At 37.2% G+C, this 67,496-nt stretch overlaps 4 protein-coding genes across 5 annotated transcripts; 3 read left to right on the top strand and 1 right to left on the bottom strand.

The window, feature by feature from the left end:
• The first annotated feature begins 17,700 nt into the window (after window positions 1–17,700).
• On the top strand, window positions 17,701–27,779 carry LOC122027268 (glycolipid transfer protein 1-like). 2 transcript variants are annotated; one of them, XM_042586200.1, is made up of 7 exons: window positions 17,701–17,869; window positions 18,395–18,534; window positions 19,023–19,078; window positions 22,741–22,871; window positions 27,170–27,305; window positions 27,381–27,512; window positions 27,581–27,779. In XM_042586200.1, exons 2-7 carry the CDS (start codon window positions 18,417–18,419, stop codon window positions 27,614–27,616), a joined length of 609 nt encoding a protein of 202 aa, XP_042442134.1. In that variant the 5' UTR covers window positions 17,701–17,869; window positions 18,395–18,416; the 3' UTR covers window positions 27,617–27,779. The 2 variants fall into 2 exon arrangements, with proteins under 2 accessions (XP_042442134.1, XP_042442129.1); XM_042586195.1 differs by having other exon boundaries at window positions 27,381–27,779.
• Window positions 27,780–28,458: 679 nt separating this feature from the next.
• LOC122027257 (fatty-acid-binding protein 1-like) lies at window positions 28,459–32,648 on the top strand. The gene is made up of 4 exons (XM_042586185.1): window positions 28,459–28,895; window positions 29,402–29,648; window positions 30,461–30,552; window positions 32,332–32,648. The coding sequence occupies exons 1-4, from the start codon at window positions 28,532–28,534 to the stop codon at window positions 32,469–32,471; spliced, it is 843 nt and encodes a 280-aa protein (XP_042442119.1). The 5' UTR covers window positions 28,459–28,531; the 3' UTR covers window positions 32,472–32,648.
• Window positions 32,649–36,006: 3,358 nt separating this feature from the next.
• LOC122027247 (AP-1 complex subunit sigma-2-like) lies at window positions 36,007–40,516 on the bottom strand. Its single transcript, XM_042586176.1, has 7 exons — window positions 40,364–40,516; window positions 38,324–38,410; window positions 37,888–37,979; window positions 37,682–37,790; window positions 37,567–37,602; window positions 37,345–37,431; window positions 36,007–36,227 (listed from the first exon to the last, which is right to left on the bottom strand). The coding sequence occupies exons 1-7, from the start codon at window positions 40,364–40,366 to the stop codon at window positions 36,159–36,161; spliced, it is 483 nt and encodes a 160-aa protein (XP_042442110.1). The 5' UTR covers window positions 40,367–40,516; the 3' UTR covers window positions 36,007–36,158.
• Window positions 40,517–60,416: 19,900 nt separating this feature from the next.
• LOC122000581 (uncharacterized protein At4g06744-like) lies at window positions 60,417–62,305 on the top strand. Its single transcript, XM_042554954.1, has 2 exons — window positions 60,417–61,060; window positions 61,140–62,305. Exons 1-2 carry the CDS (start codon window positions 60,417–60,419, stop codon window positions 62,164–62,166), a joined length of 1,671 nt encoding a protein of 556 aa, XP_042410888.1. The 3' UTR covers window positions 62,167–62,305.
• The last annotated feature ends 5,191 nt before the right edge of the window (window positions 62,306–67,496 follow it).

Genomic DNA, 67,496 nt, shown 5'->3' with positions numbered 1-67,496 from the left:
CCAGGTGGATAGGTCTAGAGGACTTGATCCCTGGGTAGACGAATACTGAGTCCTAGTTGTAGGCTAGGTAAGGGAAATCTCGGTATGTCGTGGAAGCCAGGTGGATAGGTCTGGAGGACTTGATCCCTGGGTAGCCGAATACTGAGTCTTGGTGAGTGAAGCCAAGTGGAGAAAATCCTAGTGGTGGTAACCTTAGGTCTTGGTGAGTGAAGCCAGGTTGAGAAAACCCTATGGGGGTGGTAACCTTAGATAACGAGAAGTCTTGAAGGAGTGAACTCCAAGCAAGGTTGATCGGATGGTTTCCGGTCGACCGCGCACGGTTGACCGGACCAGCGGATCTCGGTAAATCTAGGTTTAGGTTTACCATTATTTTCTGTATTACTATTATTGTTGTTGGCTAATATGGTATTGCAGGAAAAGTCTTAGTGGATCAGGCGATCAGACACTGAGCAGACAAAAGACCAAACATGTCTAGAGGATAATGTTTGGCAGGTAAGTTAAGGTATGTAACGACCCGACCCTCTTGGCCCATTTGGCGGCCCATTTGGCGACTTTCGGGTCGTCGACCATCGACCCTTTTGTCGTCGTTCCATTTGGCGACCTCTCTTGTCGTCGACCGACGACCCTTGGTCGTGCCGTTACTCACTAGGACTTCCCACCCCTAGCAGTGGATTTTCGCCTCCCCCAGGATTCGAACTCTAAACCTCCAGGCTTAAGTATTAGAGTTTATGAATCATGGTAACCAAGTGAGATCTCACTTGGTTACCAGGATTCATAAACTCTAATACTTAAGCTTGGAGGTTTAGAGTTCGAATCCTGGGGGAGGCGAAAATCCACTGCCAGGGGTGGAAAGTCCTAGTGAGTAACGGCACGGCCAAGGGTCGTCGGTCGACGACAAGAGAGGTCGCCAAATGGGCCGACAACATAAGGGCCGACGGTCGACGACCCGAGAGTCGCCAAATGGGCCGCTAAATGGGCCAAGAGGGTCGAGTTGTTACAATAAAAAGGCGCCTTTTTATCGTAACGACCCGACCCTCTTGGCCCATTTGGCGACCTCTCATGTCGTCGACCGTCGGCCCTTATGTCGTCGGCCCATTTGACGACCTCTAATGTCGTCAACCGACGACCCTTGGCCGTGCCATTACTCACTAGGACTTTCCACCCCTGGTCAGTGGAATTTTGCCTCCCCCAGGATTCGAACTTTAAACCTCCAGGATTAAGTATTAGAGTTTATGAATCATGGTAACCAAGTGAGATGATCTCACTTGGTTACCAGGATTCATAAACTCTAATACTTAAGCGCCTTTTTATCGTAACGACCCGACCCTCTTGGCCCATTTGGCGACCCATTTGGCGACCTCTCATGTCGTCGACTGTCGGCCCTTATGTCGTCGGCCCTGCCGTTACTCACTAGAACTTTCCACCCCTGGCAGTGGATTTTTGCCTCCCCCAGGATTCGAACTCTAAACCTCCAGGCTTAAGTATTAGAGTTTATGAATCCTGGTAACCAAGTGAGATCATCTCACTTGGTTACTAGGATTCATAAACTCTAATACTTAAGCCTGGAGGTTTAGAGTTCGAACCCAGTGAGTAACGGCACGGCCAAGGGTCGTCGGTCGACGACATGAGAGGTCGCCAAATGGGCCGACGACATAAGCGCCGACGGTCGACGACCCGAGGGTCGCCAAATGGGCCGCCAAATGGGCCAAGAGGGCCGGATCGTTACAATAAAAAGACGCCTTTTTATTGTAACGACCCGACCCTCTTGGCCCATTTGGCGGCCCATCCGACGACATAAGGGTCGACGGTCGACAACCCGAGGTCCGCCAAATGGGCCAAGAGGGCCGGGTCGTTATAATAAAAAATTCATCTCACTTGGTTACCAGGATTTATAAACTCTAATACTTAAGCCTGGAGGTTTAGAGTTCGAATCCTGGGAGAGGCAAAAATCCACTGCCAGGGGTGGAAAGTCCTAGTGAGTAACGGCACGGCTAAGGGTCGTCGGTCGACGACATGAGAGGTCGCCAAATGGGCCGACGACATAAGGGCCGACGGCCGACGACCCGAGGGTCGCCAAATGGGCCGCCAAATGGGCCAAGAGGGTCGTGTCGTTACAATAAAAGGCGTCTTTTTATTGTAACGACCTGACCCTCTTGGCCCATTTGGCGGCCCATTTGGCGACCTCTAATGTCGTCGACCGACGACCCTTGGCCATGCCGTTACTCATTAGGACTTTCCACCCCTAGCAGAAGTCCACCCTTGGTCAGTGGATTTTTGCCTCCCCCAGGATTCGAACTCTAAACCTCCAGGCTTAAGTATTAGAGTTTATGAATCCTGGTAACCAAGTGAGATAAGCCTGGAGGTTTAGAGTTCGAATCCTGGGGGAGGCAAAAATCCATTGACCAGGGGTGGAAAGTCCTAGTGAGTAACGACATGGCCAAGGGTCGTCGGTCGACGACATGAGAGGTCGCCAAATGGGCTGACGACATAAGGGCCGACGGTCGACGACATTAGAGGTCGCCAAATGGGCCAAGAGGGTCGGGTCATTACAATACCAACTGTAACGACCACCCTTCTTACTACTACTACTACCTAAGAGTGACCGTTACTTAACTACTAACTCTACTTAATCGGTATGATTAAAATCACAAGGAAACCCTACCGAAAAATTTCGGCAAAGTCTCCCCTGTACCGATGACCTTAAACTGACATACATACATAATATACACAGCCACATGTGGCTGGAACATCTAACAGACTCTCACGCAGTTTAATAAATCCAAAACAAAAGAGAACAACACCAGAAATCATCACACAAGATTACAATTCTTCTACTATGTCCTAATCACATCAAAATAACAAATGCTATCTCAAATACTTCTAACATAGCAAAAGACAATGGAAACTAAAATAAAACTTCTTTCCTAGTCCCAAGGCTTCCATAGTCCTGACATCACACATCCTTCGAACACCTCCTTGTCGCATTCCTTTCTATATCTTTTCATTTCCTGTATCTGCAGTAAGAGGAAATGCAATCTATAAGCAAAATTTGCTTAGTAAGCGCTATCTAACTCACAAAATCATGATATGCATGTACATTTATCTATAACATGATCTAACTGATTATTTACTGAAGACTACTCATGCTCATCTACTAATAAAAAAACAAGATATGCTGAAATGCTAAACATGTAAAGCTACTCATGCTCAGAAAATAGCAAAGAACAGTAAGCTAATCTAAATAACATGCTAGCATAAAAGAAAACTCAACTTGCTGATTTTAAAACGAAGTGAAACTTAATTCATCTATTCTAAACTTATTCTTTAATTCACTTGTTTAAAACTTATTCTTTAATACTTTATACTTATGTAAAACTTGCTTTACTTGTTCAAAATCTTATACTTATAATACTTCAAAATAGTAATCAACTTCTCTTGGGCCCGGCAACTGTACTTGCTTTTACTTTTGTAACGACCCGACCCATTTGGCGGCCCATTTGGTGACCCTCGGGTCGTCGACCGTCGACCGTCGGCCGTGCCGTTACTACTATGTTATCTAAACCTAGGGACGACTATGGGAGCCCAACCCAAGGACAACTGAGAGTCCAATACAGTGTCACTAATAAAAGTAAAATACTTGTTATCTTTTAATACTTCTAATATATAATGTCTCGACATTTTATTTAGCACCTTGTGTGTCAAAATCCCTAAAGTCTTGACTTTAGGATCTACTTAAGGCCTTGGCCTTCTTCTTTCTTCTCTTTATCTTTCTTATACTTGTTCAAGTAAAATACTTGTTCTTATCAATATTTCCAATAAAGGAATGCTTCTACAAAACTAAAATGTTTAAACAAATTCTAAATCTGAAATGCTTAAACAAAATCTGCATACAAGTTTAAACAGAAATCTGCATATTAAGCTTAACTAAAATCTGCATATTAAAATTATCTAAAATCTGCATACTAAGCTTATCTAAAATCTGCATGCTAAGCTTAACAAAATCTGCATACTAAGCTTATCTAAGATCTGCATACTAAACTTATCAAGATCATCTGGTAACATCTTTTATATATAGATCTTAGATATCATACAAGGTAGTAAAGCATTAACAATTTAATCTCCCTTTATTCTCTCTTTTTCATGATTTCCATGTCGGTGCTCTCTAGTATCATGTCTGTTATGACTTCCAATCTGCACTCTTTCCTTACAAGTCCTTTTATCCAAGTCCCCATTATCCCTATACTGGAGCCTCTTCTATTTCTTTCCCTCTCCCTATGATACTTAACAATTTATTCTAATCAACAAGAATTTATTCTCTTTTATCCCTAGCATGCATGATCATTATAAATATAATTCATACGTACATGATCATTAAAACATGGCATGCATACTTAAACAAAAATCACAACTTATAACCCATCTTTTTATCTCATACGTTCTTGCATGCAACATTTTCATATTCGATAATATACACATTTCCATATTAGATAATTTGCATGACCATCAAAACATAATCAATACATACCCTATTATTAAAACATCGGTAAGTAACCATGGTATCAAAAATATGCATTTTTGTTATAACAAGCTAAGACACAACAAAGAATAAGTTACTAACTAGTAAATCTGTCCAAAACCTCATCCAACACAAAGGAGACAAGTACAACTCCAGACTTGAATCGGAATTACCTAATTTCTGTCCCAACAGATCACTATCAAAAGAACCCAAGCTAAACTTCAATTATAATGATACTTAATATCAATGATATCTTTGTCCTGATTTCTATGCCTATCTTTGTCCCGATTTCTATGCCTGTCAACTTGTATCCTGGTGATGCTACTCTCTCTTTCATTCTGTAGTTCTCTAATGCTTGCTCGATTAATAGCAACATCATTATCAAACATATTATATCTTTCAGAATCATCCCTTGAACCTCTTTCTGAATCAACCTACCCATTTTGTACAGCAGAACCCCAATGCTACCATTGAAAGAACTCGCTTAAAACTTGTATCAAAACTCAAAACATGAAACTAAGTAGCATAGAATCCGATCAAAAACACAGAGCACCTACAATCTGTCCCAAGCTTTCGGGAAAAAGGAAAGAAACAAGGAACAAAACCTCGGAGCTATCCTACTGCAGGTGAGAAGCGACTTACCCTTGCATTTGGGACTTCACCCGTGCGTGACCACCTCATCTCACTTGGTTACCAGGATTCATAAACTCTAATACTTAAGCCTGGAGGTTTAGAGTTCGAATCCTGGGGGAGGCAAAAATCCACTGACCATGGGTGGAAAGTCCTAGTGAGTAACGGCACGGCCAAGGGTCATCGGTCGACGACATGAAAGGTCGCCAAATGGGCCGACGACATAAGGGCCGATGGTCGACGACCCGAGAGTCGCCAAATGGGCCGCCAAATGGGCCAAGAGGGCCGGGTCGTTACAATAAAAAGGCGCATTTTTATTGTAATGACCCGACCCTCTTGGCCTATTTGGCGACCCTCGGGTCGTCGACCGTCGGCCCTTATGTCGTCAGCCCATTTGGCGATCTCTCATGTCGTCGACCGACGACCCTTGGCCGTGCCGTTACTCACTAGGACTTTCTGTTGGTGCAATATCCCTCAGGTCAAGGTTGACCTGGGTAACCAAGCTGAGTCTTGGTTTAGGTTTAGATGTTTGACAATAAGATATTGATTGAAGAAGAGTCAAGTAGGTCAAGGTTGACTGGATACTTGACTGGGAAGTCCTAACTGGGATGTTAGGCAAAATGAAAGTCCTGGTGAGTGAAGCCAGGCAGAAGAAAAGTCCTGGTGAGTGAAGCCAGGCAGAAGGAAGTCCTAGTGAGTGAAGCTAGGCAGATGGAAAACCCTAGTGAGTGAAGCTAGGTGAAAGTCCTGGTGAGTGAAGCCAGGCAGAAGGAAGTCCTAGTGAGTGAAGCTAGGCAGATGGAAAACCCTAGTGAGTGAAGCTAGGTGAAAGTCCTGGTGAGTGAAGCCAGGCAGAAGGAAGTCCTAGTGAGTGAAGCTAGGCAGATGGAAAACCCTAGTGAGTGAAGCTAGGTGAAAGCCCTGGTGAGTGAAGCCAGGCAAGGGAAAATCCAGATGGATCAAGGATGATCGGACATCTGGTGCTGGGAAGTCCAAGTAGGTCAAAGGATTGACTGGATACTTGGCAAGGAAGAAAGTCCAGATGGATCAAGGATGATCGGACATCTGGTGTTGGGAAGTCCAAGTAGGTCAAAGGATTGACTGGATACTTGGCAAGGAAGAAAGTCCAGATGGGTCAAGGTTGACCAGACATCTGGTGGAAGTCCAAGTAGGTCAATGGAGTGACCGGATACTTGGCACGATGAGTAAAAGTCCAAGTAGGTCAATGGAGTGACCGGATACTTGGCACGACGAGTAAAAGTCCAAGTGGGTCAAAGGGATTGACCGGACACTTGGTGGGGAGTCCTGGCAGGTCAAGGGAGTGACCAGATGCGAGGCATGATGTACCAACAGGTCAAGGTTAACCGGATGTTGGTTAGGGAGGTTTGGAACTTGGTTTTGGGCAAAAACCAAGTGCTGGATCGATCCGTGGATCGATCCAGGCTGTGGATCGATCAGTGGATCGATCTAGATTCTTCCCAGCGAACAGAAAGCTTCTGGATCGATCCGTGGATCGATCCAGAGGTCCCGATCGATCAGCCGATCGATCGGGACGATGCTGCTTCGCGCGATAAGCGCTGGATCGATCCGTGGATCGATCCAGGCGCGTTTCCTGAGCACAGAGGCGCTCTGAATCGATCCGTGGATCGATCCAAAGCCTCCCCGATCGATTCGGAACATTCGAATCGATCGGGATCCGACCGTTGCGTCGGGTTTAAAGCCGCAGGCGAGCGTGGTCTTCGGCATCTCTTCACGAGCTCTTCTCAGATTCATTCCAGCTCCTCCACAGCTCTCTACAAGCACGTGATCGCCAGTTCTTGAAGGTTCTTGGAGGCTTTCCAAGTCAAGAGGCGGATCTATTGCAAGAGGAAGAAGTTAGGGTTAGGGTTTTTACGGCATATCTTGTAAGCTTTTGCTTAACTTGTATTTCCCTTTCTTCTTCTTGTATTGAGAGTATTGTAGGGCTTCTCCGCCTTTGGTAGTTACCATAAAGGAGTGTTATTCATAGTGGAGGGTGTGTGCGTTGGTGTGGATCCTTGGATTAGTCACCTCTTGTGAGGTGGATACCAAGTAAAATCCTAGTGTTAGCGTGTTTGTGTTTGTTTCTGTATTTTCCGCTGCACATCTTGAAGAAACAAGCAACACCGAGCAACGAGCACGCGACGAGCTATTCACCCCCCCTCTAGCTACTTTTGGTCCTAACAAGTGGTATCAGAGCAAGGCCGCTCTTCACCGGAATCATCGCCGGAAGGGTCAAGCATATCAAGAAAAGCTAGAGGGTGAAGAAGTTGGAGCAAATTCTTCAAGTTCAAGACTTTATCAAGCTCAACTTCAAGATGCAATTCCAAGATGGGCTTGGATTTGACACAAGGGTGGCTCCACCATACACTTCTACGAGTTTCGATTCTTGGAAATCAAGAATCGAAAATTTTCTTATGATGGAGATAGAGCAATGGTTTGCTCTAATGGAAGGCTTCAAAGCTCCAACAAACTCCAAAGGCAAGCTTCTAAAGAAAAGCAGATGGAGCTCAGAGCAAATTCAAAGGGGCGAGGCAAATGACAAAGTGACCAAGCTTCTGGTCAATTTATTGCCTAGCCACATCTTGGCTCGAGTTGGAGAATTCGAAGATGCCAAGGAGCTTTGGAGCAAATTGGCCAAGCTTCATGAAGAGATCCCCTCCACTGTACAAGATCATGAAGAATCCAAAGAGGGTGACTCTTTGGAGCAAGACCAAGAGGAGGACCCCGAGGTTGAGAGATACTCAATCTCCGAAGAAGAGGAAATCCAAGAAGCTTCATCCTCAAGGGAATGCAACGAAGGGAACAAGGAGGGAGCATACTCCTTGTTTCATATTCAAGATGATGAAGCCTTCACCTCTAGGATTGAGGGGGAGCAATCCTTGGTGACACCGGATCAAGAAGAAGAAGAAGCTTCTACATCCGGGTCAAGTGAAGAAGAAGAAGATGGTGCCACCTCCGAAATTCAAGAAATAGCAAATGGAGGAGCAAGTGCCATCCCTACACAAGAAGGTATAAATGTTTCAATTAAAAATAAAAATCATATAATATGTTTTGAGTGTAGGGAAAGTGGGCACTACAAGAGCAAGTGTCCCAATTTGGCCAAGAAGAAGGGCCAAGTGGCACAAAAGGGCAAGGAGAAGCCCAAGGAGACCACCCCCGGGACAAAGAAAAGCAAGGAGCATATCATATGCTTCTCTTGCAATCAAAAGGGGCATTACCGGAGTCAATGCCCCAAGGGGAAGAAGGTGGTCAAGGCTCAAGGAGGCACTAGGCAAGGGGGAGCCTCCAAGGTAAAGAAGAAGGTAACATTTATTGAGCCTACCCCTTTACATTATGGTAAAAAGCATGATGGTTCTAACATTTATCATTTTAATGCTATTTACCATGAAAATAGAAAGCATGATAGTGTTAAAGAAAAACATATAGCTTTTCATGCTAAAACTACTACACCTAAGGCTAGGATTGTAGGTAAAAATCTAGGCGTAAACTCTAAGGATTTTAGATACAAGCCTAGAAACAAAAATGCTCATGGGTCAAATACTAAGGACTTAGTGAGAGAAAATCAAGCCTTGAGGTCAAGACTTAATAAAATGGAAAAGACCCTAAAAAGGATGGAAAATATCCTATTAGGGCAAAATGAGCATAACCTAGGTCTAGGAGCACAAAGGTCATCTAATGGCCATAGAGGTTTGGGATACAAACCAAAGGCTAAGAAGGATGTGCCCTCTTACCATAGAGTTCCATATAGCTATGGAACAAACCCTAGGTCTAGTGGTCAAGCCAAAAATACTAGGGAAGTCATCCCTAAGAGTATTTTTGCAATAAATGTGACTAAGACTTCTAAGAAGTCTAAGAAAGTCACAAACAAGGTCACAAGGGAGGTTATCCCTAGAGTTGACCTAGAAAATGTGACCAAGGCTTCTAAGAAGCCCAACAAGGTCACTAGGAAGGTATCTAGGGAAGTTATCCCTAGTGAGTACCTAGAGCATCCAAGGAGCACCAATAGGTGTTGGGTTCCTAGGAGCATCTTCTCTACCCCATAGATGGGTTAGAGAGTGTCAACTCCGATTAGAAGGGTAGTTAACCCAACTTTGAGGAAATTGACACTCAAGGAGCATTTTCAGGGTTTTTGTTAACCTTTGAAAATGAAATGGAATTATTGATTACTCCTTGAAAGAGTAAAATATGCCTAATGGTGGAAGAATTGATTTTAATCTTAAATGGCACATATTGGAAAATTAATAAGAACTATCAAGTTGGGTTTTTGGTATGTTCTTAGGCAATTTAAGGCAATCCGGGCCTTAAATTTAAAAGTGCTACTCTTGAGGAAAAATGGAATATGCCAACATTTGAGGACATGTTTATTTTAATTGGCATAAATTAATCAAGGGAATAAGAAATGCAAACTTAGGCTTTGGCATTTTCTTGAAGCACTTTAGGGCAATCTAGGTTTAAGGTGTAAGTTTAGCTAAGACTTTAAGGATACTTAGATAGTTAATCTAGGTATATTTTATTTATGCTAAATCTTGCCATGATTGTTTTGCCCATCATATGCCATGACATCATGTCTATTTTTGCATTCATGTTTTATTATGAAAAATCCAAAAATACCATGTCATGACATTCATACATCATGTAGCAATAGAAATCTTTCTTTTGAAAGCTATTTTATTTTGATGTATGTCATAACATAATCATGCATTAAGTTTAATTCCTTGTAATTGAGGACGAATGGCATTTAACGACACTTATTGACAAGTGACATCCTGGGTGGATGTCTACCTCTCAAAATGCCTAGATAGATATGCATGATCCCTAGAATAGGGCAAAACCAAATTTTACATCTCACAAAGAACTATAAGGTGACTTGTATGTGTTTTAGTGCATATTATATACAAGTGAGATGTTAGGATGATGAACAAAACTCAAGATGTTGATTTAGTGCATTCTTTTGAGTTTTAGGTTCATCAAAACACATAGTTATGTGTTTTCCCATCATTGGGAAAGCTAATGTACAAGTCATGTGCATTATGCCCAAGGAACATGATGGGATATTGGCTTTGAAAATGTTTTTAAAATGTCTTTGGAAAACCTTGGTGAAGGCTATCTTTTGATAGTAATCATCATTGAATAGTTAGACACAAACTTGAAGAAAAACACTAAAGTTTTTGCAAGTTTTCAAGTTTGTGTCAATCTTTGAAAATATGATGTATTTTCATAGAAAGCTATTTTTCCATGATTAAGTATGCCCTAAATAATGTCTACACGAAATTTCATAATTTTTGGATTTTTGTAGAATTTTCTAGGGGTTTCTGAAGTTGACTGAAATGGAATTTCAGCAACTATCAGAGCTCCGATCGATCCATGGATCGATTGGAGTTCCATGAATCGATCCATGGATCGATTCAAACGGCAATTCCCGCGAGCAGAAGCTCGCTGGATCGATCAGCCGATCGATCCAGGGAGTCTGAATCGATCCGTGGATCGATTCAGAAAGGTTCAATCGATTGGAACCCAACTCCAATCGATCCAAGTTGCTGATTTTGGCTGGGAAGGCCTGATTTCAGCATCTTTGAACCTCTTTGAGTCTAGGTAACCATTCCAAACCCCTTAAATACATTTGTATACATACAAAGGGTGTTTTCATGTTGAAAACAAGGATGGATTGGTTAACGAAGACTAAGTAGAAGTTTAGGTTGAGGTTGTTTCAAATTTTGAATATTTGAACCTCAAAACTTCCACATTTGGGTTTCCTAATGGTTTAGGGATTCCAAATCATTGTTGGTGCAATGACAGAAGTTACCACCATGTCTTTAGGGGGAGGGACTCTTTAAAGACATGAAAATTATTTTTCATGAACTTTGGAAGGTGGTTAACCTTATGTTGTAAACTTGCTCAATGTTGAACATTTAAACTTGAAATGGGAAAAATGGGGAGTGGATATCCTCATTATTTCAAGTGGACACTCAAGTGGTTGAAAATGCTCAAGGTTGGGTATTTGTCAACATTGAGGGAGAGGTTAAGGATAAATGAAGGGTATGGGACCTTCATTATCGTGTTGATCACAACGAGTGATGTTGTGAACAACGATGAGCAACTCTTCAGGGGGAGAGTCTTCAACAAATGGATTTGTTGAAGTGTGCCCAGAATTGGAGCATAGGTTGATGTGTGTCCAACGATGGGTTGATGTGTGCCAATAGGGGGAGAATGTATGGTTAAGCTTAGTCCTTCATTACCTATGGGAAGCTCATAGGGGGAGAATGAAAGGACTCATGAAAGGGAGTAAGTTAGGCTTTCATTACCTAGAGGGAGTTTGCCCTCTTAGGGGGAGAATGAAGAGCTTAATTTATGCTTTCATTACCTAGTGGCATGAAGAAGGAGGCTATGGGATTAGCCTAACTTACATATGGGATTGTAAGTGTTATTGTGGTATTGTCAAACATCAAAAAGGGGGAGATTGTTGGTGCAATATCCCTCAGGTCAAGGTTGACCTGGGTAACCAAGCTGAGTCTTGGTTTAGGTTTAGATGTTTGACAATAAGATATTGATTGAAGAAGAGTCAAGTAGGTCAAGGTTGACTGGATACTTGACTGGGAAGTCCTAACTGGGATGTTAGGCAAAATGAAAGTCCTGGTGAGTGAAGCCAGGCAGAAGAAAAGTCCTGGTGAGTGAAGCCAGGCAGAAGGAAGTCCTAGTGAGTGAAGCTAGGCAGATGGAAAACCCTAGTGAGTGAAGCTAGGTGAAAGTCCTGGTGAGTGAAGCCAGGCAGAAGGAAGTCCTAGTGAGTGAAGCTAGGCAGATGGAAAACCCTAGTGAGTGAAGCTAGGTGAAAGTCCTGGTGAGTGAAGCCAGGCAGAAGGAAGTCCTAGTGAGTGAAGCTAGGCAGATGGAAAACCCTAGTGAGTGAAGCTAGGTGAAAGCCCTGGTGAGTGAAGCCAGGCAAGGGAAAATCCAGATGGATCAAGGATGATCGGACATCTGGTGCTGGGAAGTCCAAGTAGGTCAAAGGATTGACTGGATACTTGGCAAGGAAGAAAGTCCAGATGGATCAAGGATGATCGGACATCTGGTGCTGGGAAGTCCAAGTAGGTCAAAGGATTGACTGGATACTTGGCAAGGAAGAAAGTCCAGATGGGTCAAGGTTGACCAGACATCTGGTGGAAGTCCAAGTAGGTCAATGGAGTGACCGGATACTTGGCACGACGAGTAAAAGTCCAAGTAGGTCAATGGAGTGACCGGATACTTGGCACGACGAGTAAAAGTCCAAGTGGGTCAAAGGGATTGACCGGACACTTGGTGGGGAGTCCTGGCAGGTCAAGGGAGTGACCAGATGCGAGGCATGATGTACCAACAGGTCAAGGTTGACCGGATGTTGGTTAGGGAGGTTTGGGACTTGGTTTTGGGCAAAAACCAAGTGCTGGATCGATCCGTGGATCGATCCAGATTCTTCCCAGCGAACAGAAAGCTTCTGGATCGATCCGTGGATCGATCCAGAGGTCCCGATCGATCAGCCGATCGATCGGGACGATGCTGCTTCGCGCGATAAGCGCTGGATCGATCCGTGGATCGATCCAGGCGCGTTTCCAGAGCACAGAGGCGCTCTGGATCGATCCGTGGATCGATCCAAAGCCTCCCCGATCGATTGGGAACATTCGAATCGATCGGGATCCGACCGTTGCGTCGGGTTTAAAGCCGCAGGCGAGCGTGGTCTTCGGCATCTCTTCACGAGCTCTTCTCAGATTCATTCCAGCTCCTCCACAGCTCTCTACAAGCACGTGATCGCCAGTTCTTGAAGGTTCTTGGAGGCATTCCAAGTCAAGAGGCGGATCTATTGCAAGAGGAAGAAGTTAGGGTTAGGGTTTTTACGGCATATCTTGTAAGCTTTTGCTTAACTTGTATTTCCCTTTCTTCTTCTTGTATTGAGAGTATTGTAGGGCTTCTCCGCCTTTGGTAGTTACCATAAAGGAGTGTTATTCATAGTGGAGGGTGTGTGCGTTGGTGTGGATCCTTGGATTAGTCACCTCTTGTGAGGTGGATACCAAGTAAAATCCTAGTGTTAGCGTGTTTGTGTTTGTTTCTGTATTTTCCGCTGCACATCTTGAAGAAACAAGCAACACCGAGCAACGAGCACGCGACGAGCTATTCACCCCCCCTCTAGCTACTTTTGGTCCTAACACTTTCCACCCCTGGTCAGTGGATTTTTGCCTCCCCCAGGATTCGAACTCTAAACCTCCAGGCTTAAATATTAGAGTTTATGAATCCTGGTAACCAAGTGTGATCTCACTTGGTTACCAGGATTCATAAACTCTAATACTTAATCCTGGAGGTTTAGAGTTCGAATCCTGGGGGAGGTAAAAATCCACTGATCATGGGTGGAAAGTCCTAGTGAGTAACGACACGGCCAAGGGTCGTCGGTCGACGACATGAGAGGTCGCCAAATGGGCCAACGACATAAGGGCCGACGGTCGACGACCCGAGAGTCGCCAAATGGGCCAAGAGGGCCGGGTTGTTACAAGGTATGCAACTGGAAGAGCGACAGTGAGGTCGGGTTCCTAAAGGGAATAACCTAAGGTCGCTGATCCAACTAAAGAAACCAGGAAGGTTTCCAAGTTGAGATCAAGACAGTCCTAACTGTCATACTCATGCATTATATATTACTGTGCTAACCTTTGTGTTGCAGGGATACTTTGCTTAATACAGTGTTGCAGGTTTGGCCGGATCGGTCTACCGAACCAGAGGATCGGTCGACCGAACCAAGATGACTCAGCACAGATCAGTTTTTTCAGCAACGATCAGATGCAGAAGGAAAATACACTGATCGATCGACCGAACTCGAGGATCGGTCGACCGAACCATCAATATTAAAGGCGCAGGAAATGCAGATCACGACAAATCTCGATGAACAGGGAAGGAGCCTGTTCGGTCGACCGAACAGAGGGATCGGTCGACCGAACCATTGAAGTCCAGTTAATGCAGAATATCGAGCCAGCTGCAGTCTTCATCGAGGAAGGAATGGAGCTGGTTCAGTCGACCGAAAAGAGGGATCGGTCGACCGAACCTCCAGTACTCCTATAAAATCAGGCTCGAAGACAGAGGCCAGAGTAAAAACTTTCTGATAAAACATTCCTGCTCTGCAAGCAACTATTCTTCATCCGTGCAGCAAGCTACACCATCCGGAAGTGCCGACCCAAGCTATATCTTCATTTTAAGTTGTCGGTAAAATTTATTTTAAGCTTGCATTTGTAATTCATTTAAGCAAGATAGTAGGGTGTTACTATCTTGCTCCATTGTACGATCTGTTTCTTTCCGAAGAATTTTGGAAAGAAGAGTTATAGTGGTTTGCTCACCGGTGCGGTCAAGGACCGCGAGTCTTCGAGTAGGAGTCGAGCTAGGCTCCGAACGAAGTAAACAAACTGTCTCTATTTACTTTTCGCTGTGCATGACTTTGATTTGAAAGAAAAGAATAGTTTTAAAAGAGCGATATTCACCCCCCTTATCGCTTCAAACGATATATCAATTATCAATTTAGTACTTTTATCTTTTAATATATTTATTTGATAGTAAGAAATTTTTTTTAGTCTCTTCTTTGAGCACCCCTCTAAATATTTGTCTAGATCCGCCACTGGGTATGAACAACATTGTGGATGCTCTAATTGTGGGTAGAGATTTAAAAAAATTATGGATTTTTTACTTTTGATATGGCATTGATGTGACATAGTAGATCCTATAATAAAGTTAGGTTTATAGATTCAGAATTATGGTTACGTTTAGGGTGTGTTTGGTTCAAGCTATCATATATAACCAAGGTTATGGGGAATAAAACATAACCAATTATTGTTTGATTCAACTTAGGTAATGTAACAAAAACTTATTTATTTGACTGTTTTAATGAATAACCTAATTTAATATTTTACTATATTACTCTTAGTTACAAAACCAACCATATATATTTTTTAAACTCTACGTTTTTTTTAATTTTTTCTTTTTCACGTTTTTCTTTATTTTTATGTGTGTTTTTTAATTTTTAATTTTTTTTCTTTTTAAAAAATTTTTAAAAGTGTTTTTTTTTCATTTTTTATTTTTTTATAGATTTTTTACATTTTTTTTATTTTTTATTTTTTATGTTTTTAAATTTTTTCTATTTATATATATATATTTTAAACTTTTTTTACGTTTTTTTAATGTTTTTTCTATTTTCTATTTTTTTACGTTTTTTCTTTTCCTTATTTTATTATTCTTTAATTTTTTTTACATTTTTTCTATTTTTTTATTTTTAATGTTTTTTTACCTTTTTTATTTTATTTTTTATATTTTATATTTTATATTTTCTTCTTTACATTTTTCTTTTTTATCACATTTTTCTCTTATTCAAGAGTATTTTGGGTAAAAAAATTTCCTTAACCCCGAAATAAAAAAAAACTTTAGGGGCCGTTTGGTTCTTTCCTAGGAATAGGAATCGGAATGGGAATCATTGTATTGTGGAATGTGAATGAGTATGAGTATGAATATCACTTTTAAAAGCAATGTTTGGTTAGTTGCATATTTTCTATCGGAATAAATCAAAAATTTCTTGTTTACCCTTAAAGGAAAATAAGAGAAAAAATTAGATGTGAGAGAAAGATAAATGTGAGAGAAAAATATGATGAACGAGAATGATGAGAGAGAAAGTATGATGAAAGAGAAAGTGTGATGAGAAAGAATGAAGAGAGAGAAAGTGTAATGAGAGAAAATGAAAAAAGAGAGTATGATAGGAGAGAACATGATGAGAGAAGATGAGAGAGAAAGTATGATGGAGAGGATGAAGAGAGAGAAAATGTAATGAGAAAAAATAAGGAGAGAGTGTGATGAGAGAGAAAGTATGATGATCGAGAAAGTGTGATGAGAAAAAAAAAAGAACAGTGAGTGTGATGGGAGAGATTGAGGAGAGAAAAATATGATGAGGGAGAAAGTATGATGAGAGAGAAAGTATGTTGAGGAAAAAAAGGAGAGAGTGTAACAAGAGAGATTGAGGAGAGAGAAAGTGTGATGAGAAAAAAAGAGAAAAGAGAGTGTGATGAGAGATATTAAGGAGAGAGAAAGTATGATGAGAGAGAAAGTATGATGAGAAAAAAAAAAAGAGAGTGCGATGGAAGAGATTGAGGAGAGTGAAAGTATGATGAGAGAGAAAGTTTAATGAGAAAAAAAGAGGAAAGAGAGTGTGATAGGAGAGATTAAGGAGAGAGAAAGTGTGTGATAAAATGATGAGAGAGAAAATATGATGAGAGAGAATAAGGGGAGAGAAGTGATATGAAAGAAAAAATAAATAAATATATTTTGATATTTGATATTAAGGGAGAAAATTTTAGTTTTAGGTCAAGGATATTTTTGGAATAAGAGAATATTTTGATTGATGAAAATAGGGTAATGACTCATTGAAGAGGAGGTACATGGGAATGAGTTATTACCCAATTTCAAGGATTCATTCCCTTATTTATATTCCTATTCCTATAATCCAAACATTAACAATGACAATCAATGATTCTCATTCCCATTAGTTTTATGAGGTTTTCCGATTCCGGGTTGCATGCCCCTTTTGTTGTCGTGTTGGGTATGGAACATTACTCGAGAATTATCGATTACCTAAACCAAACAGGATTTTCGTTGATAATCTTGGATGAATAATCAAGGTTATCCACATTCTTACGCTTGACATATGTTAGAACCTCCTCTTCCTTTAAATTACTCATCCTCTAACTCTTGATATATGTCAAAACACTCATCTCCATTTAAATTATCCCCTTCCAACTCTTGACACATGTCAGAATCTCTTCTCCCTTTGAATTGATTAAATTTTCTATTTTTATATATTTTCATATATATTTTTAATGTATTATTATATGTACTTTTCATTAAAAAAAAATCATTTGTAAGTTATAAACATGTTTACTATTAATAGTTAGTATTTTTATTAATTTCATATATATACTTTTTATTTTAATCTATATTTTTATATTTTTAAAATTCTTACAAATAATAACTCTTAAAATTTATAACTAAAAAAAGTAAATAAGAGATTACAAATATATAATAAAAAATAAATTATTCAAAAAGAAAAAAATTGATTAATAAAAAAAATAAAACCAATAAAAAAAACAAAACTAAAAAAACCGTGGATGAGGTAATGGTATAAGGGTAAAAAACAATAGAATGGGGGAGGATAGGATTGACAGTAGGGATCCTCTCTGGTCTATAAATTATGGATTAGGGGATGATCCCTTGTATGAAAATTTTTTATTTGGATAGACATTATTTTTAAATAAGCGAAATTCATCTAAATCAAAAATCTAGAAAAATAGATGGTCCCTTTAGTCCGTAATTTACGGACAAAAGGACGTCCTCAGGGTTGGTTGGTTGGGAAAAACAGCTCTCATTTAGCATTGCAGTTACTCTAATAACTAAGATTTTTTAATAAGTGCCTTTCTACATTTTAGAAAAAAAAACAATTCTAAGAAATTATTATTATTCTACGTCTCAAATTCTTAAAAATTAAAAAAATAAAAGCGAAGCATTTGAATTTAGGGATCTGGGCGACGGCGAGCTCGGTGGAGGGCGCGACGAGTAAGCGGCAAAGGCATCGGCTCTCGGCGGCGCTTGCACTGGATATGATGGATACTGGCAGCAGGCGGCAATTGCGGAGATTGAGAGGGAGGGCACATCGCGCGGGTACACGTATTTTTCTGCATAATTATATTTATTTATTTATTTATGACTTCCACGATTTTCTTCGATTAAAAATTGGCACAAAGGTTGGATCTTTGATTACATTCTGACAGTTCTGGAGCCAAAAGAGAAACTGTGCGGGATCACACTTAATACTTAGTTGGGCATTGCTTTCTTATCGCCTGATTTTCGTTTAATACTGGTTTGAGTCAAGAGCTGATCTTTGCATTTTTTTTTTCATTCTTGTTTTGATTAGAGTTCTAGGTTATATCGAATAAGATTCGTTATTATTTGCCATCTGGAAGGTGTGAAATGCTAGTTCCTATGGGGAATGGCTGGATCCCAATGTGTTACTTTTGTTAGAGTGATGATATGATATAATATGATATGATATGATAGGGCGTCTGTGGTATTTGGAACAAATCACTTAATTTATTACTATCTACTGTCGTTTTTTTTGGTTTGTTGGCTTTTTAACAAACTGAGCAACTAGATGTGAAGACTTTGTATTTGGTATGATTTCAATAGATTGGAGTATCAAAGCAAACAAATGGCGGGCACAGTGTTCACTCCCTTACTGGAAGGAATGAAGAATGTCAAGTCAGAGAACGGCATTATGCTAACAAAGCCTTTCCTTGACGTGTGCAAATCCGTCCTGCCCATTCTAGGTACATTGTTCTCATTGCACTTGTTTCTCCCTCGACCTACCATTGCAGTGAAACTTTTGAATTTGACCTTGTTTTGGTATAAAAATGATCTTATTTTCTTGTTAATAATCAGATTAAACTGAATAATAATTTCATTAATTTTTAATGTCACCATGTGTTGCCACAAATGAGTTTGTACATAGCAATATTCTCGCCAATGTTATAGGAAGTTGTTAATTTTTACTTTTAACTGCAAACTTTCAATCACATGAACATAGTAGATAAAATATCACACAACAATGTATCCGCCATAGCTCACCTGTAGTGATTGTTGTCCTTGGATATTGCAAACTTGTCCCTGTTACACAATTTTAAATATAGACAACTTCTTTCTTTCTCTTAATTCTGTTACTTGACAACATTGTCAAGAAATAATCTATAGACCATAAATATTCATTCTTGCAGTATCTTGTTCTAATTTTCCTCTAATCTTGTTCTTTTCTTGCTAGACAATTTTGGAGCTGCTCTGGCTATTGTTAAGTCTGATATTGGGGGCAATATAACAGTAAGACTTTCTTATTAATTAGTTTCATTGAGTAGTAAGGATAGCAGTGATGATACTTTCCTAGTTGCTCATAAATAGTTTTTTTTTTTAAATCCAGTTATTATCACTTCTTCCCCATTAGGGTGTGTAGCTAAATGGGGACTTATAAATTTCCAAAATAATAGATAGAAATACCACTTTACCATGTTCATATGGATATACCATTAGTCGTGGTCATGTAGATGGCTCCTTGATATGGGCTTTCTCCCTTTGAATTTGGGGCGTATTGGGAGTGAAAGATTTGGGTTAATAACCCTAGGTAGTCCTCTCTACCTATATACATAACATGCATCAGTTTAATATTGCATTTAGGCTTTAGTAATGCATGATATTTACAAATAGTTCCCTAACACTCCCATTCAAGTTGGATTAAAGATATCTACATGTGTTCAGCCGTTTACCCTAGCACTCACGGTTCAAATCCTAGCTATGACGCACTACAGAGTATTTCCCTCCGGTGGGATGAAAAATCTAGGATGTTGGTTGCTGGGCGAGGAGCCACTTGTGCTTCCAGATTTACTTGGTGGGCGAGCCAAGGGAAAAGCCACCCTCCTGCAGGATAGTTGAGCCGAAGGCCAAAGAATTATCAAAAAAAAAAAAAAAAAAAAGGGAAGAAGAAAGGATATCTATAGGGGTACTTGATCCTTGGACCTTTGAATAACTTAGAAAGTTTTGTTGATTTATCATAAGCGCTGACAAATGATGTGATTAATTTTTTGTGTTTAGTTCCTAATCTCTGTCTTTGCTCTCAATCTAGCTACAATGTTTTACTTCTTACTTTTATAAAAAATTATATTACCTCTCTAAAGGATATGTAGCTAAAGAAGAAATGAAGGCACAATAGGTAGCAAGGTGATATTGCAATGTAAGATAGGAACAAAAATGTGATGAGAGATAGAACAATTACAAGTACCTTTTCGAAGAGCAATAGCAAGTTCTAAATCAAATGGCAAGCCTAAACAAGAGATAGTATTGGGCAAGTATCAGAGTCTCGTGGTTGTCTGCTATGGTCCACAATAGCTTTTGTTACCAATGGTTCAACAAGAGAAAATAAAAGTGGAGGCAATGAAATGGACAACGATATAGGAACTGGAAGCACCTTAATCATAGACTAAAGTAGATGGTGAGTTTGAGAAAAATGGAATGGATTCATACAAAGTGGCATCGAAATAAATGCACGTAACTTTTGAGAGTAGCAACAATATTCCTTTTATAATTGGGAGTAGTTAAGGGAAACACACTCGACTATCTTAGGTGATACTTTATCTCTACCAGAAGATCAATTATAAACAAAACAATTATGGTCAAATACCTTGGTCAGATGATAATAAATATGGTTACAAGGAAAAAGAATATTAATGGGAGTTGGAGTACAAAGAATAAAAAAAGGAAAACAATAAAACAGGCAAAACATTTTATAAGATAACATGTAAGGTTTCTCAGAGTGAGTACATTTGGGTTTGCCCTAGTGTAGCCTCCGCAATTTCGCCAATGACCTCTCCATGAAATTGAGTTGCTTGTATGGATTTGTCTACTAAATAATCAGATGGTCTTATGAATCTAGTGGAAGCTTTCAACATCCTCATGGACCTCATATAAGCATCTAATAGAGGTACCTCCTAAGATATGAGACTTTAAGCTCTTAGGTCAAATTGTGTAAAGTAACATAATGACTAGAAGCTAATCAAAATTCTTTTGCATGATCCATACTCTTGATGTAATTAGAAAGATGTCTCAAATAGGGATGACAATTTCCTCCGAACCTGATGGAGGATCCGATATCCGACCTGAATGGAGGAGAGTATGGAGGGACTGCCAATATCTGATATCGACCTGAATATCCGATAATGAGTATGTATATGAGGATGGATATCTGATTTCTGATGGGTATGAGGACAGATGATATGAAACCACACCCATTACCATCGTCTTGAAGATCAACAACAATGGCTTGGACTCGGCCAATATATGGTAATCTCTACATTGAATTGCCACAACTATAAAAGACTATCAATTACAATATATGCTTGATAAATATACCTGTGTACAAATTTCTATCAGGTGTCCAAGTTTCATAACACAAGAAGCATCAAGAAATGCTCATAAGACTAGGATTGGGAGGAATCAGCAATTGTGCATCAATCTGCTCCTACAATGCTCGTATAAACTTGAGAATGTTGACGGTGTCGATGTAAGGTGTTTTAATTGACCCATAAATAAAATACAAACTGTTGCATCCAACAAAGTAGAATTCTTCTCATCAATGAGTCAAGGAAGCATTAGATTGAACATGTTGTATGGTTGTGGCACTTGTCATTTTTTTATTTTTCTTTTCTTTTTCCTTTTTTTTTTTTTAAACAAAGTTACTAAAGTAGTAACCTAAGACACCGCACATTGCACATGAATATGCACATTGACTGTGATACAAATAGAGGAATATGAAATACCTGCACTTTAAATTTTTTTCACAAGTGCAACGTGTGGCAACCCCTCGTTTAGTATGACAACTTGAGTTCAGCAGTGATGAACTCCACGATTGGAACGGAGAAAGAAATATTTCAAGCTGAGAACAGAGCCATGATAAGTCACTCATTCCAGAATGAGGGTGGTACCGTCTGTTGCTTATTCTGGGAAGAGGCTGATAGTGTTCATCACTTGTTGCAAGAAGACCACAAGCCAACAAAGGAAATGCCAACGAGAACAAAGGTGTTGGTGAAATGATAGAGATGCCAATTAGAGAAGGTATTTAGCGATCAATCAATGAGGGTTGCTGTTGCTACTCATCTCCACCGAAAAGGTTAGCAAATGAAGGTGTGTTGCTCATGATGTGGCACAAGAGATTGATTTCAAGTTGTGGGTGTGTTGGGTCCAATATCGTGTAGAAGGGAAAATTTGGATTAATTTACCTAGGTAGTCCCTTCTACCTATGTATTGCAACATTCATTTAAGCTCTTGTAATATATGGTATTTGCAAATAGCTTCCTAACAAAATCAGTATCTTTGTTTTTTTTTTTAAAAGTTCAACCAAAAGTTTAGATTGCATCATTCAAACTTGATTATCCTCAGTGCCTGACTTAACTAATTCATCATTGATCAACTGATTAAATCTATCCGTGAAAACACGGCCTCAAACTACAGAGTATTTTTTCTTTTTTGAATATTGGATTGCTCTCTGGGTCCTAATTTTTTTATCCATGCACATTGGCTCGTACAACTAATGTATTAACCTCAAACCCTATCTACTCAACCTTAGAAATTGAATGTCAACAAATGACTTTATTTAAGTTTATTTCAGTCTTAATGATTTTTTTTTTTAAAAGAAAAAGCTGTTCCTTTTGATTTTATAAATAATGGATTCTTACTTTTTTTCTATATTTTTGTTTTATCTAGGTTTATTAGAATTTTTGTATACGTTAATGTATGTGTAAGTTCTGTTTTAATTTTACCCTAGTCAAATGATTTTCTAGGTATGCCTCTGAATTCCTATTATATTATTTATTAATGGGGCATTTTTTGTTTTGGAAAGTCCCATTAATTAGTAAGAGTATTGCGTAAAATATATATGGTCTTTGTTTCCTTTTCTTTTGCATGACTTGCGCATATTCACCTAGTTATTTTTGCAGAGGCTTGAAAACAAATATAACTCTGATCCACCAAAGTTTGAACATCTATACAGTATGGTGCAAATGGAAGTAGATTCTAAAACAGCTAAAGGTTCTTCAAGCTGTACCAATGGTCTTCTGTGGCTAACAAGGTTTGCGCTTTCATTCATTGTGAATTGTGATACGCTCTAAATTAAAGGTTTCAAATAGTATATTCATATGGGTAGATCCTAGAAAGCTGGCAGTGGTTTACTATGTTGAAGGATAGGATATTTGTTTCAATATAGATGAGGATGCTGATTCAAGGGAAATGTGTTGTAAATTTGACAAGATTGGGCAAACACTGCCTATTTGGCCAAATTGCATGTCATGTAACCTTCTCTTTGGTAAAGTCGTTCAAACCTTTATATGCACCACTAGTTTTTTTATTACAACTTAAAACAATTTGAATTAATGTGGCACTTTGGTCTCTCCTGATTTGATCAGGATGCAACATATTAAATAGTAATTTGCCAAATTTATAATAGGCTTAAACTATAAATTGGGCTTGTAGCGGGATGAGTACAAGATGAGTTTTGTTAAGGCTTCATTGGGGCCTTATGTAAATCACCTAAGGTATTTGAAATTTGTTGGGGCCTTTTGAGGAAGAGGACCAAAGAAACTTGGTTAACAATAATAAAATAAGATAAAATTTATTTAAATATAGATAATGATATAGTAGGGGAAGAGCCTAATGACGTAAGAGGATCCATATAGGTGGGATAACCGCTTAGTTGTTGTCATTATTTGTTAGGGCCTATTGTGAGGCAGCTATGTTTGGCCAAGGCGGGATGCACTTTGGGCCAGAATAGTGGTGGCTTCTTAGCAACAAGTTTAGCTCTCCCAAGGTGGACTTGGTTCCTTCAAGGTGAAAGTTGGTGTTGAGCTAAACATGACTTGGTTCCTTCAGGGTGGAAGTTGGTGTTGAACTAAAGGTGAGCTCTCCAAGGTGGGCACCATAATTGATGTGCTTGACTTGCCGAGATGCAGAAGCTCAAGGGCCCTGAGGCATTTTTCTGTCTTTGTCGCTCTTCTAGAAGCTAGTGTACTGTTCAACTTTGCAAAGTTGGCAGGGACTTTGTTGCAATAAGCACTATGGTTTTCTGGAAAAACTGTCAAAGATGTTCCCATTATTGTAGCACTACCTATTTATAGGCCATGGTAATGAGCATTGTCTGATCCCATTGTTATCAGGTGTCTTTCTGATTGGACTCCTCATGTTCACTGTGGATTGCTATGTATTCACATGGTGGATCTGCATCTCCCCAGTCAAACGATGGATTTTACCCATATTACCACCATAATTTTATGCATGTTGACAATTATGATGTATGTGAGGGGTGAGATCATAGTGGAAGATTGCTCCATTGTTATCAAAGTTGGAATCATGGAAACAATCTATTGGTTATTATTCAAGGGCAAAGTTGTTAACATGCTCCTGAGATTCCATGTTGGCCAATATTTTCTGTGGAAAATGCACTTCATTATACTGATCATATTTACTGGCTGTGTATCATATTTACTGATTCCTGAAATTAGAATTTCTTCAAGAGAATCAAATAATTTGTGAGCTAGGTAGTTTTAGAAACTCAGAATTATGCATGGAATCATGAGCAGAAACATGCTCAAGTTTGATCTTTGTTAATCCTTTTTTTCTTTTTCTGAAAAAGGGTTAAGATCTCTAAACATTTAGTTCATGTCTGAATATTAGTTTTTCATTGTGGTTTGGAAACTTTAGATGGATGGATTTATCTTGATGGAAGTCTTTAATTTAGACAACATCATAAGCATTAGCATGTGCCTAACTAGAAAAGGATTTGCATGCTCATAGGTGGATTGTGGTTCAGTTTTGAGTAGGGGATGCAAACGAATCGAATCGAGCCGAATAATATGAAAATATTGATATTTGAGTTCGAGCTCAAAAAAATATATATATGATATTCGAAACTTGATTTGAAATAAAATTAAAGCTCGAGTTCGATTCAAATTGTTCGAATCTTAATTCGAGCATATTCAAACTTCAATTTGAAAGGACTTAAATTCGAATTTGATTAGAATTATTCAAACCTTAATTTAAATATATTTAAGTTAAAATTGTGTAAAAATAATGATAATGAGAATTCGATTCAAGTTTGGCTCACGAGCGACTCGTGAATAATCGAATAAAATATTATGGGTTTGAATTCGGCTCGAAAAAATTATCGAACATGTTCGAGTTCGGCTCAAATTCGATAATTTTGAATATGAATCAAATATTTTTCGAGTCGGCCGAAAAGCTCATGAGCTGGCTCGATTCATTTGCAGCCCTAGTTTTGAGAGTCCAAATTTGGGCAATCTGAACCTTCAGATTTGTGATTGATCACTCGAAGGAAATCTAATGGTTCTACGCACAAAAACACACTCAATTTCGCACAACATTATATGATTGGGCAATGGTAAAATTGTTGTCATATGACCCGTGACCTGGAGGTCACGGGTTCGAGTCACGGAAACAACATCTTGCAATGTAGGGTAAGATTGCGTATAATAGACCCGGACTCCGCATTGGAGGGAGCTTTGTGCACTGGACTACCTTCTATTCGAATAAATACCCAGATGTTTGTGAGCCCTCGGGTACTGTCGTATTCAATGTTTGTTCAGTTACTCTTTTACCCGCAAATGCAATGGTGGCATTAGGTTTAGCAATAATGCTATCTCCTAACATAGCAAAACTGGCTGTTACTGCACCGATTGTAGGATCTGTAAGAATTGCTACATAAAATAACTTTTTATCTAATTGATAATTATTATATAAAGCAGAAGAAATTTTAGCCATTTGCATCAAACTTCCTTCTTGCATGCGTGCTCCTCTAGAAGCACACACAATAATGACAGGTAGAGATCGATTAATAGCATATTCGATCAAACGAGTAATTTTCTCGCCTACTACGGATCCCGTACTACCCCCAATAAACTAAAAATCCATAACGCCAATAGCTACGGGAATGCCATTTGGTTGACCTATGCCTGTTTGAGCAGCTTCAATTAAACTTGTCTTTCTTTGATAAGAATCGATACGATCTATATAAGAAATATGACCAAGAGTAGTTCGAATGTATATAGAACGGATTTCTTTTGTTATACTTCCTACTATTAGATTGTGCTCATAAATCTCATGATAAGTACCTAAAGATTCATATTGAACTTTAATGGGAACTTCTCTTGAACCAATGATATGTTGATCTCGTCTCCATCGGAGCCACAAAGGACTATTTAAATTGATTCTTTTATGTTGATTAGCCCCAAGTGGATCATAGGAATTAGAAAAATATGGTTCTTCTTCCCTCGTATACCTATAGTTATTATTATGATTAGCAACTATTTATTTTTTTGTAGTTTCCACTATTATATGGATTATACCTATTTGCACAAATACCTCGACGATTTCTGATTGTTAATAAATAGAGTCCAATAAACATGTCTTGAGTTGGTATAGAAATGGGATCCCCGGTAGATGGAGACAAGAGATTCATATGAGAAAACATAAGTAAACATGCCCCCCGCTTGAGCTTCCAAAGATAAAGGTACATGAATAGCCATTTGATCCTCATTAAAGCCTGCATTGAAACCCTTACAAACTAACGAGTGTAAACAAATAGCGCTCCCTTTCACTAAAATAGGTTGGAATGCTTGTATGCCTAATTTGTGCAGGGTTGGTGCTCTATTCAATAATACAGGATGCCCCTGCATAACTTCTTGAAGTATTTCCTATACAGTGGGTTCTTTTTCCCGAATTTTACTTTTAGCAATTGACCATCACCCATTAATACAACGCCAACATTATTTGATTCCAAATTCAAAGCAATGCCTCTTGTACCCTCTTCAAACTGTATTAATTCACCTGCCATTACTTCATCAAGACCATGAATACGAGCAATTCCGTTGCCTACTTGAAGTATGGTACCGGTATTCACAATCTTTACTTCTCTAATATATTGTTCAATGTGTTCATGGATAATATTACCCTAATTTCGTTGGCTCGAAGGGTTACCATTAGCATTTCTTTATTCTTTTTAGGAAGGAAAAAAAATATTACCTAAATTAGAATCTAAGGCTAATCCGATATTTTTTGCATGGTTCTAAGAATGCGAATATTAGCACGGACCATATGGAAATGTAACTCAGTATTCAAATTTCCTAGAGCTCCTTGTAAGGCTTGTTGGAAAATTCATTGTCGGACCTGATTAATCACTTTTTCTTGTTCAAAATGAAGCGTTTCATTTTTGTAATTTTCTATTCTAATTGTATTATATGACCAGGCAACTCTTCAAACAGAACCTGAATACATGGGGTCTTTCCTACATTCTTACAAGTCAAGCTAAACTTTGTTTCACCCGGTTTCATCTGGCAAATAACTTTTTTCCTCTTTTAGAGCGATGGATTTCCAAGTGGATCTATTTCGGAACTTGCTCGATCGTCCAGAATGGACAATGACACAAGTTTGCAACGATTCCTACTCCAAGACCTTAAAGAAATGGCATGGCTGGCTCGCCAGTTCTAGCTTTTTGGTAATAATGGTTACGGTCTTGTTATTATGTTTTCCCCTTCTAATTACTTAAACTACAAAGCTCCTCTCCTTGCAGGTTGCTATCAAACTTATCCCCGATAGAAAGAAGTTCATGGAGCTCATCGGTGGATCAGGCAACCTCAATGCTGACATAGAGCAATTCTGTAAAACATTTGCTCCTCTTCTTGCAGAGAATCACAAGTTCCTTGTAAGAACCCTAAACTTGGTTTTCATCCTCTCGTTAAATTGACATGCTGCTGTTCTCTTCCTGTATAGGCCAGCGTTGGCCTGGACGATATGAAGGCTTCCTGATTGCAACACTTTTTGTTGCTCATTTTGTTTCAGTTCATCAACAATAAAATTGAAAGAGAGTTTCAAACTATAAGAATCACACGTGATTTTCAGTTGCTATTTTTTTTATCACTTTTGCACTGTAAATGTTGGTTCTATCTTCTGAAGTATACCTGTTTAACATTGCTTGAATCGTAAGAATTGTTGCTTTTGCCATAGTTCAAAATCCAAATAATTCATGTGTTTGTCATGGAGTGATATGTGGAGTAGGAATACATATATAATTAAAACTTCAAAGGAGAAGACGGTAAATGATTGTGAACAAGTTTAATATTTAATTCGATAATATTTTTTTTAGTTAATTATTCAAGTATCCAATTTACTCGGGGTGACCGGTTTAGTTCTATAAAAAAATATCATTGAAGTAAATAGAAAATATTTAACACTGTACTATTATCTTGGGTATGTACTTATTTATGACAATATTAATGAATTTGTGAATTATGTTGGTTGATAATTTTTTTTAATATAAGTTACAAATAAATAAATATTTTTGAAAATGAACAAATAAAATTACAATATCGAGCTAACTAATTACCAAATAAATTTTAAAAATGTAAAATATTTATTAAGCTTATAAAAAAGAAACTTAATTAAACTTGAATAACCAATTCAACCGTCCTCCACTTTGTTGGCTCAGTTCTTATCAAATAAGACTGAACAATTGACAGCCCTATCAACGGATATTTTACCCGATGCAAAAATTATGATCATATTAATAAGGTCCTTTCTGTGAAGAAATATATACAAGGGTGTAAATGTAAAGTAGTGTCCCTATTTTAACGCTGTGATCGATAACAACGAAGTCGTTCTTGTCCTCTCTCCTGCCTCGTTTGCTACGCACACTGAAACGGAGCATAGCAGAGCAGCGCTGCCATGGGCTCCCTTCGCTTTCCGTTCTCGCTGCCTCAGCTCCCGAATCCGAGTCGATGGCCGAAACCCTCCTCGTTCCTCCTCGTTGCCGCCGCCGCCACTGCCGGCGCCGGAGTTGGGTTCGCAGTCAATGTCTGCCGTAGATCGGCCGCAGACCCTTCCGAACCCTACCGTCGTCCGTTTGTCCGACCTACCCCCATTTGGGCCTCCGTGTCCCTCGTCGATGCTCCTCCCGCGGATACCTCCGTGGAGCCGAGTACGGGCGCGTCGTTCCCCACGTCTTTGGACGGCGGCCGGCGCCTCACTGGGATCGGGCTGCGGAAGACGATCGTCTTGGGGATCAAGAGCATCAATGTCTACGCCTTTGGTAATTTCCTTATTGTTGGTGTTTTATTCGGGAATGTAGATAGAATCACATATTGTGCTGGCAATGCCTAGTTCTCTTAGTTCTTTATCTCCATATCGTAGTTGTTTATGCTATGAGAAAGATTAACTTCCATTCTTGATTCAAATCTTATCTTCAACTGTATTTGTTTTTCAAATTACTTATATTTTTCAATCATTTTTCATCGGATAGCATCATTTGGCTTCCAAGTGATCTATTATTTGTACTATTATTATAAAAGAATTGACAATCAATTTAAACTTCATCCACAAAATTTTTTTAACCAGAATAGTTTCTTCTGATTGGTTTTTTGACTTCATTGACATTTTTTTTCATGGTCGAGTCAGTTCAAATTGCAAAGAATGTTGTCTGATTAAGTATAAAATGATTGAGACAGGAATATGACAAAGTTCTGGTTGCAAATCTTGCTACTGACTCATTCATTGACCTTACATAGTTATCCATGAATATTTTCTTGACTCCTGCAGGTGTTTATGCTGATGACAGTGATATAAAAAGATTGAGTCAGAAATATGGCAACGTTGCAGCAACTGAATTGAAGGAAAATAAAGAGTTCATTGAAGATGTATTGGACCAGGATTTACGCTTGACAGTTAGGCTTCAAATAGTTTATAGCAGACTAAGCATAGGTTCAGTGCGGAATGCATTTGAAAAAAGTGTAGGAAGCAGGCTTCAAAAGTTTAGTGGATCAGAAAACAAAGAATTGCTTCAAAGGTAGTATTCCTGCTGCACCTCCAGTTAGATATATGCTCGACATTATGCATTTTGGTATGAAAGATGAGTATGGATTATATCTAAATATCCTTCTAGATGATCTTGATTACCCTTTTGGTTATTTATTCATGACCCGAACGAGAAGCACTTTCATGATCTAAAGAAAATAAATGGATGACCACTGATTTAGAAATTCATTGCAATTGAAATCATGAAATTGATAGCTTTAATCTGATGCTTAAGATTTGGAGACTGGGGATAACATAAAAGCATATTCAATAGATTGCATTAAGTGGATATCATATCAAAGTTATAGTCCCATTTTCAACTTGTTTATACTTCTATGAACGTTCATATTGGTTGTCCTAATTCTTATAATGCCCATTCTAGAGAATCCAAAAAAACTGTTAGGATTTGTTTGGTTAAGTGATAGAATCAGAGAATCATAGTGGATAAAACTCGATGTACTATTACTAATAATGTTGGACTTTCCAAAATAATTTTGGAAGTAATATCGTATTGGAATATTCTTGAACTATGTTCTTTCATAATTTCTGTTCTGGATATCAGCTTCTCTAGCTTTCGCTGTCCTAATGGTGCAATTTGCATGCTTATTCTTGCATACATCCAGAATCAGATATATATCTAGCATCCAAAAATTATTAAAATTGGCCTGTGAGTTTCTTTTTATTTTCTCCTTTTAACACATTAGTTTAGAATATAAACGAGAGTGTTATTTGGTGTTTTTTAAACTAGCTTAAATATGTTGCTTTGATCTCTCAATACATAATGAAAGGCTAACTGTTTTGCAGCTTTACTTCTTTATTCAAAGATGAATACAAGCTTCCCAAGGGTTCGGTAATTGATCTTTCAAGGGAACAAGGTTATGTGCTTCAAATAAAAAGTACGACAATTTATTTTGTTCATTCATTAGTGTTGACCTTTTTCTTTAGCAAGAGCGAATCCAACTTCTGTTTTGAATGAGCTGTTTAAAATTCTATTTGCTCATATGTTATTAGACGCATAGTTAGTGAAGGAACAATTTTTTCACAGTTATAGAATTCTAAGTTTAGAAACAAAATCTGGAAGTTGCTTTTTGTCTATAATTTTGAAACTGTTTGGTACGGCTTAAAGAAATTGATGTGCATTTTCGCAACTTCTGACAAACCTATGAAACAGTGTCAATATCCAACATTCTGCCAAAGTTTGTTCAGCTTCCCAGTGCCAATATCTAACATCTTCATTCTATTAAGTTTTACCTAGGAAATTTCTGAACATTCAGCTTTCCCTAGGAAATTCAAAAATTCAAAACCTTTTGTGAAGGTATTTTTGTACGAGTACCCGGCCTTCCTGGCCTTCTAGCAAATCTTGTACCTGAAGATCTGCTTCAGTTGGTCAAATCCAAATCCTATTATGTTGGCTAATAAGTTGAATTTCTGGGCTGATGAGTATACAATTAATGAGCTGTATGTGCATTGGTTATGTAAATACACAAAATGGTCGAGCATACGATCAATTTGCTAATGACTGGTTCTGTTCTTGACCCGCACATGCACTGACTGGCCTTTGACAGGATTTGACCAGGTCTGGACTTGATCGTTTTTGACTATTGTACACCATACAGACACCCAGTGACTGATTCTTAAAAAGAATTTGATTAGATCAATAGGTTGTTCTGTACCAACTGGCGTGCAATAGGTTGATTCTTCCTTATTTGGCCATGGTACTAGTTTTAAACTGGCTATCAGCTCTTTTGCTTTTACTAAAGGGTTGGTTGCTGGTCCTGACTAGATTTTGGGTCACTGGCCAGATCCTTTTACGCATACAAACTTTCTTAAGCTCTTGTTTTGATTAATTGTCATTTACCTACAATGGAAAGGAGTTAAAGAGCAAAAAAGGTAGGAGTATAAAAAAATTATAAAATATTTCCATGCAACATTTTTTGGGGGTAGGAACAAAGGGAGGAAAACTCATTTAATTAAAAATGGATTTGAAAAAAAAAAAATCTAATTTTTTGAAGTTTAGATTTGAGTCATTGCATGCAAAAGTGAGGGTTCTGCCTGTTGCTTCCCTCCCTTATTTCTATCAAAGGAAACAAAGGGAAAGTATCATTTAAAAAAATATTGATATCACCTTATTTCTTTTTTATTTTCCTTTCTCTTTAGTATAATACTAAGGTATGAAAATGAGGAGGAAAAAAAAAGTGAGAAATTTCAGATTGCCTGTATGTGGGAAAGAAAATTTAAAGGAAAAGTATTCTCTTCGTGACTAACACAAATTGATGATGATGATTATGATCTAAGATTTCTGCTGCAAGCCTACTAGTTTCCTTTTGTAATTTTTTTGAAAGGAAACAATACTGATACTATATTATTTTTCATGTGATTTTAGATATGTTGATACTCATATTTAAACAAATTCTTCTAAACTCTCACTACCTTACTTGTAACATTGTAGCATACATGGTAGTCCTGTTTGTGATCTAGTCTCTAGGTTCTGACACACTTAAGATCCAAACTGATCTAACCTATACGGATCCTGAGTATATGAACAATCAGGATCTACAACTAGTTTTTAGCCGTTAAATTTATGAGTTTCCCGAAGAGAATTCTAAAATATAGATCTTTTAACGAACTTATCTACTTTTATTTCTTTGCCCTGATTGTACTTTTGTTTTCCTTAGTTGATGGACAGGATGTGGGGAAGATCCAAAGTAAGCTGCTTTGTAAGTCGGTGTTGGACCTCTACTTTGGCGACGATCCCTTTGACAGCCAAGCTAAAGAAGATATCCGATCTGGTCTGGCTTCTATCCTCTTTGAGTGATTTCATTATTGGCTTCAAATCAATTGACTCAACAAATAATTATATCAATCACATGGCTGTTCTCTTAGAAATTGTCTGTAGCCTTATTTGCACAAAAAAAGTGATGTACCAGATCCTAAACCAACTGAACATGTTTCAGATCTTTCTTTAAAAGTGTCTATCAATTCGAATGATTAATGGTGCAATTGGTTCACTAGTTAATTCCTTGTGAGTTTTATGGAGTAAATATTCTTATACTTAATTGTAAAAATTAATTTGGAATAGTAATTACAACTAATTGCTTTTTCTGTTCCTGGAACAAATATTCTTTTATATATTTGTATTTTTTTAAGTACGAATATTATTTTTCATTCAATCTCTAATATATATATACCTATATATATTAAGAACTTCTTAGAGGACATGCAGTGTAAATTATTTTAGTAAAATTCTTTTAAAAATATTTTCATTGAAAATACAATCAACACTGTGGGAAAAGCTATTTAATGTGAACGCTTTGTTAAGACTGTTTTCTTATTAATTTATACTCTTAAAGATCGATTATTTATGCTAATAGAACATTTCAAATTTATTTTGACTTTAGATTATTTATGCTAGTGGAAATTTCTAGTCTAAAAATATAATATCATTTTTTTTGTCACATTTACTTTGTCTATTTTTTAGTTAATAATTTTTTTTTAATGTCCGAATGTTTAGTAATTCTCTCCTTTATTAATTTTTTTAATATAATTTACTTTACTAGAAAGTCTACATATTAGTGAAGTCTTTAGCTAAATTGTCGCACTATTGGATGAAAGTTGCATGATATAACTTTCTCGCCCATCACCTGGAAAGGTGTAAATAAATTAAGCTGTTTTTGAGATATTCGAAATTTAATTCCATAAGAATTCATTTGAACTGAGTCTCGATAGATAAATCAAATTCAAATCTCACAATACTCATATTCATTAATAAATTCATGAATAAATTTTTAAATAAAAAATAATAATTTTAATATTAAATTTATAAATTTTACACTCTACTTATAAAAAATATATAAATTTATTAAATTTATTTATAAAAATAAAATTATAAATTTTAATAAAAATATTAAAATTTTCTCTAAATATATAATTTAACTTTTAATGAATATTTAAATTTATAATTTATATTTATTAAATTTATTTAAACCTGATAAAAATTCGAATAAGCTCGTGAGCCATGAAAATATTTGTTAAATAAAGCTCAAGCTCAGTTTGATTATAAATAAATCAAATTCAAATATTCAAAAATTCGACTCGACTTGATTATACCTCTAATCGCATGCATTACAACTTCAATAAATATTCTCCATGAAATGTAATTTACACTATCACTTTCACATGATTTTCAGTAATATAAAATAATTACAATTTCAAAGAAAAAACTTAGTCGAATTTATTTATTGTAAACAGGTGGGTCGCCCTTATACCAAGGCTGTAGACTTTTGTTATTGAAGCATCAAAATTTTTCCAAATTCTAAAATAGCCTCTCTGCACCATACAAACAAATGAGACAGCCATGCGAAGTTTTTGAGTCACTATTTTGTAGACCAATTAGTGGATCAATCAATTAAAATATCTTAATATATTCTATATCCTAAATCTTAAAGTGATATTTTAAAAAAATTAATATTAAAATGATGATGTTTTGAAAAAGTCAATAAAAATTAATAATATTTTAATTAAAACTGTACTAAAATATTATTTAATTTTTAATTATTTAATTTAATTTTCCTTAATTATTAAACTAATAAAAAAATAGTTTTAAATTTTTATTTTTTAATGAATGTTTTTTAATTTTTTATTAACCTTCTTTTGTATTTTAAATTTTTTAATTAAACATCTAAATATTTTTAAAAAATATGGATAAATTTAAGAGAGCATCATAGTTTAATGACTTATTTAAAAAAAAAGCATTTTTTTTTTAAAATCAACAATGACTCTTAGATAAGAATCTTTGATAAAATAATTATTTTTTTTCTGGATTCAGTTCAATTATTTAAATAAAGAAAATCAATTTTTTACTATAATTTAGAATTGAAAGATGGAAAGAGTGTTTTGAAATTAAATGCGCTCTTTAGAAAAATTAAAATCGTAGAATTTCAGGGCTTCGAGTGCCCTTTGATAACAAAGTGATACAACATAGTGAATTGAAACCTTAACAAAAATTTTTAAAGCTTTTACTAACAAAGTGAATTGGCACCCTCGCTAAATTGGAGATGCTTGTACTAATTATCATTAAAAATGATTACCCAAATTACCCACAACACAAGAACAATGATACAACATACACGAGTTTAGAACTGTAAAACATACCACAAGTCTATTGAAACCATATAAATGCAATAATCAATTTTGGATACAAAGGGTTTAATAGACTAGCCGAGCTCGAATCAAATTGAATACCCCTACTCAAAACTCATTTAAATACTCAATTCGAATGATAAATAAGTAATTGAATGCATACGTCGCTGACTTGATACCCAAACATCAAGCAACCTAGATCTAAAACTTAAATTCAACTTAAAACAAGTTGAGCATACATGAATACACGAAAAATGGGGACTCAGATCCATAGGTTGCCACAGGGGTAGTAATTCGGTTCGGGTTCGGGTTGACGGATTCGGATTGGCAAGTTGGCAGATTGGAAAATGACAATCTGAATCCGACCTGATTATGAATTCGGGTCAAACTATTCAACCTGAACCTGATCTGTTTATTTTCACTTGACCCGAACCCGACCCGTTTGACCCGTTTAACCCGTTTGACCTGTTTAACCCGTTTGACCCATTTGACCCGTTTGACCCATTTGACCCGAACATGACCTGAATTAATAAAGAAATTTTGCATATTAAATTAAAAATTAAAAATAACATTTATCTACATAAATTGAAAATCCATATCATAAATGATAAATCATAGCAACATTGCAATCAATAGCACATATCTATGTTTAGGGTTTTTAACTTTTTTAAATTTGTAATTTTAGTTTAAATTTATAATTATAAACGGGTTCGCGGATTATAATTGGGTCATTTCAGGTTGACCCGAACCCGACCTGTTTATTAATTGGGTCGATCTGATTTCGACCCGAACCCGAAACTACCCAACCCTAACATGATTTTTTCGTGTTCGGTTCGGGTCGTGTTTTCGTGTCGGGTCAAAAATTGACACCCCTAGGTTGCCATGCATTCCAACTTAAAATGGATTATATATATATATATATATATATATATATATATATATATATATATATATATATATATATATATATATATATAGACGCGCACACACATATGAATTGAACCAACTTCAATTATTAACATAATCAGGTACGTGAATTTTAAGAGAAAGAAGTAACAAAACAATGTGCATAAATAATAGAGCTCCGTGTATGTAATTTTGTAATCGTTTCTCTCCTTTCTAAGTAATTGGACCCTAAATAATTGGCTATTCGTGAATTCCCAGTTATTACGTTGTCATAAATCATAATAATCACAGTAGTAAGTACTACGAAAAGGAACAAGAATATTTGCATAAAATGAAAGCATAGAAGCAACAAGTCATTATCAAAGGAATAATGCTATGAATGACGTCATAAATGGAATGAAACATTAACAAAGGTCTGAGTAGAAAGATATCACCACTTCCCCACTGGGCACCTTGATCACATTGTCTGTGCAATCATATTGCTGACTGAACCAGCTTCCGCCTTTGCTGTTTCCACCATTGTGTCCTGAAAGAACCAGATTTATATTCCTCTGCAATCAATGTAACTTTTTTCCTTTTTTCCAATGAACATGCATGAATGCAGGATGTGTAAAGTAAAGATGTCTGCCTGTAATAGTATGAGTCTCACACAGACAAATGCGATTATTAGTAATTCTGGGATGAAATCAGCTGTCGCACTTTGCCATACTTCATGATGAGCAAGAAAGAATTTGTTAAAACTAGAGATGCTTGATGTCCATAGACCCAAACAAATAAGTGGGTGCACATAACACCTGTGTATTGGAAGGGTGTTCTCATCCCAAACAATTGTCACAATTCATTTCAAGATGTAACAAGCTTGCCCTACTTCTACACAAGCTAACTTGGTGGAAATGTTTATTTCTTGTCAACCTGTGACCTCATCCCCTCAACAGGAAAAAACAAGGTCAAGCCGAGGCAGAACAGATGAGGAGGTGAAGACAAGGGATGGGAGGATGGAATGGAACAGGAATAAGAGTGAGGGTTAGGAAGAAACCAAGCGAATTAGAGTCCTTGATTCCATAGAAGATTTCCAAGCTTAGACTATAATCAAGCAGTAATGAGATATGTTTCAATGAAAACATCTCATTCCCTCTCAAGAGGAATTCAATCCTCCTGGAGCACTAGATTAGCCATTATAGAGATCACAGTCTCGGCATTGGATCAGAGAACTGCTTTCCATGTGTATGATTAATGGTCATGTTGCTTCTACTGCATTCTAGACTAACAGAGAAAGAAGGTGAGGCGAGACAGAAAGATAGGAGAACAGGCAATACAAACATGATACCCTTTGGATATGCTTCGTCCCCACGAGGGGATTAGATTGCCCACTCACCCAACTCCTTATTGCTCACCTTCAGGCTGTCTTCCTAGCTCTACATCCCTGAATCTGCTTGTGTACCCTCATTTCACTCATTCATCTTACCTACTTGCTATTGATAGCCCACTTCCCCCAATCTAGCAGCATAGCTGATCTCACCTATATAGCATAACAGCAGGGTATATGTGGGTTATCAATGCATCTGGGAAATTGAATGTGCCTAGCACATTAAGTTTAAAGATGAAAGGGAAAGTAGCTCAAACACTATATCAGTTACAGTTACCTGAGCAGCTATAAGTCGAGCAACAATTTTCTTGCTTGATTCTTGAAGCTCACCGGCAATCAAAATCTCATCCAAAATGTAATATGCCTGTAAATTTCTTTGTTCAGGCAAGAAAGGGAAGAATCTACAGAGTTCCATGTGAATTACAAAATGATAATAATAATAATAATAATAATAATAATAATAATAATAATAATAATAATAATAATAAAACAGTGATACCTTGTGGAAATTAAAGATCAAATCAAGTTCACACACCTGACAGGATAAAAGAGGCAAAAGAAGTGTAAGCTAAATGTGAGTAGAGCATTAAGAAAGACACTTCTGTATAACTCACACTGCCGAAGTAACGATCTAATATCTCGACAAAATGATGAATTATCTCAAGGATTTCAAGTTCGTTGTCATCTTGATCGACACACATACAGAAGTATAGGCTAGCATACCTGTTCAATGATTGATCAACAATATTGCTACCTTGATTAATAAAATGAGGAAGAAATTAGTAAGGAAATCACCACAGTGACAACAAAGCTAACATACCTTCGATACACAGCTTTGTATCCCTTCCACTCAACAAAATTGCAAAGTTTTGGTCCTCGTGTAAGAATAAGGCTGCTAAGCTCCCGGATAGCCTTAATAAATTAATATGTGAAAATAAATACATAAATTAGCACAGATCTACATAATCCTAAAAAATCATTAGTTTGTTTTACTAAGTAATTTATGCATTGGTTCTGGGACATGATAGCAGATACCTAATCTAAGTAAAAACTCCAAAAGTTCAAAGAATTCCACAAATCAACATGTGATCCTCTACTTTTCATGTGCAAACCGTTTAATACTTTTAGGAAGAAAGAACTGACCCAAAAATATAGACTTCAAAGCAAGTCAGCTACATATGCAATGATATCATGCTTAAGAGTTTTTCTGAAAAAAATATATCAGATAATGCTAAGGCTTATGTAGATAGCATTACCGTGGCTCGTTCTTTCTGTTGGTATGGAGAATACCATTTTGTCAATCTCACCTTCCCTTGTCGACTAATTAGAATTACAAAATGGATCTGAAACACAAAAATTTAATAGTAAGTCATAAATGGTTAATTGATGCAGGTCACTTAAGAAGTATCATATCTAGAAACCCTGTCCATCCTTGTGAACAACTAAAATTCCATTACTCATCCATAAACTGTAACTAATGTAGAAGATTTTCCACTATGATAATACTACATGCAGATAGGGGTGTAAATAAGTCAAGCCGCTCGTGAGCTATTCGAAGCTCGATTCGATAAAAGTTCGTTTGAGCTCGTTTAATGAGGTTCGTTAAGATAAACAAACCAAGCTCAAGCTTCACAATATTCGGCTCGTTAGCTCGTGAACATGTTCGTTAAGCTCATAAATCAATTTTTAAATAAAAAAATAATAGTTTGATATTGAATTTATAGATTTTACACTCTACTTATGAAAAACATAGATAAATATATTAAATTTATTTATTAAAATAAAATTATAAATTTTAACAAGAATATTATAATTTTTTAAAAATATATAATTTAATTTTTAATGAATATTTAGATTTATAATTTATATTTATTAAGCTCGTTTAGGCTCGATAAAAGTTCGAATAAGCTCGTGTGCCATGAATATATTCGTTAAATAAAGCTCGAACTCGGCTCGATTATAAACGAGTCAAACTCAAACATCCAAGAGTTCGGATCGGCTCGGCTCGATTACACCCCTACATGCAGAACAGAAATGTTGTATTATATTCTACCAAACAGTGCCTTAACCACCAATGAATGAAAAGCAAGCAAAAGGGAACACCTAAACATCTAACATGGTCAACATGTATCCAAATTAGGTCAATAGGCCACCTGATAGGGTCAATATGTCCCTAGGTTAAATTAGCCTGATACATTTGGTAGGCCACAAAGTTGAGTCGCCTAAGGTGAAAAACATTGGATGTTGCCCTTGAACTCCCAACAACGTCAAGACTCTTGCACCCCAACGAGCTGATAAAAAAAGTTCAACCTCCATGCCTCTTTATAGTGCATTAATCAAGATCAACATAGGAAATAACAAGTAATAAAACCAATTTAAGTTTCTTTCTAAGCTCCACTTGTCTAACTGACCTCAAGCCGCAATTGTTAAGTGTCTAAATTGTTAAGTGAAGCTTGATTGATACACTATATAGGGATTCAGGGGTTGAGCCCCTGACACCATGGTACAAAGGAAGAATACCCCTGCAAGCCATTTGAGGCAGCCCCAATCCCATAACATTTCTACTAAAGCTTCGGATGAACCTGTGATTTCCCAAAGTCAAACATTTTGCTCAGTGAAATCGACATGCTCTTTGGACAACCTCTTAGTTGCATGAAGCGGGGAAATAGAAGCTGCGGATTCTCTAGCAATTGGTATATCAATCGTACGATGATCTTATTATAAAACAATCCACTGAGTACTGAATTGACCGTCAGAACTGACTCTAGGTAGCACAACTAACAACCTCAAAAAAGATGACTTCATATCTCTTATAATAACAAATTCAGTTAATAACACCAGTGTTAAAGAATTAGTGTCGATTCTTTCAACGGTAATGCAAAAAGTGCAAAATGGGAAAAGCATTCCATCGTTTCATACCTTAGTTCTTAAGCGACCTGTGCTCATAGAACATAACGAAACTCGTTTCCTTAAACACGCGATAACTTTTTTCTAACTTTGATTCAAGATTTAACGGCAGTGTATCATCATAAGCAAACATAGCTAATATTTGAAGAATGAACTTTCAGATTCTTTCAGATCTGCTGCTTCCGAATATGCTCAGTAAAGACACCGAAACCAAGAGAGATCAAAGAAAAAAAAAAGAAAAAAAAAACCCAAGGAAATGCCAAGGAAGCAACAGAAAAAAAAAAAAAAAAAGACAACCAAAGCATTCAATGCGGATAACAGAAGATCTACAACATGAAACAGGGGAAATTAAAAATTCATGAACTCTGAGAGATCAGAATGAAACAAACCATTATTGATCTGGATCGCTGCCCCGAGCTTCGTTTTCTCTCGCCTCGCCACGAGATTGGAACTCGGATGGTGAGATCCCGACACCGCCGAAAAAGTGTACAAGCAGCAGTTAGAGTTGTATATCAGGCCGCCCGCCTTCGGACCGACCCGGCCCGATTGGGCCGCACCAATCCGCCCTAATACTTGCATGATTTACGGTCATGAGTAGGAGATAAACGAGTCGAACTGAATCGGATAATATTATATTTGAGTTCAGCTTATTTAAATTATATTTGGATTCGAGTTTGTTCGAATTCGAATCAAATTTTTATCATAAGATTCGAGCTCAGTTTATTTTAGAATTACTAAATTTATGAATAGTTCAAGCTCGACTTGTAACTCGTTAAATGTGTTCGGACTCATTTTAGAGTTTATTTTTTGTAAGACTCATTTTACATCTCGTTTGGAGGCTTGTTAAATGAGTTCGAAAACTATTTGAATAAATATTTAACAAATATAATAACTAAAATAATATAAATTCAACACATCATTGAACATTCCAAACCACTATATTAAACTTCCAAACTCAACACATTATTAAATATATTCGCGAGCCCTTTAATCGAGTCAAGCTTAAGTCCAAGTTCATAAGCCTATTAATGAACATGTCCTCGAGCCCTTTAAACAAGCCGAGCTCGAGCCCTTTAAACAAGCCGAGCTCGAGCCCAAGCTCGCAAGTTTATAAACGAACATGTTCGCGAACTCATGAGCCGAATGCCCTTAAGCTCAAGCTTGGCTCGATAAAACTGTCGAGCTCGAAATCGAACTCGAGCTCGGCTCAATAAGATAAACGAATGAACTCGAACGAGTTTTTTATCGAACCAAGCTCCGAATAGCTCACGAACCATTTGGTTCATTTGCATCTCTACTCATAAACAATATTATTATTTTTCAAAAAATCAATCTCTAAAATATTTATTTTATTTAAAATTTAAATTATATTTCTTTTATTACTCTTTTAAATATTTTATTACATCGCACGTATCTATGGGACTTGAATTGATTTATTTTTAATTATAAATTTTGATGATATTTCTGACTTAATTTAGCACCTGGGTACCATACTATTATTTTTTGAGATAAACCGACCATTATGAAGAATGTCTTCTCATTTATTATATTTCTATACGCTAATTAAAGCTTTAATTTAGTGAATTAGTGGTTGTGACATAATTAAGTGTGCATTTATGCCGCACATGGTAATCATAGCGGTTTTTTTGCAAGTGGTCTATTCATCACATGGACATACAACGCTCGATTTGATCATTTATAATAGCCGATATGATTATCATAAAATAGAGAAGGATCGTTTATAATTGTGAATTGATTTTTATGAAATCGACAGAAATATCCTCTTATATGATAATTTATTTTGATTACTTAGTTTACTCTTTCTTAATAGTATGCAACTGTCGTGGAACCGTTAAGATTATAAATGTCAGTTTTGCAACACTTTAAAATAACTTTAGCCTAAAGTCTAAAGTGAAATAGCTTCGACCAAAACTATTTTACAATTGAAATAGTCAATCTATTGGAAAAAAAAATGAAATCGTCGTCGGCCCTTCTAGGGCTCTTCGTACGCTCTAAAAACAGAATAAATCATCAGAAACATTTGTCCTAGTACATTTTTACATCCATTAAAAATTAATCCCAAAAATTAATAAAAAATAATCACTCAAATAGATAATCAACTGTGTCAACGATCTCAAAGTGATCTAGAGATAAACTGTATCAAGTTGCTCAACCTAAGTATAAAAAGATATTTGGGATATGAGTGGGCTCCTATTTAATAAATTTTTTTAAAAAAGTAAATGTAAATAAATAAGAAATAAATATTGTAGAAAATAAAATAATCTTGAAGAAACAAATTAAAATAAATTCACGGATTCATGCGTAATAAAAGGAAAGAAATTTAAAATCTTCAAAAGTAAAAAATTAAAGATTTATGCATCTGCCATAAAGCATCTGCCATAAAAGAAAAAGAATTGAAAATTTTCAAAAAAATATATATTTAAGATTCGCGTATTTGTAATAAATAAAATTAAATTAAAAAAATATTGATGAATTCATAATTAGAGATTTAATTTTTATTATTTAAAAATTAATATTTTTCGTTTTTACAGTAAATAGAGAATAATTATAATCTCATTAAATTAGCCATTTTTTTATTTAGAGTATTACTTTTCATATTTGGTATTGAATCGATATATAAAAACAGTCTAGACCTAGATTTTAATCATCTTTGAATTAATATAATTTTTAATTTTACTATTCTATGTGTGTGTATTTTTTTTTTTTTTTCATGTGAGGTTATTTCCTTCTTAACTTCATTCGCTTCGTTCTTAATTCCTAGGTGTTCCTAATTCCTGAGTGGTTCAATGATTCAATTTTAGTATTGCATCAATAGCATCTTTTTAAGAGAGTCGGGACACAGCGATAAAATTATTACGGTATGATTTAGAGGTCACGAATTTGAGTTGCATAAATTATCTCTTATAATACAAGATGAGATTGTATATAATAGCCCTTTCCCTAGGACTTCACATTAGTGGAAGTTTCATATGCTAGAGTGTCCTTTATCAAGAGTATCCCTTTAACAATTGATATGAGGTGTAAATTAGGAGTTTCCACGTGTGCCAAAAAGGTCAATAATCCTACTGAGATGGAGGTCAAAGTCCGGATGGGCCAATCAGATCACTCTCAGTCGGGCTATCCAAGACAAGAAGGGTGACCATTTAGTTTAGATAAACTCTAGGGGCTCAACTTCCTTGACAACCTTCTTCACTTAGTCAATTAAACTCTCTAATTCCTCTAGTTGGCCCATTCAACTCCAGGAGCTCAGCTCTCCCGACAACCTTCTATGATTAGTAAGTTTAACTCCCAGATTCCTCCAGTTGGTCTGTCCGACTCCAGGGGTTCAACTCCTCCAACAACTTGCTCTGCTTAGTCAGTTCAACTCGCCAATTTCTCCAGTTGCCCTGCTCGACTGCAGGGAGCTCAGCTCCCCCGATAACTTGCTCCCCTCAGTCAGTTCAACTACCCAATTCCTCCAATTGGTCTGCCTGGCTCCAATGGCTCAACTCCCCCGACAACCTGCTCCGCTCAATTAGTTCAACTCCCCGATTCCTCCAGTCGGTCCGTTCGACTCTAGGGGCTCAACTTCCTGAACTCACTGCTTCGCTCAGTCAGCTCATCTCCTTTGATTCATCCAATTAGTCTGCCCGACTCCAGGGGCTCAACTCCCCCAACTCAATCCTCCTTCGCTTAGTGGGCTAGGTTCGTTGGCCCAATTAATTATATGGGCTTGTGTTGGTGCTTGAATTAACACAACACGTGGGATGGTACATGGACTATCAGGGCACGTGGAATAGTATGATTATACAAATATGGGATATGGGTAGCGTGTTGGGATCGCTGGCGGCTGGCTAAAAGGAGATGATAGTCTTGAAAAAAATAAAACTAAACCTTCCTTGAGCTTTTTATAACTTTAACAAAATTAACACCTGCATAAAATATATAAGGTTGCTTAAAAAAGGAAGAGACACAACGAATTACTTGGTTACAACTGGGGAGGTTGTTAATCTAAGAAAGTAGAAAGCGCACTAATTTCTTCTTTAGGCGGAGAAGCCTCTTTACAGCAGTTGAAGTACTAAAAATACGAAGCTAGACAAAAGAAATCATTTACAAGTGTTTTATTTAAGCTTCTGGGATCAGGGCTATATTTATAACTCTGGTCGGGGCGCCTGAAAGGGTTCCAAACATCTGGAGGGGGATAAAACTTTATCCCCGTAGCAACGGATCACGTTTGACGTGTTTCGGATAAACATTCTGGTCCGAGCGCTCAAACCAAGAAAGTCAACATCCTGTTGACTCTCGGTCCCGGTCTTCTGCTCCGATTCCGCTCACCGTGGTCCGGGTCTTCCACTCTGGCTCCGCTAGTTTGGGTGATCTCGGCCATCCGGAATAGGGCTCACCCGAACCCAACTTCTGGCCTTCGAGCAATCTTCCGCTCTGGTTTCTCGTCCCTCAGAAACGTCGAGCACCTCCTTCTCGTCCCCTCGCGTACTCTTTCGCGCACCTTGTCTATCAGATGCATCGAGCTCGTCGTCTCTCTTCTGTGCCGTCCTTCTTACTAGTTGCGTCTTTCGCTCGACTTCCTATGCTCCTAAGTTCTTGCACACTTAGACACAGGGGTTAAAAACCAACATAACCTAACCTGACTTAGTTGATCATATCAAAACTACCTTAGGGTACTAACAATCTTCCCCTTTTTAATGTGATCAAATCCAAGTTAAGTTAGGGAAAATCATAAACAAATAGCAATTATAATTTTTGCAAAAAAATTGCAAGTACAAAATTTAAAAATTAAAATTGTACTACCTAAATTGCAAGTTACCCAAATTGCAAGTACAAAAATTAAGTACTACCCTCTTCCTAGAATTAATCTTTACTACTTCCCTTTTTGATCACATTAAAAATGGGGTATATTAAACATATAACTTGAAAGGTCTAAAATAGTTTAAGGAAAAAAATAATAAATTTTTTGGCAAAACTTTTTTAAAAAATTTACATTTTGATCGCTAGTTCATAAAAAATTTCAAAAGATTGTTAAAAAAAAATTAAATGAATTTTAATGATTAGACTCTTTTAAAATTAATTTTTTAACAAAAAAAATTTTAAGCATTAGTTGAATACTTCACTATAAGTCAATTAAACATTAAATTCAGTAATTAGCTTCTAGGCTATGGCGAGACACTAGACTTTCTTAATTATTGGATCATCAACCACTTCTAGACAAAGTCTTTTAAAGAATTTAAATATTTAATCTTCTTTCTGAAAAGTCTTAAGTCCAAAAAAATAGTTAACTTAAATATAATTTTAGAACCCAGTACAAGTTTCTATCTACTGGATTCATTAAAAATTTAAGAGGTACATAACTTCTGGGAACTTTTCTAATTTGTCCCTCGTGTTTTCTAATATACCAGCTTAGCTTTCCATACTTTCTAAATTTTAGTTTTTGTAAGTTATTCATTTTCAAACATGCATGCTCATTTTTCAAACTTTCGATTTGTATTTTTGATTTATCGTTTTCTAATTTTAAATTATCAAACAAATATAAGAGGCATGCATTAGCTAATTATCTTTTTAAGTCTATATTTTCTTTTTCTAGTTTTACTAAATTCTTGGAAAGAATCTTAATAAATTTAAATTACTTTTCAGGAGACAAGGCACGTACCTAAATTACCTCATATTCTGATGCTCCCCCTTCATCGTAACTTTCCTATGATGATCCTCCCCCTTCATTGATGCTCATCTCTGAGTTGGTTTCGTCTTCCTTTTGATGGTCTGCCATTAGGGCTAGTCTGGCATAAGCTTCAATTTTGGATTCGGAGGACGATGATTCATCCCATGTTGCTTCTAGATTATGCTTGGGCCGAGCTGACTTCTTGTTCTTTTCCTTATCCTTGTTCTTCAATTTTGGGTAGTCATCCTTGATGTGCCTTTCTTCGTTGTAGTTGTAGCATTGGACCTTCATTTTGTTCCGATGATGCTTTCGTGACTGAGATTTAAATTTATTAGTTTTAATAAATTTATTAAACTTTCTTACTAGTAGCATCACTTCATCTTCGTCGATCGACGCTTCGGAGTCAAGATCTTCCTTCTTGACTTTCAAGGCAAGATTGTTGTTCGACTTTTTGATTTCTTTAGAATCTGCGCATCGAGTTTCATGAAGTTCAAAAGTAGAAAATAAATTCTCTAGTGTACTTACCTCAAAGTCCTTAGAGATGTAGTATGCATCTACTAAGGATGACCATTCTGGAGTTCTTAGGAAGGTGTTGAGCGCATACCAGATTGAATCTCGATTCATTACCAATTCTACAAGATTGTTGAGCTGAGTAATGAGATCTTTGATCCGTGCTTGGAGTTGCGCTACCTTTTCTCTATTGTTCATCCGCAGGTTTGTTAGCTAAGTTCGGAGGATGTCTCGCCTTGCTAACTTTGCTTCCGAAGTGCCTTCGTAGAGTTCCAGGAACTTCTCCCAGAGCTCTTTAACGAAGTCATAGATGCCAATTCGATTGACCTCCTGGGGTGGAAGGACGCTTAGCAGATGGATCTCTGTTTTACCATTCGCCACGAAATCGACTTGTTCTTTCTACGTACATAAGCACTCTTCCTTTCCAACTCCATGTTGGTCCTTGGGGGCTACAAAATCATATTTCATGATTAACAGAATCTCAAAATCTATTTTAAAAAATAACTCCATCCGACATTTCCATTGTGTGAAGTCTCCCTTGAACTTTGGTGGATGAATGCTTGCACCAGCCATCGTCTCATTGCTTCAGTTGACGATTAGTCCTTCTGAGGCGTCCTGACTCTAATACCACTTGCTGGGATCGCTGACGGCTGACTAGAAGGAGGTGATAGTCCTGAAAAATAAAACTAAACCTTCCTTGAGCTTTTATAACTTTAACAAAATTAACACTTGCATAAAATATATAAGACTGCTTTAAAAAAGGAAGAGACATAACGAATTACTTGGTTACAACTGGGGAGGTTATTAATTCAAGGAAGTATAAAGCGTACTAATTTCTCCTTCAGGTGGAGAAACCTCTTTATAACAGTTGAAGTACTAAAAATACAAAGCTAGAAAAAAATCATTTACAAGTGTTATATCTAAGTTTCTGGGACTAAGCTGTATTCATAGTCCTGGTCGGGACGCTTGGAAGGGTTCCAGGCGCCTGAAGGGGGATAAACTTTATCCCAGTTGTAATGGATCACGTTTGATGTGTTCCGGATAAACATCCTGGTTCGGGCGCCCGGACCAAGAAAGTCAACATCTTGTTGACTTTTGGTCCCGGTCTTCCACTCGCCTTGGTCTGGGTCTCCCGCTCCGGCTTCGCTCGCTTGGGTGATCTCAGCCATCCGGAATAAGGCTCACCCAAACCCAACTTTCGGCCTTCGAGCAATCTTCCGCTCTGTCTTCCCGTCCCTTAGAAATGTCGCGCGCCTCCTTCTCATCCGCCCACGTACTCTTCCGCATCACCTCGTCCCTCAAACGCACCAAGCCCGTTGACTCTCTTCCGTGTCATCCTTCTCGCTAGCTGCGTCTTTCACTCGACTTTCTGTGCTCCTATGTTCCTGCACACTTAAACACAGGGGTTAAAAATCAATAGGACCTAACCTGATTTGATTGATCATATCAAAACTATCTTGGGATACTAACATAACGCGACTATATGATACGACAGAAATATAACGATGTGACGTTTTCTCTACTATGACACGATGTCCAATTAATGAGCAAAGACAGAGTCGGCCTGGGGGCTATCAAGGTGGGGATGACGACAAGACCCCACCTTTAGTGGGGCCCTTATAAAAAAATATTATTTATATATATATATACACACTAGTTAAGGCTAATAAAATAATTTGTGTATCTATTTGAAAAAATTTAAAAAATCTAATTATAAATTCTAAAATATTATGTCTTTTATTTTTTTTTATAAAAGTGTCTCCCAAATAAGAGAAAAATACGCATGAGTGTAAACATTTTGTTCCTCCTTCACGAATCTTTTTCTATATCTATTTCTCTAAACCCTAATATTTCGAAATTTACTTTTGCTCACCCTCAAACTTTATCCACATCGATAGCCATCGTCTAGCGTTGCAATCGTCGCATCGTCGCCCTTGCCCACCGATACTACACAGTAGTGTACGTGTTTAAACACTTACATTTAGATGAACTTTTCTTAGATTTTTTTTTTTTTTTTTTGCACCAGGCCCTTTCAAGTCTAGGGCTAAGCCTGAGCAAAGAGATATTATTTCTCCAATAACGCTATAAAAGGAACCCACTCCCGCGGGCTATGGTATATAATCACTCATGCACATACATACATATCACTCTGCTACTGTTCATCTTCTCCATTTAATTTTTCCCCTGTCGGAGATCTTATTTGAGTGGTGGAATGACTGAGCCAGGGCAATCCCTCGCCCTCCATTCTAACCCTCTTTTCCTCAAGCTACATGGACTCTCTTAACAACTAGTTCTCCTTTCGTCATCTAAAGACTTCATCAACAAAAAAGATCAGCTTACTAGTGGTTCATCCTCCGATAATCTCAGACAAGAACAACAATATAGATAAAAAGAGTTTTTCTTAGATTTTCTGCTTAGGGTAATAAATAAGCCAAGTCAAGATTTGAATTATTCAAACTTGTTAAATAAGATAACTAAGTTAAGCTAAACCGAGTCTAAATCAACAAAGCCATTGAAACTATTATTTAAGTTTGACTCTTTTTTTTTTACACTTGAACTTAGTTCAAGCTTGGCTCATTTAAATATATTATCGAGCTCTTAATTCTAAATTGTTTGATTGTTTTAAACTTTTATATTTTTATGTTTGGTTGGTTGGTTAGTGTGTTTGATATATTTTAATTGTTTTTGTTTGTTTTGACAGTTTAATAAGTTTGATATGGACTTTGTTAATGGCAACTTTTATTTACGAATATTATTCATTAATATTATTTATTAACAATTCACAATCTTTCTTCATGAATATTAATGAGTTAAATACATTCATATAATTTAATGAATTATTCAAGTTTCTTCATTTAGTTTGATCTTGTATATACTGAATGAAAATAAATAAATTCTTATCAAGTTAAACACTAAACATAAACATTTAATTTATTCATTGCCTTATTTTTATCATTTAATTAATCTTTTGTTATAGGTGGAGTCCTTCACAATGAGATGGGCACAAGAAGGATGATCGATCAAAGTAGCAAAACCCTTCCCTCCCTCTGCTCCTTCCAACCCATGCTCGCATCAACCTCTCCTCACCAATTGCCTCCATGCGTGTGCGCTCACTCTCTCTCTCTCCCACCTTAGCAACAACTCAAGTCTAGATTACTCTAGTATTCTTGGAATGGATAGTTGACTAACGCATGATGATGTTGCTACTATGAGATCTGAGAGTCGAATTTTTGTTAGTAATCGGGTGTCTGTCCTCCCTCATGCGCTATGAAATTGCTCAAAGCTAGTAGCTATCTATAATTTATCTTTTTTATGTTGGCCTGGGGATAGACTTGCGAAGGCCTTGAGGGTGAGCGTATCACATTTTGCCAATAAATCTAGATCACTCTCCCATCCACATTACCTATCAGTTATTATGATTTACCATTCTTATGATGGTGATGGGACGAATTGATGGGGGCAAATGGATTTGTCTTTTTGCACTAACAACTCAAATCTAGAGCCTTAGGACAACATAAGGGGCTTGTAAATTGACTAGGGGGACATTTTAATCTATGTAAATCAACTCGAAGGAATCCAATCAACTTGACTCGAAAAATAAAACTTCCCAACTAATTGGCTTAGAAATAGAAATATTATGTTAGTAAATTCGTAGACTAGGTATTCAACTAGTATCTTGTTAGTTGACTAGTTATCCTCTGGGTACTTGTATGAAAACAATATTATCGACTTCCAACCTTTTGAATAATTGTACAAGTAGTGGAAAGTTTGTATAAAACAATTATAATTCAACTAAGGCTATAAATGAATTCTTGAACAATCTTGAACACAGATATACTCGACTCATTAATATTCATGAATAATATTTATAAATAATATTTATAAACAACCTACGTGAATAATATTTATGAGCCATGTTTATCACTAAAACTCTTATCAATATATTACATAAACAACTTAACTTTTAAAATAAACAAATAAATTTATATTATTAAACTCAATAATCAATCAAATAAATTTAAAATGTAAAAATTTCAAACAATAAAAAAAATTTGAATTGACATCATGCTAACATCTAATTGAATAAAGTTTATCCTAAATTTGAACTAAGCTCAAGATCATTAAAAAAAAATTAAGTTAAATTTGAACAATCATTTCAACTGCTTAATTCATTTTAAGTTCGATTTAACTTGACTCGATTATTTTATCAAACAAGGTTGAACACTATAAAATCTGACTCGATTTTATTAGTTTACAATCCTATTCAACCATTAGTTGATCAAGGGTCCACGATGCTCGTGCATATTTATTCATATTAAGTATATTAGTATGAGAAGTAATAAATAGAAAGAACAAACACGTTAACATGGATATTAAAGTCTTTTGATCTAACTTCGTTTATTACTAATTTCAATTCCATTACCTAATATTTCGCCTTTCTTGACAAAGTTTATTTATATTTCTTTTATTCTTTTTTTTTTAAAAACAAAATTATTTTTTTTTTAAATCACCGTTACCGTTGTATATTCATTGATAATATAAATTATTATCCAGGGGAAGAAGGACGTACGGTGTCATTTGTATGGGTCAATGGTTCTCATTCTCCGACTGGACATACCTAACGTTAGTTAAAAACTTAAACGAGTCTAACCTCCATTAGGATAAGTAATAGACAAGGATAAGGGAACGCACTTAAGTCCAAGGATGATAATGGGGTGGAGTAGGGCGGGGGCAGATTTGTCATCCCCATCTCTGTCCCGTCTTTATTTTTTCGAGTTCAGAAAATCTCCGAATCCGAATCCACGGAGATTAAATTTCCATCCCCGTTCCCATCCCTGCTCCATCCCTAAATTTAATTTATATTATTATTATTATTTTATCATTATTATTAATGATAATATTAATATTAATATTAATATCAATATTAATAATAATATTATTATTAATATTTTCAAAAATTTTAATATTAATATTAACACTATTATTAATATTTTTAAAAAATCTTATTATTATTTATTAATAATAATAATAATAATATTCGGGACGGATTCAGAGAAGAGGATAGTATTCTCATATTCACCTTGAATCCATCCCATCTATGAAAAATCAGAGATTCCTATCTTCATTTTAGATTTTTCTCGCGAAACTCCCACTCCGAATTCACATTAAAAATTGTGATGGCCACTTAAGCCTTGAGTGCTTTATGCTTGATGACTTGATTGTAATGAGCAACGGTGGTTGGATTCAACCACTCCTGTCCTCGGGATCGAGTGCGACGTTAAATAGAAGAATGAGTTTTTTAAGTAACGGAGATTCGATCCTTACCCAACATAAATAAATATTTATGAATCATTCAGGATGCTGGACTGTAGTGTACTTCCTGAATGATGACTAATGAAAAATTTTCATAGTACTGCACCTGTGAATTAATAAAAGGTAAAAATACATAGACCTCAACTTTCATAACTAACTTGAATTTATGTGTTCATCTATGGGTAAAAATCAAACATTGAATCAAACTATCATTAGTTTAACGGGTTTTTTGAATTCTAATTTTAGGTAAATTCAGGGGAAATATTAGGCTTTACTATTTAGAATTCTTATTTATATGGATGTTAAAAATGATTTGTCAATTCCATCCAAGTCAATATGAAATATATTAAATTAGGATGGAGGATTTTAGGATTTCAATCATATCGGATTGGATCAGAAATATGGCCCAAAGATTTTTTTTAAAGATTAGATTGCGTTTGACTTGACTTAAATTAAGAATCTATGAAATAATTTAGACAATTAAAATTTTAAATTTATAAAATATAATTATGAGATTTGTTATTTCGTATTTAAATTAAATTATTATTATTATTATGTGTTTTGAATATTTATTTAATTATTTTGTTAAAAATAAAAAATTAATATTGTATTGAGAAAAATCTGATCGGATTATTCAGATTGATCTGAATTCAGATTTATAATTTTCAGGTTGATTCAGGTGTAGATTATATGTTCTAAATGCATGATAGACGAATTAATTAAATGTGATAAAAACTTACAGCGATCTCCCGCAGATCCGCAGTCGGCAGTCGTGAAAACTCGCTGTCGGAAGAGCGATCACAAGATCGGAAAGCCCTCCGCAATTCCACAAACCAAATCCCGCCGCCTTGGATCTTCTCCTCTTACTCTCGTCGTTGCACAATAGCAATTTCACACACCCTGAGCCTTGGACGGACCCCCTTTATATAGGGAAATACACTTGGGGCATAATGGACTTTTCCATTATGTGTAGTGGGGAACATGGGTCACGTTCCCCACTATCCCCATTTCCAACATCTCTCACTCGTCCAAGGTAAGTCACTAAGACTAGTTCATTCAGGTAAGTCACAAAGACTTAATAAGTCACATAGACTATTAGAGAGTTTGGTCACATAAACCATATGAGAACATCCAATCCATATTTAGAGAAATTGGTTCGTGCGACAGCAAGCACACTGAGCGATAGTTGCTAAGAAGATTGTTACACTTTGACTTAGTCGCTCTTTGAGCAATCAATGTTAATAAAGTTGTTACACTTTACTTAGCTACTCAAATAAATTAGAGACATACTCTTTATGGCACTTAGCCACTTTCCTGGTGGCACATAGCCTTTATCCAGAATCCATCCAATCTTCAAGTAACACACAGCCATTATCTTGAAGATATCCATGTCTTGCTATTTACCCAGATTAAATAATTTTCGTTTACATCGATATGAACATCTCTAATCCCTTATAATGACCATTATGTCATGAGCATGTTCCATATCCAATATTCACATTCATTTCCGTACATAACAGAAATGGGTCGACCAGTGAATAACAACAAAAGATGTAAATATATTTAATCTTCCTTTTTAGCTAGAATCAATTCATTTTAATCAGTCGCTTTCCTAATTATGCTCCATAGACCGAATCATCCATAGCCATAGGATACATGCTAAAGTAGCAGACACTGATTAAAACTTCAAGTAGACAGCTAAATAGTCACTAAGGCAAAAATTGAGATTAACATATAATCTCAAAGGTCTCACATAGTAGAGAAATAGGGATTCATTCTCCTACTACCTTTATTGTCGCAATAGCACATGTGGTATGAATCACATGCTACGATGTTATTCTCTTTACTAAAAAGAGTGCATGTTGTCTTCAAATTTAACATCGTACAGATTTCGATCTAGACATACCTAACGTCTAATCCTGAATTCAACATATGAATTCTAATCTGGCTTTCAACAGGTTTAGTAAATGGTGGGTTCATTTACTTCGATCATTATTTACACATAAATGATCTCATCTTGACACAATTATAAAGGCGACCTCAACTTATGAATCTGTCTCTAATTTCATAATTTCAGCTACATAAGCTGTTTCATAAGTAACGATCTTATCCCTATTTGTACTTAACAAACAGAGATGATTGTCCATGTGAGTGGACCAATCTCCACCTGCCAACATGCTCACCGAGATCTTACATGAATGTAACAAATACAACATATACACTGAATAAATTATGGCAAATGACACAATCATAACACAAAGTCTGATTGTTATTTTAATATTGTTACATTCTACGAAGTCCCAAAGACTTTACATGTTCTTTAAATAACTCTTTAGTCATTGGCTTAGTAAAAGGATCTGCAAGCATAACACGTGTAGGGACATACTCAAGAATGACTTTTCTTTTAGCCACAATATCTCTTACAAAATTATATTTAATTTCTATATGCTTGCCTTTGCTATGATATTTGGGATCCTTGGAAAAAGCTATTGCAGCTTGACTGTAGACAGTTACTGGACTCCCACTATCCTCGGCAATTTTCGGATGCTTGAAACCTTCTCAACCAGATTGCTTCTTGCACAATCACTAAACATACCACATATTCAGCTTCCATAGTCGATAAAGCTACACAAGCTTGTTTCTTGTTGTTCCAGAGATGGCGCCACCATTCAGCAAGAATGCATAGCTGATGTGAATTTTCTATCATCCAGGTCTCCAGCCCAATCTGAATAACCTGACTCATATCTGATCCTTGAAAACAGAGACAATAATATGTTGTCGCCTTGAGATATCTGAATATCCTTTTACCGCTTTCCAGTTTGACTGGAAGCGACTGACCAAGCCCACAACATAGCTAATATCGGGACGTGTACACAACATAGTGTACATCAAACTACCAATAGCACTGGCATATGGTTTTTTATTCATCTCAGCTATTTCCTCTGGAGTTTTAGGACACATACTCTTGCTCAACACAGTACCTTTCACAAATAGGTGTATGTTCTATGTTGCAATTAGACATGCTGAAATGATGTAACATCTTATTTATATAAGACTCTTGTGACAGACCCAAAAGTCTTTTAGGGCGATCTCTTATGATCTTCACCCCTAAGATGTATTCAGCTTCTCCCATATCTGTTGTATCAAATTGTGATGACATCCACTTCTTGACTTCATTCACATATCCTATGTCATTTCCAGCTATCAGCATATCATCAACATATAATGATAAAATGACATACTTTCCTTTTTCCTGTTTCAGGAAAACACAATGATCCTCATTGATCATTTCAAAACCATAAGATAAAACGACTTCATTAAATCTTATGTTCCATTGTCTTGACGCTTGCTTTAGCCCATATATAGACTTTCCAAGTCTACATACTTTTTGCTCTTGGCCTTCAGCAATGAAACCTTCTGGTTGAACCATATAGATTTCTTCGTCAAGATCACCGTTAAGGAAAGCGATTTTTACATCCATTTGATGTAATTCTAAGTCATAATGTGCCACAAAGGCCAAAATAACTCTTATTGATACAAATTTCACTACGGGAGAAAATGTCTCTTCAAAGTCAATACCCTCCATTTGGGTATATCCTTTTGCAACTAAACGAGCTTTGTATCTGTTAATCGATCCATCTGCTTTCCTCTTTATTTTGAGAATCCATTTATTCCCAATAGCCCTTCGGCCTGGAGGAAGATCGACTAAGTCCCAAACATGATTTTGAATCATGGACTCCATCTCTTCAATCATTGCAGCTTTCCATTTTTCTCTAACTCTACATCCCAATGCTTCCTCAATGGATTGAGGCTCGTCGTTGTCAATTGGAAGTGTAACCAATGCCTCATTTTCAATATCAAACCTCTTCTTAGGTTTGATCTTACGAACACTTCTCCGTAAGTTGGGCTGTTGAGAAGTCAACTCATAACTCGGCATATCACTCCCACTCGGTTGACTAGACTCAGGTATTCCTTTTGACACCTCTCTTGTTGATAATATCTCATCCTCCTCAAATAGAGGAACATTTTTATCAACATCACCTCTGATTGGGAACTCTGTTTCGAGAAAAGTCGCATCTCTCGTGTCTATTTCGGAGATGGTTCCATCTAGTTGCTCACCTATGAAAACATAACCTTTGGAGGTCGCATGATATCTTATAAAGATACATTTCTTACCTCTAGGCCCTAGTTTTCCATACTTGTGAGAACTATCATGAACATAAGCAGCTGACCCCCAAGGTCTCAGATTACTCAAATCTGGTTTTCTGCCTGTCCAACGTTCATATGGGGTAGATGAAACTGACTTTGAAGACACTTTGTTAAGTATATAGGCTGCAGTTAATAGTGCATCTCCCCAATAGGAGATTGGCAAATTAGTTTGCGCCATCATAGACCTAACCATTTCAAGAAGAGTCCTATTTCTTCTTTCAGCTACCCCATTTTGCTGTGGAGTTCCAGGGATTGTTAACTGTCTAATAATCCCTCTATCATTACATATTGTCTTGAACATATTAGACAAATACTCCCCTCCACGGTCAGTGCGTAAAGCCTTAACTTTACGTTCTGTTTGATTCTCAACTTCGTTCATATAACGAATGAAGCAATCTAATGCTTCAGATTTGTGAGAAATCAAATACACATGACCGAACCTAGAGAAATCATCAATAAATGTAATGAAATAGGAAGCTCCATGTCTAGCCTTCACATTCATTGGACCACAAATGTCCGAATGAATTAACTGCAATGTCGATTCAGATCTAATAGCCTTACCAAATGGTTTCCTAGTTGCTTTCCAGCAAGACAATGCTCACATATAGACAATTGAATCTTAGCTCGAGTGCCCAATAGACCCTCTCTAGCTAATCGATTCACACATTCTTGTCATATGTGTCCTAATCTAGCATGCCAAACTTCATCAGTTATATCTGCATCACTAGTTAAAGCAATGTTTGAAAAACAACCATCCATAGCATAATTGACATCTGGTTCTACATCAAGAACCATAAAACCATTTGTTAAAAAACCATATCCGATTGACACTGAGTCAATCTTAAGTTCAACAGACCGACTGTAAAAATTAATACAATACCCTAAATCAAGAAGACATGTAACAGATTTCCTGTAGAGGAGCATACAGGACATCATGTAGAAATAAAACTCTACCACCACGTAGGTTGAGTTTGCAAGTGCCGACTCCTTTGACTTCAACACTTGCATTATTTACCACATAGATCCACTTGTTGCCAGCTGGTACCCGACGGTACTCAACAAATGTAACTCGTTCCCGAGCTACATGGTTGGTTGCTCCCGAATCTATAATCCACAAAGGATAAGAATCAGCTAACAACACTGAACTAGCAACAAAATGCTCTTGAAAAGAAGACACACTTGGATTTACCTTTTTCGGCTCAGTGCACTCCCGAGCAAAGTGGCCCTTTTTGCCACAGTTAAAACAAGTCAACTTGTTTTTAGGTTTCTTTCCAGTCTTCTTGACTATCTTCTTGATTGGGCCCTGTCCCACACCAGCAGCTTCCTTCTTCTTTTCCTTCCCTTTCTTGAACCATTTCTTTTTCTTGGATCCATATGATCCTGCAGAACCTACAGCCACATAGGCTTGTCCAGAAATCCTTGCGGATTCAACTCTCTCCTCCTCCAATTCTACATGGCGTGAGACATCAGTGAAAGTCTTGATACTCTCACTGTGAGTTAAGGTCTGCTTCATGGTTTCCCAAGAATCTGGAAGTGAACGAATAACTGCTTGAACCTGTTGTTCATCAGTCAACTCATGACCAGCAGTTTTAAGCTCCCGAATCATGTTCGACATCTCCCTGAGGTGTTGAACCATTGATACGTTCGGACGCTTTTTGTAGCTGTCAAATTTAATTGTCAGCTGTCGAAGCTTGCTCAGACTTACTCCACTGTATTTTTCTTTAAGGGCAACCCAGACTTCATGAGCCGTAAGATATGGCTCATATTCAAAAGCTAGGTCGTCTACCATTGAACTAATCAATATACTCTTTGCAGTGGAGTCCTTTTTCTTCCATGCCTTATAGGCATCAAGATCACGTCTGTGTTGTGCAGTGGGACCATCTACAGGTACTTCCATAACCTGATTTACAGCCTCTAGAACTTCTTGTTCCTCAAGTACATATTGTATCTTGAGGTGCCAGATCTTGTAGTTATCCCCATTAAGTTTTTCACCTTTGTTGAGTTTAACTATTATGTTTTTGGTTACCATAATCTATCATAAATAAACAAATTATTTAGTATTCAGTGTATATCATATGTATGCAATTTATGATTGACTTAATATTACTTTGAGTTGGTTTACAAAATCAAGTGACAACTATGTTTTCACTCATCATCCGTATGACCAATCAAATTAATATTAATCAATTCTATTACATACATCCCAACAAATGAACTAATCATTTATAATATCATGAATTCATTAATTAAATGAACTAATCATTTAATATATCATGTTTTTTTTTAAAATTAAATGAACTAATCATTTAATACATCATGAACTAATCATGCATCATGTCAAGCAAACAGCATAAATAAATGAACATATCATTAATATAAAATTATGCTGCAAATTGTTAACATATAACCAACTGACATGAATGAAATGGACTAACTATTGTTCATACAAAACGACAACAGAACTCTAATAAACTAGATAGGCAACTACCACTCCCACTAGGACAGACACTAGTGCAGTGGCCAAAATAATCACTCTCAGCCTGGACTCATTTGGGGTAATCCCAGGCAAGACAGCTTCAAGGTTCTCTATTGGATCCACAATTGGATCCTCTTCTGGTTCCTACTCGATCATATGATGAAGCAGCTCCTCACATAATACAGAATATGTGACACGTCCTTGATGACGCCCCCAAATATAGTCTGCTATCATCCTAGGATTTTCTGGCAATGATTGCATCAAAGCCCAAATCCTATAACTGTCCAAAACTGGAAACTCTTCTCGCTCAAGTTTCCAAAACAGATCATCAAGCCGTCCAATGTGTCCGTCGACTCCATAAGCAGAGTTATACTCTATCTCCTGAATCTCCTCCCTGAGCTGATTTCGTCGCACTTCCCGACGAGTCAATGTGGTAATTATCCGTGCCATCTGAAAAATTGAAAATAAATTAGTCGGTACAAAACCAACTAACCAGTACAAAATCGGCTTATTTCAATTTATACAGGCATAGTACCAACATAATAAATCAAGAAAAACAAATCTTCTCGATTTTCAGGAGTTAAGTCGACAATTAGAACTAATCTAATTGATCAGATCCATCGGATCGGTTGATTAGGGATCCAGATCCTAAACTCAGTCCATTGTCCTTAATTAGAACTAATCTAATTGGACAGGGATTTTGTGCCTATGTTCTGTTACTTTTTCTCTAAGTCTATTTCTACCTATTTCAGACTTATTGATCAAACTCAGATCGGTTTGATCAAACCAATGCCCATTGGTTTAAGTCTGACCAATTAGAACAAATCTAATTGTTTTGATCAAATCTGACCCATTTGAACAAATCTGATCATTTGATCATATTTGGTCCAAGTCCAATTAATCAACCCAAATTGATTTCGGGGTTGGATCAAATTGGTTCGGTTAAACCAACTAATGATTTAAACCTGAATCAGATCTAAATGGACCAAAATTACTTAGACCATTTATTATAAATGGAAATTAATTGAAACTAATATCCAATTAATTATTGCATGCACCCAAATTAAACATACTGTTACGGTAGGCATATATTAACATGTACAGTACGCATGCAAATTTTTTTTTTTAAACACGTTTCTGCATAAAAAATTGAAAAAAAAAATTCCGTTTTTTTTTAACTGCATGCGACATTTTCGCTCACTTTTTTTTATTTGATTTATTTAAATCAAACTTTTCCTCACGTTACTGTGCTTCGTTATTTCTTCACATCGCCGTTTTCTCCGCCGCATTGTTGCCCATGTTCGCACGCTGCACACGCTGTACATGCCACGCAACCGCGACGGACACGGTCGCCAGCAGGCCACTGATGCATCGTCGACCGGCAAGAATACCTTCAACGACTCTAGTGAAAATCACGAAATCGTCGTGATTTTCAATCTTGGGCAACAGCGCTAACATTGGCAAAAACAACTCGATCACCGAACTGCAACCCAGTCGCAAGTCTCTCTGTGACCTTATTGTCGGCAACCATCGGAGACAAACTCCGTTCCCTCAAAGCCTATGGTGCATTTAGAAACAACTACGTGCTCTGATACCAATGTAGATTATATGTTCTAAATGCATGATAGACGAATTAATTAAATGCGATAAAAACTTACAGCGATCTTCCGCAGATCTGCAGTCGGCAGTCGCGAAAACTCGCTGTCGGAAGAGCGATCACAAGATCGAAAAGCCCTCCGCAATTCCACCAACCAAATCCCGCCGCCTTGGATCTTCTCCTCTTACTCTCGTCGTTGCACAATAGCAATTTCATACATCCTGAGCCTTGGACAGACCCCCTTTATATAGGGAAATACACTAGGGGCATAATGGACTTTTCCATTATGTGTAGTGAGGAACATGGGCCACGTTCCCCACTATCCCCATTTCCAACATCAGGTTCAAATTTTTCAAAACAACAATTTTCCCAGCCACTGTTTCATTGCAAATTAGTTAGTTTAATCGATCAATGGATCCGCGACCGACAGAAAAGGTCTCTGTCGCTACAAATGTGATTGATCGGCGACGGCTATGGCTCAACAAATCCTAAGAACATCTCTATATTTTCCTTATCGAGTCATTCAAAGATCGAGCTCACGTCCAGATCGCCCAGCTGTACCTATAACAGCTTCCTCTCCGATTCTCTCTTCCCCATGCAAAAATCGAACCCGGTAATCCAATATAAATAAACTTCTCCTTCGATTCCTAGTTTGCTTCAGCCATGGCGGAGGATCGCTGGAGGAGTCGCCATTTGCTCCGAGTACTATTACTCTTCTTCCTCTGCTCGTCTCTGGCCCCCTGTTTTGCCAGTAATGGTAACAGAGAAACCATCGAGATCGAGATCGGGATCGGTCGCTCGTCCTGTCCACCGCGACCTCGACCATCACCTCCACCGCCACCGCCACCGCCACCTCCACCTCCACCTCCATTGCCCTGTCCATCGCGACCTCGATCATCACCTCCACCGCCACCTCCACCTCCACCACCGCCACCTCCACCTCCACCTCCGCCCCCACCTCCACCACCACCGCCACCTCCACCCCCACCTCCACCACCACCGCCCCCTCCACCTCCACCTCCACCTCCACCACCACCGCCCCCTCCACCACCACCGCCACCTCCACCTCCACCTCCACCTCCACCACCACCGCCCCCTCCACCACCACCGCCGCCTCCACCTCCACCTCCACCTCCACCACCACCACCACCACCTCGCGAGCCGCAACCGTGCGACTTCGTGAACGATCTCCAGTACCGAGCTTATTTGGTCATCCAACAATTCAGGAGAACCATCACCTGCGATCCCAAGAACATCACCGGAACCTGGGTCGGAACCCGGATCTGCTCCGACGGCAAAGGCCATGGGTTTGATTATCATCATAAAAATTGGAGTTTTTAGTTGATTGGATTTTAAAGATTGAATTTTTGGTGAATTCTGTGGCAGATATTCCGGTTTCTACTGCGAAGGGCCGCCGGATAAAAGGAATATGCCGACGGTGGCCTCCGTCGACTTCAATGGGTATCACCTGGCGGCGCCGACGGTGCGCGGCTTCATCGACGATCTCCCTGATCTCGCCATTTTCCACGCTAATTCCAACCGCTTCGGCGGCACAGTGCCGGATCTCTCCCGCCTTCCCTTCTTCTATGAGCTCGACCTCAGCAACAACGTCCAAACCGGCTGCTTTCCCTCCTTCGTCCTCCCCCTAGTCAACCTCTCCTTCCTCGACCTCCGGTATAACAACTACTCCGGTCAGGTTCCCTGCGCCGTTTTCAACATCCAGACGCAGGTGCTTTTCCTCAACAACAACAAGTTCAACGGCCAAATCCCGGCCAACCTCGGGAAGACTCCCGCGAATTACATCACCTTCGCGTTCAACTACTTCACCGGGCCGATCCCTCGGTCGATCGGGCAAGCATCCAATACTCTGCTCGAGATCCTGTTCCTCGGCAATCAGCTCTGCGGCTGCCTGCCGTACGAGATAGGGCTGTTGAAGAAGGCAACGGTGTTCGACGCCGGGAGCAACCATCTCTCCGGCCCGATCCCGCTCTCGTTCGGGTGTCTGAAGAAGGTGGAGCAGCTCAACCTCGCCGGAAACTTTCTCTCCGGCGAGGTGCCTGATGCCGTCTGCCAACTGGCGAATTCCATGCACGGCCTCCTGGTGAACCTCTCGCTCTCCGACAACTACTTCACGTCGGTGGGGAAGTGCTGCGTCGATCTGATCAAACGTAATGTGTTGCACGTGGAGAAGAACTGCATTGCGGGATTGCCGGGACAGCGGCCGGCAGCAGAATGCGAGCGTTTCTTGAAGCAGCCGAAGCCCGTGTGTCCCGGAGCGCAATACGTCCCCTGCCGGCTCCCGGCGAAGGAGGACGCTTGGGCGGTGGCAGACGGGGAGGCGGATAGGGCGCCAGTGGCGTCCGGGTACGCGACTTACAAAGCGCTGCATCCGCCGGAGAGGAGGAAGCCGTAGATTCTCCGTGACGTGCCCAACTATGATTGGCGCTTGTCTATGTAGATTGTTCTTTGTTCAGTAACTCTGCCGGTATATTATTGGGACGCAATGCATAATAATGCCATAAATATTTAATACTATCATTTGTAAGTTAAGTGCACGATCAAAATATATATATATATATATATATATATATATATATATATATATATATACATGTGGGATAAATTGTACCCTATTTATTAAATAGATGAGGTTTAATTTATCCTACTAATAAATTTGTAGGGCCTCCTCTAGCTCAGAAAATTTTGGATTAGAGGATTTAATCTCAATGAAGAGGAGAGGACACTTTCGACATGATTAATTAAGGTTGGCAACTCTTATACTTCAAAATTAATTCGTGTCTAAACCCTAGTGAACTAGTAACTCACTACAAAATTGACTTATTCCTGTTGGATCGTAAAGATGTTGGAGAGGGGGTGAGGTGAATAGTATTCGTCGATTTTTCAGAAATTAAGAGTACACAGTGGAAAAGAAACATGAAAGTATAAACACTAACACAAGTAATTTTTACTTGGTTTGGAGCTTTCGACGACTCTTTCTCCAAGGTTTGCATTCGTTGAGTGATTTCGTTGGGCAATCACTATCAGTTCGAAAATGAGTTACAAAGATTTGAGTACAAGAACTAGAAAAATAAAAGAACAATAGAAAAGAAAGAACAGAGTTCCTTGATCGTTGATTGTCGGAGTAGCTTTTTAGGATCGTCGAAGCAACTTTTTAGGATCGTCGGAGCTTTCTCGGAGCAACGTGTAAAAATGAAACTTGTAGCAAATGCTGTAGTGAAGTTGCTGGTCAAAGGCTGCTTTTATATGCCCGTCCGGGCACCTAAATCCCTTCTCGGGGCGTTTGGATCCCCTCCTAGGCGCCTGGACTGTGTTGATGTGGCGAACTCTCATCGAAATTTCATTCTCGAAGTTTATCCACCTCCGGGTGCCCAGACCTGCTCTGGGTACCTAGACCGTTGACATGGGTTCGGGCAGTTGTCGCGCTCCAACTCAGCTTCTGGATGAAATTTCTAGTCCAGGCGCTCGAACCTTGCGAGTGCTGGCTAGGCACCCGCCCGACAAAGCCGGTCCGGGTGCCCGGACCAACTCCAGGTACTCGGACCAGCTTCGAGTGCCCGAACCAACTCCGGTTGCCCGGACCACTCTTTTTCAAGCATGTCTTTCCTAAAAAAGGTTAGTCCAGACAACCAAAATATGTGTATCTTGCAAAATAAAGTTAGCGTAATAAGATGGTAGTAGTAATTAGATTCTATCTTCTCAAGATCAGAATCTAGTCAATGTCTCAGTTTAAGTTTTCCAAATGGACTTAATCTGCACCGATATCTACTATTCCCTCAACTGAGAATGCAACCTCACTGGATCTCTCCTTCAGTTGCTTACTTTTTACTTACCAACTGCAGTCGCTTGACTTGCCTTTAACCGAATAGGTCTTCCCGCCAGTTGTCAAGTCCGCAGTCCCAATTGGATTTCGACCGATTGTCAGGTCCTGCGGACCTAATCAGACTTTCCACCAGATATTGGGTCCCGCAGACCTATATGGACTTCACACTAGCCATCGGGTCCCACAGACCTAGCTAAATTTCAACCTGGTGTCAGGTCTTCCAGACTTGTCAACTCCTACACACTTGGTTAAGTAATTAGATCACAAACACTTTAATTTTAATCCACTTATCATTCATCAAAATCTGAGTTAGATCATTAGTGAAAATTGCACTAACAATCTCCCTCTTTTTAATGGAATAACAAACTGGGTTAAAGTTAGAAAGAAACAATATTGAAAGATGATATGCATAAATGATTTAAGTTAGTTTTGAATTTGATTTATTTGATCAAATTTGTTTGTTCTTTTTCTACATTAATCCTTACCCTCTCCCTTTGACATTTATAAAAAAAAAACTAAGATAAAAGAAATACAATCATAAGATAAATAATGCCATACATTAATGCAAAATATAATTGAAAGTAAATACTTTGTATGTATCGGACTTAGGGAGAGGTTTGACCAAAAGTTTAGTTTAGCAAAAAAAATAAAATTTACAAATATTTTTAAGAGCATTTTTGAAGTAAAGCTTTGTCAAAATTGTGTTCCAAACAAGGCTTTGTTAAAAAACTTTTAAGTAAATTTCTTTAAAATTTTCTAAGTAATCTGTTTCTAAAATTTCTATGTAAACTTTTTAAAAAGATTTTCAAAAATAATTAAAAAAAATTCTAAGTGAACTTTTTTACAATTAGGATTTTTAAAAATAATTGTGAGAAAAAATTTCCTAAGTAAGTATTTGCAAAGGAACAATATTTGTAGTAAATAATTTCCAACAATTTTCTAGGTAAAAATTTTTATAGTAAAAAAAATTTCTAATAAAGATTTTCAAAGTAATTTTAAACAAAAAAATTTCAAATTAATTTTTAAGAAAAATTTCTCAGAAAGATTTTTAAAGTAATTTTAAAAGTACGGATTCAAAATAATTTTCTATGTTTTTAAAAATGATTTAAAAAACTTTCAAAATTATGTATTTCTCAAGGCAACTAATTTTCCATGATGTTTTCTAGGTAAAGCTTAAAATTTTTTTTTCAATAAATATTTTAGAATTTTTAACACATGATTTGAAATTAAATCCTCTCCCTGAATCTGATATCTTTATTTAAAATAATCATTCAATTGCCAATATCCTTAATACATATCTAATCGTTAGTTACTAATTATCTTTAAGAAGATAGTAGTATTCACTTGGTTAATTAGTCAAGTTAAGTAAAATAATGTCCAATTAGAATGCTTAAAAAGGACTACTTAAATTGATCAATGTATTGTTGTATTTATAGCCCATACTTATTTTGATACACTGATATAAGCATCTGAAGTCCAGACAAAAGGTTTACGCATCTTATGCCATTCTATGTTTTTGAATACACAATCAAGGTAGACATAATATATTTGTGAGATGCTTGTTCCCTAGATCTATAGGATCATGCTTTCTATTGGTATGATATAGATTGAGACCAGAACAATTTTGCAACACTAGAGAAATGGAAAATTTTTAGAAAACATAAGTAAATAATTTTTCTAAAATTTGCAAATCACTTGAAAATTTGTTTGATAACAAGAATTCTAGTTTATTATGCACATTTCCAGTCATCTTCATAGTTTACTGAATTCAGATTCAGATAGTGGTTTAGTGAAGATATTAGCCAGATTTGACTTGGATTCAACATAGTTGAGTTCAATGTCTTCTTTGGCCATGTGATCTCTAATGAAGTGATGCTTTATCTCAATATGTTTGGTTCTTGAATGATGCACTAAATTTTTGATTAAGTTGATTGAACTGATATTATTAATATATATTTTTATATTTTTATATACCAAGTTAAAGTCTTTTAATGTGTGCAATATCTATAACAATTGTGCTACACACTCACTCCTTGCTATGTACTCGGCTTCAATAGTAGATAAAGAAATACAGTGTTATTTTCTACTAAATCAGCTGACAAGTGATAGTCTAAGTAATTGGCATCTACCACTTGTACTTTTATGATCTAGTTTACAATTGATATAATCTGAGTCAGAGTAACCTATTAGTTCAAAATTAAGTATTCTAGGGTACCAAATTCTTACATTTGGTGTGCCTCTCAAGTATCTAAAAATTATTTTACATTAGCTAAGTGGGATTCCTTAGCACATGTTTGGTATCAGGACACATACTAATTGCAATGAAATATCAGATTAACTTGCAGTTAAGTATAAAATGCTGCCTATAACACTCCTATAATATTTAAGATCTACTGATTTTCCACTTGGATCACTATTTAAGGTTGTGTTAGTCGCCATTAGTGTTTTTATTTATTTAATATTTTCTATACCAATTTTTTTATGTAATTTTTTTATGTATTTTGTTGGTAAACATAATTTCCTTCATTTGTTTATTTAATTTGTAATCCAAAGAAATAAGTAGGTTAGTTTACCTACTAGGCTCATTTCAAATTCTTGTTCAATTAAGGTTATAAATTCTTGTAAAAATTCTGAGTTGGTTGAACTAGAAATTATGTCATCTACATATACTTGGGCCATGAAGATATATTGTTTGAGTATTTTACAAATAAAGTTGGATTAATTTGACCTTGGTTGAATCCTTTAGAAATTAGATAGGAGGTTAACCTTTCATACTAAGCACTAGGTGTTTGTTTAAGACCCTCAAACCTAGATGGTTGACCTATATAGACTTCTTCTTTTATTAGCCCATTTAAGAAGGCAGATTTGATAGTCATTTGATAAAGTTTAAATCCTTTATGGGTTGCATAGTTTAGTAGCATTCTAATAAACTCAAGTCTGGCTACTAGAGCATATGTTTCATCATAGTCATGCCCCTTTACTTGACTTAACCTTTTAGCAACTAGTCTAGCTTTGTTTCTAATAATTCTCCATTTTTACTTAGTTTATTTCTAAATACCCATTTTGTTTCTATTATTTTTTTATTATTAGATAATGGTACTAAATCCCAAACTTCATTTCTTTCAAATTGAGCTAATTCTTTTGAGTAGTTTCCTCAATCTTAGAGTAGTTTAATTGTAAATTCTATATCCTTTACTATTTAGGGAGTACCCTACAAAGATTCCATTTTCTACTTTTGAGGTAAATTTTCCTAAGTATTCTCTTGTGTTTAATATGTAAATAGGACATCCAAATACCTTAAAGTATTCAATATTAGGTAATTTATTATAGTAAATTTTAAATAGGATTTTATTATTATTTTTTATTTATTGTTGTTCTTGTACATAGCAGACTATACTAATAGCTTCTGTCCAGAGATATTTTGGTAGTTGGTTGATCATGTCTGGAAGCTGAGAAGACGAACCTGCCGGTATGACGTGCCTGGAAGGTTGACCGCATCCTCTTGACCCGGTGGTGAGCTGCCCTCTACGTTGACCAGACCGTCAGAAGTCCTCCTCCGGTCAAATGTACCTGCATCCAGCGACCGGGTCGCCCCGGCCTCTGGTACCTCGGTGCTCGAGGCGAATCCCACAGACATATGAGCAATCGAATACTACTGACAGAATAGTTAACGAAATGCAGAAAAGGTACGAGAACGTACCCTGGCCCAGGGGGGCGCCCTCGGATGGATAGATAAGCTGATCGGGATACTGTCCGGGTCGTCGCGACCCTAAATAGTAGGCGAACGTCCGCCTGGTGCGTAGCTAGCTCCAGTGGCTCGGAGCCGAACGCGATATGGACCCGTAGGATGATGCACTATCCGACTACAACCTCGGCTCGCAGGCCGAAATACAACAACGGCA

The sequence above is a fragment of the Zingiber officinale genome, chromosome 1A (assembly GCF_018446385.1).
Source record: "Zingiber officinale cultivar Zhangliang chromosome 1A, Zo_v1.1, whole genome shotgun sequence".
Taxonomy (NCBI): domain Eukaryota; kingdom Viridiplantae; phylum Streptophyta; class Magnoliopsida; order Zingiberales; family Zingiberaceae; genus Zingiber; species Zingiber officinale.
The sequence above is the reverse complement of the archived record's forward strand: the minus strand, read 5'-3'. Positions and strand labels throughout refer to the sequence as shown.

Coding starts and splice junctions, on each gene's coding strand:
- LOC122000581 (XM_042554954.1), top strand. CDS start 60,417: ATGGCGGAGGATCGCTGGAGGAGTCGCCATTTGCTCCGAGTACTATTA. Junction 61,061..61,139: donor TCCGACGGCAAAGGCCATGG/GTTTGATTATCA, acceptor ATTCTGTGGCAG/ATATTCCGGTTTCTACTGCG.
- LOC122027247 (XM_042586176.1), bottom strand. Junction 37,791..37,887: donor TACAAAGCTGTGTATCGAAG/GTATGTTAGCTT, acceptor ATCATTGAACAG/GTATGCTAGCCTATACTTCT. Junction 37,432..37,566: donor TGATCTTTAATTTCCACAAG/GTATCACTGTTT, acceptor AGAAATTTACAG/GCATATTACATTTTGGATGA.
- LOC122027257 (XM_042586185.1), top strand. CDS start 28,532: ATGGGCTCCCTTCGCTTTCCGTTCTCGCTGCCTCAGCTCCCGAATCCG. Junction 28,896..29,401: donor CATCAATGTCTACGCCTTTG/GTAATTTCCTTA, acceptor TGACTCCTGCAG/GTGTTTATGCTGATGACAGT. Junction 30,553..32,331: donor TTATGTGCTTCAAATAAAAA/GTACGACAATTT, acceptor TGTTTTCCTTAG/TTGATGGACAGGATGTGGGG.
- LOC122027268 (XM_042586195.1), top strand. CDS start 18,417: ATGGCGGGCACAGTGTTCACTCCCTTACTGGAAGGAATGAAGAATGTC. Junction 22,872..27,169: donor GGTCTTCTGTGGCTAACAAG/GTTTGCGCTTTC, acceptor TTCCTCTTTTAG/AGCGATGGATTTCCAAGTGG. Junction 27,306..27,380: donor TCGCCAGTTCTAGCTTTTTG/GTAATAATGGTT, acceptor CTCTCCTTGCAG/GTTGCTATCAAACTTATCCC.